The sequence below is a fragment of the Thermobia domestica genome, chromosome 13, assembly GCF_964235325.1.
Source record: "Thermobia domestica chromosome 13, izTheDome1.hap1.1, whole genome shotgun sequence".
NCBI classification, from domain to species: domain Eukaryota; kingdom Metazoa; phylum Arthropoda; class Insecta; order Zygentoma; family Lepismatidae; genus Thermobia; species Thermobia domestica.
This window is the reverse complement of record NC_137466.1, coordinates 32,765,547-32,837,635: the sequence shown is the minus strand read 5'-3', so window position 1 is coordinate 32,837,635 and position 72,089 is coordinate 32,765,547. Positions and strand designations below refer to the sequence as shown.

Below are 72,089 nucleotides of genomic sequence, written 5' to 3'. Positions count from 1 at the left end.
TTTCGTAGGGAACCCCGTGCATCCTTAGTTACGGTACTGTCTCCATAGTAACTGGTCTGATCTGCGTCGCATATTAAGTTGATAAATCAACGTCTCAGAAAGCTTAACTTAATTATTTGGTTCACCTTAGCTTTGCTTTAGTAATTCAAAATAGAAATAACACACAATCTCTGAGCAAAGTAGGCTGCACTAACGATTGAGACCATTTTGGCACGAAGCGGTCTTGTTGGGAGGAGGTTGGACTTAAATTACATACGTCAATATCTCACATTTAATGTTATGCACAAACGAAAAATTTGCATGCACTATCGATTGAGACCATTTTAGCGCCAATCGGCTTTGATGGGGGAAGGGCTAGCGCTCAAACTAGATATATCAATATTTTATACTTCCTGTTGTGCACAAAGGAAAATTTTGCGCAACGTTTCTGCAACGATGTACTAACAATTGACACCATTTCACGCCAAACAGCGAGAGTGCGGGGACTGCTGTTTAGACAGCTCCCAAATTAGTTTTGAATACCTTAAAATTATTTTCTGCCTTATACAGAGTCATTCTGACGCGTGATTATTTGACCTCAATGTGAGGCACAGTTCGACTAACATATATTTCCTTCAGTAGTTAGGTCTTTAGTATGAGTCTAATCATACGTCAAAACGACTGCATGAGGCCCTTTGTGGCGAAATACCAGTTTTGCGTGCGCAAACGTTTGAGATTATTTCGGTGAAATTCGGAAGAGATGTGGAGGGGGCGGGTAATTAAACCGACGTAGCAAAAAATGCTGAAATTTTGTTCAATTCAAACATCGGTAGAGGAACATTGTTACTCCTACTCTGGGATACCACAAGGTTAACAGTGTTGCCAAATCATCACAAAGTTTATTTTTTTCAAAGGACACTACATCAGATTATTACGTATTTCAAATGTAGCCTACATGTTAAATGAAATGTTACATTTATTATTCAGTGTTGCAAACTAAGGACTTGTATTAAACACTAAAGTACTTCGGATGTGCATTGCCCAATCTATCTCACTTGCGTTATTACAGTTTTAGAATCTTCCAAAATTTGATTGTTTTTCAATGTTTGCGATACTGGTGTGTCTTCAGATTACAACACTGCATGGCAAGTATGGTATTGTATGTTTTCGTTTTAAATATAGATTTGCAATATGGAATAAAATGACGTAGTGCTGTTCGAAAAGCTACAACTTTATGTTGGGTTAACAACACTGTTATCCTTGTAGTATCGCCCTATATCAAATATTGTTCCTCTGCCGATATTTGCATGGTGCAAAATTTCAACGTCTTTTGTTCATTAGTTTAAAAGTTACAATAGTATATCACACATAATTTCGAGAGAGGTGCGTGATTTTGTTCATTTTCATTGTTGAACAGTGTTATTCTTTCTCTGTGTAAAAAGTATACTTTCCTGGTGGTCCCGTTTAAATTTCGTCAGGATGTAATGAGAATCTTCGGAGCTAGATCATAAAACATGTCAACTGATGCAGTGTGAAAACCGTAATTAACCGACTTTGATATATGTATTTTCACGCTTAACTTCGACATAGGTATACTGATTTTAATGATTTTACTTTCATTTGAAACAATATACTTTCTCAGTGTTTTTCTGTAAATTTAATGAGAATGTATTGACACTCTTCGGCCCAGGCCCGTATTCAGGGAGGGGTCTAGGGGGGCCGACCCCCATAATTTTTGCGGCCCCCCCTAAAATTTTCACGGTAAGCTTGCAAATGAACTATAATATGGTGATGAACTATAATATTTTTGGATCGCCCCCCCCCCCTTAAATTTTGGGCTGGCTACCAGCCTGCTTCGGCCCTAGACCATGAAACTTCTTTACGGCTGACAATGTAAATACCGTAATTAATCTACTTCATTATAGGCATGACTATACTTGACTTCAACATAGCTTCAACACAGATGTACCAATTTTGATTATTCTTTCTTTTTTTTAAGTTTCAAAGAGTAGACTTTCTCGTAAGTTCCATATTTTTTTTATCAGGATTTGATGATAGATTTTGGAGCTACACCATGAAACACCTCAACAGCTGATAGTGTATGTTTATGTATTATTCCGTAACGTGTAGATCAATTTAAAACAAATATAAGGGTGCCGCGGTGGCTCAGTGGTAGAGCGTTCACCTCTGATGCATGGGGTCCCCGAGTCGATCTCAGTTCGTGCTAAGTGGGTTTTGTGGTGGACAAACACCCTGTGCGTAGGTTTTCTCGCGTTTTCCCGTTTCCCTTCACTTTCTTCATTCCATCGTTTCATTACTTTCTCATCATCACCGTGTGCTTTAGCCTGCACGGTATAAGCATGGGACGTAAAATTAAAAGATTTCATTTATTTCTTATTTTTGAAACAAATACAGTATATATTTCTTCAGGCATGTTTTGTAGGCCGACTGATTTAATAGGGAGTGTCCTTTCTTTAGATTAGGTATCTTGTAAATAAAGTGCTGAGGTAACAAAAAGCTGTAAAATTAAACAAAATTAACAGAAAAGTAACTGACTTTTAAAGTGCACTGAAAAGCAGAAAATAAAAACGTTCAACAAAAACGCTTTTAAAAAGGCAGAAAATAACAATAAAGCTCTTAAAAGCATAATTAATGACTGTTAAGTATTTAAAAAAATTGAAGTTTGTGCAAGCGAAACAAATTAATGCATAATATAAACCCAGTTTTGGTGGTAATTTTATGAAGCGTTAGTTTATTAGCTTGGCACGGCCTTCTACAATTTTATACAACATAATAGTAATGAATTATTTTCTGCTCTTTAGCGCTTTTATGGAATTCAATTATTTTTATTTAAGTTTTCTCCTATGCTGTAAAGGATGTATAAACTATATTTGAAGTTTCAATAGATTTCAGTGAGAACCTTGTAGTTTTTATTCAATTATAAAATTTATAATACTTGTTCAGAAGTTTTTATTCAATTTATATTATTTTTTTCATAATTGTGATTAGTTTAAATTGATTAGTGTTAGTGTCATATTAACGTATTTTAAGACACGGAATCAATTCGGAGAGCCAAGTTCCTAATATTCTATTGTTTCTAAATTCATGAACTTTTGAGTAAGAAGATTCGTTTGCAAAAGGCCCATTCATTTGTATTAATTATTTTATTGATTTATTTTTAAGTTTTACATCACATCGTTCTGTCCTTCAGATTAAAGGGGGGGGGATAAAAAAATGAATAATGAGAATGAACTGAATGGTGACAAACCCTCAACAGACAGGTCTTGCGACTGCCAGCCTACTGCTTTAAATCACTCGACCATGCTAACCTTCCAGCAGCTCACTCGATAGATTCGACGTAGCTTAACGGTCTTCACAGTTGAAAAATACGTTGTCTCAACTTAATTTAGAATATCAGTCGGTCAACCAATAATTTGCCATAATTTATCCAACAGTGTATATCTCGCATTCCCAAACTCAATTTTACTTCTTTTTCTTAGAGCTTACTTTGGCAATTGAGTTGGTTGGCAAATGCTCGGTAAAGCGTCAAATTACAATAAAGAGCCAATGTTGACAATTGTTTTTCCTACCTTTTTCCTACTGTCTATGATGGTCAGCAATGGAGTGGGTCGTGAGTTGCCGTGTCATTTGAGTCACAAATTTTGTCCGGGTTATCCGGGCCTGGGTCTTGCTTCTCAGACTCGGAGACCCAAGCAGACCGTGTGACTCAAACAGAGCCTAGATCCGGAGACTCAAAATAGCCTGCGCCTCAGACAGACTCGGAGACTCAAACAGCCTCGGTGACTCAAACAGAGTCCGTGACTCAGACAGACGGAAACCCAAACAGACCCAGTGACCCGAGCGGACCCTGTGACTCAGACAGTTTCTGAGACCCAAATAGACCCGCTGACTCAAATAGAGTCGGCGACCGGAAAGCAGTCCAAAATACCAGCTTTGCAAGATTTTTATAGTTGAATAAAAAGTTGTTTACTATGAGACCGCACACATTCACTAGTTTCATTCCCGGTGTCACATTTCTTATTCAAAGTATCATGCCTTGAATATTTCAAATATAGTTTCATGTTTATTCGTCTTCTTATACTGAAAAATAATACACTGGGTTTTGAACATAGACTACACAAAAAGACTAAACAAAGCTCTGTTTGTGTTTAGAGGCATATTTTGTATTCTAAACGATAAGTTACAGGTCCACTCGATTGAGCTTTGACGATACCTCATAAGAAAAACATGTACTTTATATTTTCTGTAACCCACGCGTTTTTTTTTTCTCTGAAAAACTTTGTAGTTATCTTTTAGTGCAATGCTTTGAGACACACAGATGGAAACAACAAGTGAGAAAATCGTGTTTGTTTTAATTGGCCATGAGTGGTTAGGTAGGTATTAGAATTGGTAGGTTGGTCATGGGTGTGACTGCTTCTGAGTCTTCCGGGTTCCGCTGGCGGCCTGGTTTTGTAAGAATAAGTAACTTTTAATATATCAAGGATGTCGCAAAAATAACTTGGTGATTTTAGTACAATAACGATTATAATAACTGTTTTTTTTTTATTTCTTTCAGATTTGAAAACTTGAAAGAGATTTATCTCTAGGAGGTATTCAGTATTGAACAAGGAGTCTCAACTGTGGAATTTTATTTTGAAAACCAACGATCATTTACTGCGACTCAAAGGGGATATCGCATACGAGTTACTGTAAGACCATCAAAGATGACTATACGCAATCTGATTACGTTTTCGACAATAGGGTGTCTGCAACTGACCTATCTCGAACACCGAAACCATGTTTTCCAGAACACAGCAAAATAAGAGAGCAAGATTGTGTGACGCTGACAATGGCTGGAACTTCAATAATGTTATCTTGTCTATAGGTTATATTGTTTCTGTATCAACTCCTTTTGTAGAATAAACGTCTTTAAAATGTTACTGACTTTTCATTTCACCTAGTTATTTTGAGAACACCATGTACAGCTCACAGATGACGAGAAGAACCCAAAAACAAGAGAAGCGAGGAAAGGTCAACGACACGGTCAAGTCCATTTTCGGTTTTTGAGGTGTGGTCTATACTTAGATGTCGTCTGCTACTCCGGGTAGTTATTTGTGTGCTATTCCGTGGTGTCATTTGAAACCCCCGTGCGAAAAGTGGGCGATCCCATACCTACGTCACACTACTTCTGCTAGGGCTCTTCTCGTCATCTGTTAGCTGTACTTATTGTTTAGTATACGAATTTCAAACTATTTATTTCCAAGGTCAACGATTTCTTTTAAGACTATTTCTGCTTTGTAGTAACCAACATTTCTTTGAATGAAATTTGTTATTTGGGAAGAGCTGATACCTTGTGTCATAAATTTAAGCCAAGTGAAACACTGAAATTTCACTGTGAACACTTATTAATGCTAGTTATATCGGCATTTATTGTACTCTATACGACATCACCAAGAAGGACTCTTAAAATATAATTTTAAAAACAAATTTAGCAAATAATGTAAAAACAAGTATTTTTAAATCTTAGCTGTGTGGAAATGGGTGAAATAAAAGTATTATTTCTACAGTAGTACAAAACTTTATTTCAGCACAACCAGATTCTTCTTTCAATGACAAACTACCGTACTAACACACAGCATTAACCCAATAACAGGATAGACTCATGCTTCAAGTACACATTACCAAAGTAAGTACTGCTGTGTTGTCTAATATATGCCCCATGCCGTAAGCATCGGTGAACCACCGATGGGTAACTAGCGACATCTCACGAAAAATTGGCGGCCCCGCAGCGTCGATCCGCTATGTCCCCACTTCTGTTTAGAAAATTATACCACCAGCGGCAGAGACGCGACGAAACACCAATGAACCACAAAATTACTCTTCCAAAATATGCTAAATCTCCTATATGCGTGATTTGTTTACATTAAGTTGAGTAAGCACTATGAAAAAGTACGCCGGGGTGGGAGCGAACCACCAACCTTATGATTACTAGGTGTGTGTTCTTCCGACTTCGCCACGGACGCGATGGAGGAAACCTAACTTCCAGAGGGAATCGTTGAAGTCTTTTCAATTTGATTTCTTTTCCCCGTGTATATTTAACGATAACTGTTTGGGATCAGATAAAATGCGTTCACCATGTAATTTATAACAAAATGACGCGCATCTTTTTAGTTTATTTCGTAGTTCTCCCATGTTCGCTTTCTAACCATCGGCGACAGTTGCTATTTAAATTCATGCAATTATACGCACTTATTTCAATATTTTTCACTCCATGATGTAGAGGCAGGTGTTACTCTTGACCCCGGAGCTCACTTTAGAAATAATTCGTCAGGAAAAAATAATATATAATAATAACCGAATGCACATGAGTGTTGGTCGATAGTTCGTGTTGGTCGCTTCGCGATTCTCCGTGACGAACCGAAGGAGCGTGAACCAAAATGAAGTCCTCGCTGCTACGCAGTGGTAACTTCAATACCCCCCCCCCCTCTAGATATCTAGCACACTATACCCTGGCCGGTGAACGATGATTTCTGACAGCTTTGCACAAGGCCACGGCGAGCGAGCAGAAGACAGCAGGTCAACCAACCTTAGGCTTAGAACCTGTCGCGTCTCCATGGTAACCACCGCACATTGCCAAACTTTCACTCACTTCCTCTCAACCTCAACGAGGAAGCAGACGATTCTCCCCTGCGCGAGAAGAACATGGCAATACCGCACTTCTTAGTCGTCCTCGCCAGCTGAGCTGTCAGAAATCATCGTTCGCCGGCCAGGGTATAGCGGCAATCCTTCAACGCGTCGCTATATCGACGTTCGACATTTACCTGCAAGTGGGCCACAAGGTGTTGTGCACGTTTACGGCATGGGGTGTACTTCTTATAATTCGCGTGTACAAACTTCACTCTTAAGTTTTTGAAGATTTTTAAAAAGGCGCGGATTATACACACGACAACATTGCAATACAATCTTTTTCTCTTTGTACTTACGTGACAAATTGACGAAGGTTTAAACAATTATAATTATGTGCGTCATTGCTAGCATCGGCACCGATCTTGGAAAGTCGAGGTATTGCTCCCAAAGTACGCTTCTGTCCCCTGAATTTGGTTACTTTTTGTAAATCTTTCCTTGGATATCTGATAAAAATACATACATATCTGAAGAGACACTGACTGGTAGTAAAGGGTATCTCATACAGAACGTAACTTTTGAAATGCCCAGTATTTCTGTCCTACAAAGTTGGTAGCACTGAACGTTACACGATTTTCAGCTGTTGTCTTTATGGGTAGTAGTCACGGAGCGTCATATATTGCATGATCGTCAACTGTTTTCTGCACGGGTAGGAATGGAGGGTTGCAGGGTAGGAATGGAATAGTGTGTTGTCATAATGAAAACTTATTCCTTGTTACAAATGTGGTGATTCCTAACCATACAGGAAAGAGATGACGATCATACGCAATTCAGTGCTCCGTGACTACTAAACATAAGGACAACAGATGAAAATCGTATAACGTTCAGTGCTGCCAACTTACTAGAACAGAAACGGCGGGCATTTCAGAAGTTGTGTTCTTTATGGGATACCCCTTAGTATGCGCATCGCTGTTAGAAAAATCAGACAACAATAAATATAACATATTACTTACTTACTGTACATATTTTAATTTTCATGTACAATATACAAATTAACAAAAACTCCACACGCCCTAAAAATAAGTATCACGTCTTTTCTCGAAAGACCTAAAATACTCATTCGATCTTCTGAACACTACTAACTAAAGCTTCCATTAATGTATAATGGCGATTTAGAATAAAAACCTACGCCAGGGAGGATGAATTCTTTTGAGAGAACGAAACGAAACAAAACCTTAAACTATCATCTGTGTCAGTCACCGACAACGAACTTTATATTTTTAGCGTGACAGAAATTCATTGTTTTCATCCATCTTCTCAGAAACTGCGAGGGCAGCATTGTGTCTCAGTGGTAGAGCGCTTACCTCTGGTGCGTGGGATCCAATGGTTCGATCCCGGGCCAAGTAAGTTTGTGGTGGACAACATCGTGTTCTTCGGTTTCCTCGGGTACTCCTATCTCCTCCCACATCATCATTCTACAAATTCTTCCATCATCATTCACTTGCTTTAAGCATCATTGTGGCCCCGTGTATCGTAGTCGGTAACGTTCTCGCCTCCTGGGTTCGATTCCCGGTGGGGTCACTCGGTCGAAAAAGTGTAACACGCTTTTTCAGGCCAGCCACCTTGTATGAGGTTTTCCTGGCTCATCCTTGTATGAGGTTTTCCTCATTCGGGGGTGGTACCTAACTTATAGGTCCCAGACCGCTTCCTTCCTTCCCCAATCCTTTCTTCCTTCCCTTTCCCCGGATTGTGCGCTCGCCAAAGGAACGTCATCCCTCAAATCGTGAAGGGTTAAATGTCCTTAAATGCCGAAAGCCCAGAAATCTAAATCCTAATCCTAATCCTGCTTTAAGCATCCTCTCCCTTAGTCTAAAGACCATAATCGTAGAACGTTAAAGTAAAAGATTCCATTTCAAAAACTGCGAATCTGAATGTACCATCAAGTATGTCTCTTTGCTCATTAGAATGTGATCTATCGATGATTTGCGGCATATCTTATCTCTAAATAACACTATATTAGATCAATAATGATCCTGAGCTCGCTCGGGCTAAGCGGTTAGCGTAAGCGCCTTTGGTGTAGGGTTCAATTCCCGGCGGGAGCTCATGTGGTTCGGATCCAATGTTAAGCTGCAAGTCCACGTCTCATATAGCGTCGCTGCTGGACTGGACGCTAAATTCAAAATCAAATCAAACAATAATAAAAGCTTCAAAAAGTTAATTGGCGATCTTATTCATTTATAAATGTTTCTGATACAGATCTAATCCTTTTTACACCGAAACAATGTAACAAAGAATATAAGAAATAACAAAAAGAAAATAATAAAATTAAAATACATCTATTATATAAAAGAGAACGCACAAATCCTTTGTTAGCTCATCACGCTAATACGGCTGAACCAATTTCTTTCATTTTTGGGGGGTTATTAGGATTTGGACCCTAGATGGTTTTTATCATATCACTTTAATTTTTAATTACCAGTGTCTTGAGATAATTGACCATTCAAATGTCCATAACGTACAAATCCTTTGTTAGTTCATCATAGGTATAAAAATAAACGTATTTATATGCAACCCGCATGACCGTGTCACTCGGCGGGTTAACATAAATGACAGGCGCTATAATGTTAACATTTACTGCAATTTGAAAGCGAAAAAGTAAAAATTATCTAAGTAACAAAGTTTATTGCGTTCCGGGGTGACCGCAGCGAAGCGGGTCACTCGGCGGGTTAACATAAATGACAGGCGCTATAATGTTAACATTTACTGCAATTTGAAAGCGAAAAAGTAAAAATTATCTAAGTAACAAAGTTTATTGCGTTCCGGGGTGACCGCAGCGAAGCGGGGTGAACGCTGCTAGTAGTATATACAACATTTACAGAGACCAGTTTGTTTCTAAAATGATTTTCAGAGTCGAAGATGTCAACGTCTGATGATAAACTATTATACAATGATACTAACCTGAAATATAATTACTGTTGTATAACCGATATCTTGGGTATTTATGATAGTAAAGTATGACAGCGAGTAAGGCGAGAAGGTGGACAAAAACTGAGAACAGAAACAATTAAACCGGAGTTTTCCCATTAATAATTTTATGAAGAAACAGCAGGTCTACCACCATGCGTCGAGTAATTGGAGTCTGAATATTAAGTTCGTTCAGGGGCTTTGTTTTATTAAGATTAACACACTGAAGGAACTCTTTGTTTCACAATGACAGAAAAAGAATTAAGAACAGAATCAAAACGAGATAAGTTTGAAGCACAGGCCATATTCCATACTGGTGAGCAATATTCAATTTTAGGAGATACAAAAGCTTTGAAGAAAATACTGAGCGATTTGAGATCAGGGATTTCAGTAAATTTGTAAAGTATAGCCCGTATTCTCATATCACTCTTCACAGCAACAGTGATGTGATCAGCGAATGTAAGTTTCTCATGAAATACTACTCCGAGGACTCTTTCGATAGGACTGTTGTTAATAAAATATCTATGCTCAATTATATTTTTCTTCAAGGAAATACTAACTGTAAGAGTGGTGCACTTTTGAGGGTTCAGTTTTACATTCGAAGTTGCACACCAGTCAGTAAGTTTAGTGAGAATTTGTTGAAGTCCTAGATCATTTTCTATGGAAGAGATTTTATGGAAAATTTTACAATCATCAGCGAAGAGAAGGATGTTCGAAGATGATAAAAAAAAAAAAGGAAGGAAGGGAGATCATCCATGTAAAGAAAAAATAGCAGGGGACCGAGAACACTGCCCTGGGGAACCCCAGAAAAAACTAAGACAAATTTGGATTAGGCATCAGGCACATCTTTCATTAATTCTGGTCGCAACGAAAAGCTTGAGTAAATGCTTCAGTATCAATTTCGTCTCCATAAATGACATGCAGGGGCACAGCCACGTAGGGGTTCTGCGGTTTCGGACCCTCTAAAACTTGGTAACTCGAAATATTTGTGCAGTTTCTTAATAAAACAATAATTGTTTAGCAGAGAAATGAATGATGTAGCCTAAAGATTTAAAGCTTACACTTTATTTGTACTCTCTCTTTCCTCATAAAAACAATCCAGTTCTTTTTTTTCTTCGAGAATATAGGTGACAGTACTTAATAATTACTTATCGTCTTTTCGGTGGTAGAATACCAAGTGTTCCATACTACATCGGCGTTGTGTCTTGTAATATTGGACACCCTCAAACTTTGTAACCTTCCCAAGGAAAAAACAGGATGCGCCTGATGCCATAATACATCAATTTTTAAATATAAAAAAATCACTTTTCTCGAAAACCATGTATGAGGATTTAGCTCCTCAATATCATTCTGTTTAGCTGTGAGATCTCTTGACTGGTATGTCACACCTTTGCTCGTTTTACGTTAAGTGTTAAGGATATTATGGAATTAATGAAATAATTAGGTAGGTATTTTTAGTTTTTAGAATTTGAAAAATGGAAATTCTAAAAATAAAAAAAACTGTATCGGAATATCTTTTTTGTACTGCTGAACAAATCTGTGGCTCAGCGGCAAAGCACTTATTTCTAGTGCGTGGAGTAGTGTTGTCAACGGCTCGGCTCACAGCTCAGTCACCACCGAGCCGAGCCGAGAAGTGAGCCGAGCCAACGCTCACCTAACAGCCGGCTCGAGCCCTCGGCTCAGTTAGGTCGAACCGAGCCGAGCCGATGGCTCACCCCAACGGAGCCGGCTCGAGCCGATGGCTTAGTTGAACCGAGCCGGAACTCGAGCTGAGACGATGGCTCAGGGCTCGAGCCGACTCGGTTGACATTACTAGCGTGAAGTTCCCGGCTCGACCCCCGGCCAAATATGTTCGTAGTGGACAACATCGTGCCCATGGGTCTTCACAGAACACTCCTGTTTCCTCCATTTTCTCATTCTACCAATTCTTCCATCATCATTCATTTGCCTTAATTGTCGTCTCCCTTAGCATAAACAGGCAGAATCGCGGGACGTTAAACAAAGATTTCATTTCATTTCCTTAACAAATCTAAGAAGTTATTTTGTAATTGGCAACTCTGTCTCCTATGCAACAAAGGACAGAATGTCTTTTTCTTTTTAAGACATAAAACTCTGAATATGAGCGGGGGTGGAAACACATTACCACTGTCCACCAATTTGTCCCTCCCTTGACTGAATGCCCTTTCAATATCCTTTACAACAGAGACATACGCTTGACTATAGCACCAGTATCATTAAGGAAGGACTCTGTTCCACTAACGTAATAGCCGCATCCATATTCATGTCTCTTAAACAGATCTTCTTGTTTGTCTAATTTTTACTCGGGTCGTTTTGAAGTCACTTGAAAGCAACTATAATCACCTTTCAAGGCTCATTCTTCATTAGGTTTTTTTTTTTTTTAAAAAAAAAAAAAAAAAGAAAAGAAAAGAAAAAGAGCAACACATTAAACAACGTTACATGCTTGTATTGGCTTTAACTTGCTTAAAATGAAAGTTTTTTTTTTCTTCTTTTTGTTTCAAAATCAGTGTGTTGGTAACTGGTAAGAACAATCTTTTTTTTTTTTTTTCTCTCGTCTAAAGTCCAGCAATTTGTTTGAAATACCCTTCATTTTAAGCTACTTTCAAGGGTTTTCCTTCAAATGAATCATTCATTTAACATTTATTATGATTTTAGTCAACTATACTATGAGCTTTTTTTCTTTTTTTAAAAAAAATCTATATAATTATATTTTGAAATGTTTAGGTGCGTATTTTGCATTTAGATATTTTTCTACATAACGGGTGTTGATTACTACTTGCTGAGGTACTTGGAGCAACAATATATATGTATATTGTACTAGTAGAATTCCCGTTCTTCGCACAAGGAGAATACGTTTCATTTTGAACATAACGGGCATCAGAAATGTCACCAATCAACTTAGGGACCCTCAAACAGCGTCGTAAATTTCTCTTCAACATTGGGAGGGACGTGTAAGATCGTTCCAATGATTTTTTTTTAAGCGATGTTCAAATTACAACGTATTTATGAAGTTGAAAAACAATGTTGTGGAAGATCAGGAAAGCAGAGTTGTCTTCAACATTGGGAAGAGGGCAGATTTAAGGCTTATTCTGGGGGGACATCAATTTCATCTCAGTTTCCTTTGTGGCAATCGGACACAAATTATCACATTTCTCCCCAAAAAACACATTTAAAATCGGATTATTGCGGGGGACAGTCCCCTTCAGTTCCAGGATTGCAGGGGGCATGTCTCCCTCATCCCCCCAGGATTTGCGCCAGTGCCCTCAAATACTATGAATTCGACAGTAGTATCGATCATTTTCAATTATTTTTATACTGCATCATTGCCCCTTAGGAAAACTAATGGGGACTGACTATGCATTTAAATGGCATCGAAAGTGTCACTGTTCATCCCGAAAATTATGGATTCGACACTAATAATGATCATTTTCGATCAATTTTATATATCTCTCCCGTACCTCTTCCATAAGTTCCACCGTCAACGTGAAATGGTAAAAACCATCCCAGCCGCGAACCTCATCTACTATATGTTGAAAATTTGATCGAGATCGGTCGGATGGTTCAAGAGTTATTAGGTCACAAATGTAGTCACTTTCATTTTCGTGTATTTTTCTATATTTCCCCCTCCCCTATGCTGTCATCAATGTGGCAAATTTGATCATGATCGGTCTCGTGGTTCAAGTGCTATTGAGTTTCATTTATTTTCATATATGTCCCGCTTCTCTTCCCCTATGTTGGACCGTCAATGTGAAATGATAAAAACACTCCCAGTCCCGAATCTCATCTTATGTTGAAAAATTGATCGAAGTCGGTCGGGTAGTTCAACGCGGTGCGAAGTCAAAACAGAGCCACTTCCATTTTTATACAGAGTGTTTCAAAACAACACCGAAGTTTGGGAGGTGATTCCTGATACCAAGATAAGACAAAAAGTGTTGACCAACCTGGGTGCATAAATGCTTCCTTTCGGTGTTATAGGCTGAAAACATAAAAAAAAAAAAAATGAACGTTAAAGGTCCATAGCTCCAAACTATGGGATCTACCCTAGTCGGATCAAAACTCCACTTAGGAATTTGTATGTGCCCTACCCAAATACCTATGTTTCAGAATTCATCGGTACTTCCGCAACAATTTTTATTTTTGGTGAACGCTTCAAATTATATGCAGTAGCCAAACTCTGATAAAAATTGTTTCGTGAGTACCTTAGGATTTTGAAACATGTATTTTTGGATAGGGCACAAATTAGTTCCTAAGTGAAGTCCTGACCCGACTACGGTAGGTCCCATAGTTTTGAAGCTATGGACATTGAAATTTCATTTTTTCATGTTTTCGGCAGTCTTTAACTCCGAAAGGAAGCATTTATGCACCCAGGTTGGACTATACTTTTCGTCTTATCTTAGTGTCAGGAATCACCTCCCAAACGTTGTCGGTGTTGTTTTGAAACACCCTGTATAGATAGATAAGTGATATATTTCTTTTTTTTAAAAAAAAAGTATATGATTCTGCTTTTAGTGATTATAAGAAAGTCATGGATTAGGATTAGCATTTAGATTTCTGGGCTTTCAGAATCTATGGCCATGTTATCCCATCCACACATATAGGGGAGAGTGGGGTAAAACCGGGACCCTAAGGCTTGAAGGCTTCCAGAAATCACCGTTTTTACTGCAAATGAATAAAATTTTGCAGTCACAGTTTCAATCTGTTAATGCAGCCATAGTTTCAAACATATGATTTAATGGTTTTTGTAATTGTAGGTACTGTTTTTGTAAAAGAAGTCATTTTGCCCGGTTTTGCCCCCCTGAGTTGTCACTTTAAGCAGTAGGCACCCCGTTTCATATAGTCATAGTGCTTATACAGAACGTAAAGTCCAACCAACCAATCAATTCACTAGAGCGGAAAAATGCAAATTATTCTAAAATATTATTATTGTATTATGTTAAACATTAATATAATACAATAAGGATATTTAACAATAATTATTAGGCCTATATACAATAATAATATTTTACTATAACTGTTTAATATATCTTGTTTAGTAATCTCCTACAATGTAAACTAATATGACCAAATAAAAGTATTTAAAACATAATAATAGATTTTCTATGTTTTAAAAACCTAAGGGGCAAAACCGGGTCCCGCACGTACAGGTTTCATCACACATGGCGTCATTTGACTATACAAAACGCTACAGACAATTACTTAGAATGATAATGAAGGTAATTAAAAGTTGTACAAAGACAGCTACATACTTTTACTCTTGCAGAAACAGGAACGCAGTCTAGTTTTCTTCAAAAATCGTAAGCAAAAACCACTCAAACTGAATTTTCTTCAAAGCAACAAAAGCATTACGTTTTGGTAATGGCCACTGCTCCTTCGTCAAGGTAGAATGTAGTTCGTCCGTTGTCCGCGCGATCGCAGCACATACAGAGGCTAGAAGGGGGTACCCGGTTTGTACTCGTCTTCTCAGTTTTACCCCGCTCTCCCCAACTATATGAGCTACCACAATGAGGAAGGAAGGAAGCGACCTGGGATTATTATGTTAGGTAGCACCATCCCGGCATTCGTCTAGTATGAATGAGAAAAACTAACGAAAAACCTCACTCAGGGTGGCTGTCCTAAAATATCTGCTATAGTTTTTCCACCGGGAATCAAACCTGGGACCGCACATGAGGAAGTAAAGAGGAAGACGATAAGATTACATAAAGGACGTCTTATGTCTCACAAGAAGGCTTACGGAAATGCCACTCACCGATTTGAATCAAACTTTGCATACTTGTAGAAAATCGAAAAATAATCGACACGTATTTTTTTTGGTTTGGCAATGGTGAAGATTTAAGGCGAGAAAGTACCCTTTAAACGTTAGAGGATGTCTTCAAGCATAAACAGAAAACAATCATTTAATTTAAAGAAAACATACTGCCAGAGGAGTTTTAGAACAGCTGATTCAGAATCTGACGTCAAAATTACAAAATTCAAAATGGCGGATCCAATATAGTGATTACAATTACAAAATGTCTTCTGTTTGAAATTCTCTGCACTTTGCCAAGAACAATTATAGTTGGTAGGGGTTACTACGAGAAAGTTGGAGACCGATTTGAAATTCCTTTCTTTTGATTTGAAACCCCTTTATTTTAACGGAATGCTTGATTAAAGTAAGTATATACACTTCCCCCTATTCGGGGTGCTTATGAAGGGTCTATAGCGAGTCCCCTCGCCTCTCACTATGTCAGAACTTCACCTATCCTCAATTGTTATAATTATGAATTTATTGAGAAAACGCTTCACAGTATTGATATTTCGTTTTTAAAAAAATTGTGTGAGCATAAACATTGTTTACACCAAGCTCACCTTACTACAGCAATAACTGTGACAAATCGCAAAATGCAGCACAATCTTCTTCCAAATAACTGTTTTTGTATCATGCATATCTTAAAAGATTTTAATTCTGGGAGAAGCCTCATTATGAATCAGTGATTTGGATCTAAATTATATTATTACGGAGATGTAAATATATGTTATAGTTGTAGAGGACAATATCAGTAAAATGTCTCAAGTTTTTCTACGGCCTAAAGACCAACACATCAAGACGCTGAATCCTACCAGTTATTAGTGCCGAATGGTTTCTTTTTTTAAGTACTCTTTGGTTCGTAAAATAGGTTGAAAAGTTGATTCATTATGACCACTCCACGAATCTAATAATAAAATGGACTTTGCATTAGACGCTTGGAGGAAAACCTCTTGAAATCATGATCTCACAAGACCTGATGACAATTTTCCCGAAGTTGATTCTTTCACAAAAACATTTTCAGATTAAAAGAGGTTGTTTTGGATGATACTGCCAAATACATGTTCCATTCTTTCCTACCAAATTAACAACGGTGATAACAGAACACCGTTTTCAGAAATTAAAGGTCTAGGGGTCCCGGGTTCGATCCCAGCCCCCGCCAAGTGAACTTTGTGCTGGACAAACACCGTGTGCGTGGATTTTTTCGGGGTTCTCCCGTTTCCTCCCACTTTCTTCATTCCACCATTTCATTCATTACTCATCATCACCGTCTCCTTTAGCCTAACCGGCATAACCGTGGGACGTAAAACTCAAAGATTTCATTTCATTTCATTTCAGAAATTAAAGGCTGTATGGTGTAGGTGTGAGTCATACAATTTATTGACTGTGCCACACTTTCTACTGTTTGTGTCTCTGTAAATGGTATAGTGAGACGTGCAGAGACTGACTTTAATCAAGCATCCCATTAAAATGAGTACAGAAAGGGATTTCAGATCGGTCTGCAACTTCCTTGCAGTAACTATAATTGTTCTTGGCTAATGCAGAGAATTTCAAACCAAAAGACATTTTGTAATTGTAATCACTATATTGGATCGGCCATTTTGAACTCTGCAATTTTGATGTCAGAATCTGAATTAGCTGTCCTACCCCCCACCACCAGTATGTTTTCTTCTAAATTAAATGGTTGTTTCCAGTCTATGCTGAAAGACCACCCCTAACGTTCAAAGGGTGGTTTTGCACCTTTAAATCTTCACCATTGTCGATTAATTTTTGGATGTTCTAGAAGTGTACAAAGTTTCGTTCAAATCGGTGAGTGACATTTCCGTAAGTCTTCTTGTCAGTAACTACTTCATTACTTCTATGATTAAGGGAACTATAAGATACATCACAGAGACCAAAACTTGTCATTAGATGCATTGTATGTGGCTTCACCCTTTGGTGCTTGGGGTTCCAGGTGCGATTCTTGATGTGAGAGCATTGAACGCATTGTGGTTGTTCGAATTTCACCTTAATCTGTAGACTCACGTCTCATAGAGCCTCGGTGCTGAGAACTGCTGCTATACTTCAGTAAACAACAATTATCCTTTGCGAAACCAATTCAGTTACGACTGTTATTACTAAATGTTAGTGTTGCACATGAGACGAGACGAGACGAGAAATTTCTCGAGTCTCGTGAACAGCATTAGTTCACTCAACTCTTACACCTCAAGCACTGTTTCCTTGTTACATGATTCAAAGTATAAAAACTACAAATTGATGAATTGATTATACGAACACAATGTAGAGCATTTCTCAACATTTAAAGATACAAAAGTCATTTCACGTGTATATCACTCATGTATAGTTTAAATATTGTTATATTCACTGGCGTCTCTGGCATGTAAAATTTGGAGGGGGGTCATCAAAGAAAGTGATTTAAGTGGTACTACCTAGGCCAACCTGATTTTTATCTTCGATTCCGTTTGTTACCTTTCCGCTTACCTCCACGGACCCCCTAAGAAATATCAAGAACTCTGTTATAATTATTTCACAGCCTTAATATTATATTCCATAATAATAATAATAATAATAATAATAATAATAATAATAATAATAATAATAATAATAATAATAATAATAATAATAATAATAATAATAATAATAATAATAACGGAATCGAACAGGGTACTTCCGATGCCGTTTATATCCAAATTCAGCCCCCATTCCCTTTTATGTAAACGTATTCTCCTCGTGCGAAGAACGGGCAATCTGCTAGTAAATAGATAAATAAATCACTAAAAATCAAGAATCTAAACTCATTCCTTGTTCATTCTTTAATGAAAGAAAGTACCAACTGTGACTCTTTCATATCGTTTTTAGTGATATTCCTCTAAATATATTTTTTCTCTGCGATTAAATGTAAGTTATAATTATTATATTAAACTTTCTTCTGAACGAACAGCTATTAACAAAAATTAATTTTATTAATACAATTTCAAATTAGAAATATATTCCTCAATGCAGTATTTTATAAACATACTAACAACCAATAATTATGTCCATTTGCAATCACATTAAATCACCAATGCATTTTCCCACAATAAATAATTTGACATAAATATTTTGGGTAATTTGAGAAAGAAACCGGATATTTAATCGCAGGACAATGCCTTTGAAAGATATTCTTCTTTACTTCCTTGTATTTATCGCTGAGAACTTCCATTAAACTCAAAATGGCAGTAAAGGATATTCCCTCATTTTATGTGTCCATAATCGCTTTTCCTTTCCGTTTTCTGTTCTGCTGTTTGAGCAAGCTCTTCCTCCTATCACCTCCTTCACTGGACATGCGGGCAACGAAAACTTTCAACAGATACCAAACTCTGTGCTGTAATTTTCTGTTATTGCTCTGAAAACGATAGTGTTCCAGTAGACTTCAAAGGAAGTTACTTTTCTTAAATGTTTCGATAACTAACTGACAAAAACTTGTATTTTTATCTGTGTAAGTCTCACATGTACGTAAGATGATAACGTTACAGTTTTTCCTGACATACAAATACAATAATTAGCATATTTCCATTTGTCAACGTGTATGAGAATTTCACTCGATATTATGCGGGTCAGGTCATGCTAACATGCGCTGCTCGATTAATGCTTTTTTTTCTATGATACTAACGTTAAAGCCGTTTGAAAACAAATATATAATTATATGTTATATATGTTAATATGTTTAATGCTCCAGTAACAGATGACGATCTATAAAAGTTTGCGAATTTGAGTTATTATTATTTTAAACAAAAAATAGTGGTCTTACATATGGTAAACTATGTATTTCGAAAATGTGACCAATGTCCCTGAAATATAGCTTTGGAAGGATCGTGTACTTTGGAAAAACGATTAAAGTCCACAGGTCCATCGGAAAAACGATCGAAGTCCTCAGTTCCATAGTCCCACTGATTGAATGCAAAGACGAGTCGATACACTGGACACACTGGTTCACCTTCGAAAGTCATAGTTTGGTCTATATGAAACATACAAAATCATAGAAACTTCTCAACTTCGAGAACTGAAAGCAGATCCATTGCCTCCAATAAAACAGGGACAGTCGATTGGAAATTCCCGTGTAAAATTTGAAGACTTGTAATTCTTGAAGTAATTCTGTAGGAAAGAAGCGCAACAGTACCACAGTTCATTGAGAATACGAAAAAATGAGGTGGACGAAGAGAGTGAGTGAGTTCTAGTAAAGAAAACCCCCACAAACAAGAGCCAAGGTGAAATATTATCTCTATGCATATATTGTTTATTCAAGGAATGTTCTGTATTTTTGTTCTGTGACTGTTAATCATTGTAACCTAAATGACTGCATAAATGAATAAAAATATCTATTACTTAAGAACAGAAAAACAGACGCAATAATTGTCGAGAACAAACTCAAAATGGTCCTTACATTTTTAAATCGCTTTTTTTTTTTTTTTTTTTTTTTACAAAGTTTAAAAATAGAGTTAGATCGTTATTCTCGTGTACCCTTCAAATGGATTCAAACCCTGATCGAAGTAACAAATCTCTTTTTCCACTTTAAATTTATTTTCCCTTTCTAGGAGTCTTTTAACTAGTAATGAGCGCAAGAATTTTGTTCTTGCAGTTTGTGCAAGAGGTTTGCATGCAAGACCAAGGCCAGGAATTCCGATACAAGACCAAGACCAAGACTAAGATGTGCAATACCAAGACCAAGACTAAGATGTGCAATACCAAGACCAAGACCAAGATCTTGCGCAAGTCTTGCACAAGTACCGGTACTACTTGAATTTATTTTATAGAGTGAAAAAGGAAGAGGAAACATCATTACATCTTTAACTTGAATTACTTGGCTTCAGTAAAAATGCCACTGGAGTTAATGTGTTCCCAATAGTCTGTGCAATCCGTGTGAGTCGATCTGCCCCTGTAGCATATAGCTACAGTATGTCGTTTTCTGAATCGGTTGTTCGCGTTTTCTGTAGTTATTACTCGTTTTCAAGCCACACAGGTGTCATTTTGCACCATGTGAGCTTTTTTGGTGGGCAAACACCGTGTTCGTGGGTTTTCTCGGGGGTTTCCTGTTTCCTCCTTTCTTCATTCCACCATTTTAGTCATCTTCACCATCATTTTCCATCATTTTTCTCATCATCACCGTCTCCTTTAGTCTCTGTGCTAAACGTTGGACGTTAAACTAGATACTTCATTTAATTTCAAAACGTATTAGTGATGTTCTTCTTCCAAAACTAAAGAGAAATATAATATTGAACATCGGTAATTCCGTACACCATAGATGCCGATTACATGGATATGACCTTGGCTCCGAGGCTCAAGGATCCATTGCAAATTTTTAATGTGGGCCCATAAAATTAATATCGAATTAACATTTTCATGACATTGACAAAAACTTAGTTCATGTGATCGCAACTTTGATTTCATGGGTGGATGCTTATACATTGAATAATTGCTTTATTAATAAAACTTTCAGTCTCCTTAGGCATACGGCACATCGAGGATTGAGCGATATAACATTACACAACAATAAATTATCCATATTCACAAGTGACAGTGATTTTTTACAGTTATTTCAAATAACTTGCAGTTTGAAGCCGTTATTTTACACTTCTGATATACGTCAAAAGTATTTATATAAATTGAGTTTGCACAAAAGACATAGACAGTTGAGTCGTTTTCAGTTTTCACGCAAATTATTATAAAATATTAAGAGGTTTGATTGTAATAATTATTATTTTAATTTTCTCTCTTTCTCGTTTTGACCAACATTGCTAAATATATCATCACCATAACTTTTCTGCCATTATTGGCAAGTCACTTGCTGCAACTGAGAAGCTTCGATCTACGGTGGTCCTCAGCTAGTCTCTTCGTCTTGACGTAGCAATTTTCTGTTGTAATACCTTCCTTCAACTGCAGTCTCCTTCGCCACCTCCCTCTCTTTCCTTCCACAATACCCTCTAGCACATCCTTCATAATACAGTTCGTGATCAGCCAATATCCCAACCAATTCCTCTTCCTCCTCTTAATTACATCTAAAATTCTTTTCTCCCCTATTGCTACTATTTCTAACACTTCTTTCGTTTTCCGTTCAACCCAGCTAATTCTCTTTTTTTTTCTCTCCATGTTCACATTTCGAAAACCTCCAATTTTTTCATCGCTTTTGCGTAATGTCCATGTTTCTGCCTCATAGAGTATATATATATATATATATATATATATATATATATATATATATATATATATATATATTGGAATCAGTAAAACAAAATCTCAATATTTAATTGGTGGTTTGTTCAATACAAAGATTAGCTAATCGTGGTTGAAAAAAAAAGAATTAGTCCCAGAAGCGACAGTCCTATTAGCGACAGGAACTGTTATCTGTCCTATGAGCGACCGATTCATTTACATTGAGATGATGGAAGATGATATGATTCCCTCTCGTGAAATATGTTTGCTTCTGGCGTTATTAGCGCCCGAACAACCTTGCTACGAAAAATGTACGTGTCAGTAATACAGTTCATCAAATATATTTTCCCTCTACAGTGAGTGCAAATAAAACTTATTTCAATTTTGAGTTAGATTTGACATAAAACATATCAAAAACTTAGCGAGACAACAGGGAATTACCATGAAAAGTATATTCTTATGTAATTATTGAAAATCCAGTTGTAATATCCCCTTTCTTCAAAAGCTCTGTTTTCTGTATTTAATTTAATTCAAATCTAATTACTCACTAAGCACAGTAATATATTTTATTTTGAAAAACTTAAACGTGTAATAACAGTTTCGCCGTGAATATTTTTTTTAAATGTCAATGACAAAAAAAAACAGCTTTTGAGATTCCTTACATCTGATTGGCTATTCTCAACCAATCCCACCAATTACAATGCAGTTCACTCTTAACAATCCAAAAGGTAAACAAACTCTTTAAACTATCTTCTTCCCTATTGTAAGCTACTAAAACGTAAACTAATTGCTTAATTTGCCTTCCTTCCTTGTTTTGACTTATACATAAAAGCTTGTCGTATAGCAATCTGAAATACGAGTAATCCCTTATAACTAGACGAACTGTTAAGTCCTACGAGAGATTTGTAACTTGTGTAATAATTTCTTCGAATACGTTTTTTTTTTTTTTTTTTTTTTTTTTTTAGATTTCTTTGATATTCTCAAGTGGTGAACACCCTCTTTCCATGGGCGCCCGATCGGAAGGCAGGGATCACACCCTGGCTCACGAAAATGTATACGTAATATAGCAAACCACGTATATTAAATACCAGATATACAAGACATGGTACAGCAACCATGAAGATGCCCCTCCCTAGAAAATTTTCTTCGGGCGCCCCTACCTCTTTCTGATTTCTTTCTTATGCCATAAACATATTCAATCTAAACTTATACTCCGCATCATTTTAACATGAAATTTTTAATTATATTAGAATCATAGATAAAGGCTCATCTTCTCTAAATATTTAGTTAGTTTTCCCCTTGATATAGTCAGTGTATTCAATAGAAAGTAATTCAAAAATATTTAGGAAAAACGTATAAAATATTGTTAGTGTAATGAGAGTAGTCTCACATATTAAATTCAGGCAGAGCGAAATTTTTCATAGTACATTTTGTTAAGTTCTAAATCGCATTAGCATGAAACAAGTTAAAGAAGAAAGAACCTTGTCTTCTTCCATTATCTTAGTATGAACGAATCGGTAACTCATAGAGCAGTTAACAGATCGAATCGGTCGCTCATAGGACAGTTAACAGTTCCTGTCGCTAATAGGAATGTCGCAAGTGGGACGACACACACACACACACACACAAAAAAAAAATGACGCCTTTAGAGTGTAAAAATGATTTTGTAATTCATGGTATTTCAGGAATCTGTACCGTCTCAATTTTCTTTTGTGCGTCTCAGGGATAGCCTCTCCAGTTTGGGAATCAGTGGAATGTTGGATATGTTAAAAAATATAAAAAATATAAACTTCTAAGTGTGAAACGGGAGCACCCATTAAAAAAAAATAAACCAAACTCATTTTCTCCAGTATATGGTAAAAGAAAATAACATATATAAACCAGAGGTGGTCAATATGTTGACCACGAGTTATTAGCCAACGAAAAATTGTGAGAGGTAGCCTATGGTAGTGTGTATCGATCGCTATTTTTATTCTCTGATTCTCTCTGGTGAGCTAGTGACCAGATAATTAACCACCAGTGCTTTATGAAATGGAAAATAGGTGTCAAATCCAAAATGGTTGCCAATCCAGATATGTATCTGGCGTGTTTCCAACTCCAGGTGTTTCCATCATTCTGATAAGTTTTTGTACATGTGCTTTACTCTGTTGCATAGCCGTAATACAGATTTTATGTTGTTCTTAAATCTTCCTTATAATTTTTATGCAGGGTTATTATTTTCAATAAAGTGCGGATTCCTTACAGCTGAAATACTGCGGTTTCAGATGCAGGAGTCCATGTTGAAAAGAATATTGTAATATAATGTTAGAGACGGTACATGGGTTTGTTTTTTCCCTAACCTTTTTATTACAAAAATTCTATACAAGTAATGTGCTACAAATAAGTAGTTTCCTCTATATAACAGTTATTTTCTCTAAGAAGTTAGACTTCCTGCCCGAAACAGCGTGAAGGTGGGTTGCTGATTTCTGCCCAGTGCAGCACGGAGATGAACCTCTTTCCCGAAGCAGCGTGGAGGTGGTTTGGTGATTCCTGCCCAGTGCAGTGCGGAGGTGGGTTGATGTCTCTTGCAGAAGTGAGGTTAGAGAGTCTCTCCTGCCCAGACCAGCACGAAGAGAAAGGTAGGAGTGATCAGCTGGAACTGACGATTACTAGAGACAGAGAGAGAAAAGGTCCCCCCTCAGGAAATCCCGCGTCCTGACAGAGAGTAAGGCATCAACCATCTGTCTACATGCCTCTTCTCACATGCAGTTAGTATTTGGGGGGAGTGTGTGTGTCGCGGCTTCTATCTTTAACGAAAGACATTTACACGCGTGTCTGTTATAATGTGTAGATAGGAAGAAAGAAGGATAAATAAGAATACAGGAAAGACAGAGTTTCTCGTTAGTTCTGCTTTTATTTCTTGTGCTTCTAGATTCACGAGGACACCCTTCACAACACAAGTGTAGTGTAATTTCTTCTTCCTGGTTCTTTAGTGTTTCTGGCCGTCCTTTGGAGGAAGAGCCCGTGGAGGGGCTGTCGGAGTTCTTCGTGCATCTCCGTGTCTTTCTTCGTAATTTTTCGTACTTCTTCGTAGGTGTCTTGTGTCGTCTGCTTGATTATCCTCGTGGAGAAGCACATGCTGTTGTTTATAAATATGAGGGAATATTCCAATATCTACATAAATGTTCGAGATAAGTGTATATAATTGTTTAATGGTAAGGTGCAAGCAGTCTACTTTCATGTTCTGTGCATGTTACTGTAATTTATAAATATGGAAATACTTTTTCTTGTTGGTAAACCTGTCGGAATTTCGAAGGTCTAGGTAATATTAAAAAAAAAAAAAAAAAAAAAAAAAAAGAACTTTGATCTGGAAGGCTGTTTCCTGAGAAAAAGAATTTACATGTAAGCCATATATACAACAGCATTCGCCTATACACAGAAGAATAATATGAGCTTCATCGTGGCTGTATAGTAAGCGTACGCGTCTTTGGCGTGGGAGACTCGGGATTTCTGTCTTATAGTTTCACTGTTGATAGATATTAAATTCTAAACGATCAACGAATCAACCAACAGACAAATAATAATATAACATAAAGAAGTCAAATCATATGTTTAATTACTTTATTAAATGAAAGAAAAGTACATCATCAGGAAAATACAGTCGTGTGGAAAAAATCAGTTATCACCTCCAGTTGTAACACATGTTACACAGCGGAGTTAATATTTTCCAACAAAAATCGAAGTTAGGTCATTTGATGATCAAATCTTGAGATTTGTTCTACCTGGTGTTAAAAAAAAAAAAAAAAACACCTCACAGTATATGAACAAAACAAGTTACTTTCAGAAAATTAAAAGTAAACTAAGCTAATTCTAATCACTAATCTAAAATTAGACAAATTATTAGTTTAGTTACAGCTAATTCTTTCAGTATATTTTAACTTCCAATGTATTGATTTCCATAGCATAATAAATCATTGTTATCAGAAATTCTAAATTGTGTTCAGTAAAAATAAGGTTTCATTTTCTTTAAAAAGAAAAGTAGTTTTTTACGTTTATTAGTGAATCTCAAAATAATTTATAAATTATTATTGTTCGAAGAGATTAATAAGAATTTCGTTACCGGTAATCCTCTTAAGTAAAGATTAAAATATGCAGAATTTCATCGCTCTCAAACTCATATCGTTTCAAGTTTTTAGTAAACATATTTTAATTATTTAGTCATAAAATTTTGTTGCATACAAGTGAGTATGGGAAACGATAAAACAAGTGAGTTTCGTTTCATTATGTGAAACTACGGTAGACTTCCTACCTACCCGAATTCAATTCTCGGACTATAAGTATTGGCTGCAACGGGGTAATATCAGAGTTAGAACCTGTTCCTCGGACACTGAATCCGTAAAAGCCATTAGGTCTACTCGCAATATTTTGATGCTTTTCCTTATGGTAATAAACGTTGAAACCGAAAACCTTAATTTGAACCACTTTTGGTTTGATTAGAGGGGTAAGGGAGGATATGGAGCCTAATCTTAGGACGCTGAATCAACTGCAAGAATCAGCTTCTCGATGTCTCTTATAGTTTTGGTTCTATTGAAATCAATTTTAAACCAGAAGTAGTAGAGAGTTAATGCTTACAATGAAGCATACTTTTTTAGACACTGCATTGATTGAAAAAAACCAATGTTCTCTATCTTCGTTTTCTGTTCTATGGCGATAAATATTCGAACCGGAAATGGTTGATTTCAGTCATTTCCCGATTTTTATAGATTCTGTAAATCAGGAATGGAACTTATTGTCGGGAAGCTGATTTATTGAAAACAACTCAACCTCTTCATGTTTTTCCCATTTAGAAATAAGTATTGAAACCGGAAGTAATAGTTAAATTGAACAACTTTCGATTTTGAATGAATGTGCGGGTAGTAATGGTATTTTACGATGAGGCGCTGAACCGTTTGCAAGAACCAGCTCGCTCTCCCTCTTACCATTTTTGTTCTATGGCGATAAATGTTGAAACACGAAATAGTTAATTTGAATCACTTTCGGTTTGTATAGAGGGTTGACAGAGGAGATGGAATATATTTTGGGGACGCTGAATCGATAAAAAAAAAAAAAAAAAAGTATCTCAATATCTCTGGGTTTAAGCTCTATGGAAATCAGTATTAAAATCGGATGTAGTAGTAAATTACAACCACTCTCGGTTTCCGTACAGTTTTGTGGGTTGTGAATATGTGCTTCCACAATTGATTAGAGAAAACTGCTTGAGGCTTTTTATTGCCATTTTCGTTCTTTGATGATAAGAGTTGAAACTGAAATTATTTTGAACCACTTCTGGTTCGAATAGAGAACTAACGGAGGAGATGAAACCTATTGTTGGGACGCTGAATTGATTGCAAGAAACAACTCGATTTCCTTTACAGTTTCTGCTTATATCTGTCAATAGAATGCGAAGCTGTTCCACAAGACTTCAGACACTTATGCATAGCATAGCTTGGAAGTTTAAAAAAAAAAAAAAAAAAAACTTATGGATCGTAGTAAAAATTCTCAGGCCAGAAAACACACTTATTTATCAGTTTAACTAAGAGTAAGGCGAAATAACAATTATATGTGAACTTGTATGACGTAACACTTCAGAAACTTTCAAGTGGGACCATGAAGAATATCCCAGAAACAATAAATTGTTCTTCATAACCCATTGTTTTATCTCTTTAAATTTTAATTCTTGCATTGTCGTCTTATTGCCTTAGAGTTTGAATTTTGAGAATCTAAGAAATCATTTCGTAGCTAGACTCATCTGTTAGTGATTTTATCATTAGTGGTGAACGATTGTAAATTTTGTCCAATTCTACGTAGAACGTGTTGATTAGATTTACACCAAGTAAGAGAACCAATATGCTTGAGGTGCTACTACCACGATTTAACACAGCTCTGCATTAAATGTTGAAATTGTGTTATAGTTCGAACGAAGCAATAATTTAAGAATGGAAAAAACAAATCAAAAACTTTTCCCGCTAGTTGTAATATTAACATACGTGTCATTGGTGAGCGAGGTCTCAGATTCGATTCTTGGTATGAAAGAATTGAATGCATTACGATGGTTCGAATACCACCTTAAATTGTAGATCCACGTTTTTTGTAGCCTCGGTGCCGAAAAGGAGGCTAAAACTTTAGCAAAGAAACACAATTAAGAAAGTGGCATGACACTGGAATTAAAAAAAAAAGAAAGTGGGAAGAAAGAAAGAAAAGAGGCTGAAGAAGGTGAATTACAAAAATTGAAATTATTTGTAAGAAGGCTTCCTATCGTTGGGAGCTGGGACCGCGGTGGCTCAGTACTAGAGCGTTCACCTCTAGTGCGTGGTGTCCCTGGTTAGATTCCCGCTCATGCCAATTGAACTTTATGGTGGACAAACACCGTGTGCGTGAGCTCTCCCGTTTAATTCCACTTTCCTCAGTCCACCATTTCATTCATCTCTCATCATCACCGTCTCCATTAGCGTAGCCGACGTATTTGTGGGATGTAAAGCTTAAAGATTTCATTTCATTTCATTTTGTTGTTAGCTGTTTTTGTCAGCAACTAAAATGTTCCAAGTATATTGATAAATAAAATATCATTATTACTACAAAATACAATTCCTTTCCCGATTGTCCTGAATACTCTATTATTAGTAGCCTGTAATTTGAAAAAATGTTGAAATTTCTATTATATTTCCATGAGATGGCAGGAGAAATATTTTTCGCTTTCAGTGAAATTTTTCATCTTCACAATGGATTCAAACGTAGAAATTGCTTCTGTATTTGCAGAGAAAGAACCACATGGTATTGTTTCTCTTTCAGAAATGGACAAGTTTTCACTTGTGTCCACTTCTGCAATTTTATGTGTTTTCTTGTAGTTTTTTAAGGTTGATTCTCTGACAAAATAGTGGATGTTGTTGTTCGATTGTTCTTCCAGTTTTCTAAACGTTCTTACTATTTTCTTTTTGTCAAGGTTCTGAGCCGGCCGGGACCTTATTAACTAACTGATCTTTTCAGCAAATCAACTTTATTAGTGTCCACCGTTTATGAAACCGGAAAACCCATTCGGACCTGGATTTCGAAAAAAATAATATTATTTGTAATGTACGAGGGTCATCCACAAAATGAAGACCATTTAATTACATATACATAATTAGGCCTGTATATAATGAAAAATACAATATTCATTGGAGGAAGCTATTTTGTTACATACCTGAAGTTTCCGTCAGTTCTCTACATAATAACGGCTTTCATTTAAACATTTATCGTGTTTGTTCACGAGCTTCAGAATTTCTATGTTATACTCTGTCCATGCCCACGAGAACCTCCAACATACATTTCGTACGATAGACACAGATGCTTTAACGTGTTATTCTTTACGTGCCTTATTATCGAACCTACAGGGTGTCCCATAATTATGTATATGAAATTTGACTGACTACAGCATTTGTAATTCTCGACAAAAAGTTGAGCTATGGTAACACTGTGTAGCCTGAGAGTGGCGGTAAGGGTCACTGGAGTTAGAACCGTTAGTGTATGCCAGACAGAATGGCCTAACGGATGAAACATTCTCGAACCGCTAGAACGGTTACGTGAGAGTGTGGAGTGGCCAGTTCGATCTTCCAATTTGGCACCAACTGATTTTTTCTTAACGAGTGTTTTAAAGGACAAAGTATATCAACATTACATTCTCAATTTGACCGAAATACGGAAAGCTATCACAGAAGAGTTCCACAGTTACCAGTACGGGTCTGTCAAGTTACTTATGACAACGTTGCTCTTCGTCTCCAGGCATGTATCGATTTGTATGGTGCATTGGCGGACCGTACCATGAAGAAAAGAGATTAAAATTATTGTAAGTAAAGATATGAGAGTAATGTGTTTAATTTTATGTTCAAGTTTTGTTACTAGTTTCTTTACCACAGTCTTTGAAACATCATATATGTATGTAATTATGAGCTACCCTGTGCGTTGAGTGGTATGGCTCGTAATATAGCAATGATAACGAACTGTGACTAGAATATACACTTCGGTTGGACTGGTGTATTGGAATAACACATGTAAAGTAGTACAGTATAAAGTTGAATTGTGGAAAAGATACGCAATATTACACTATACTTAACACTACACTATTATACGAGGTGGTATGGTCAGCTCTGGACGCTTTTACCTCTCAGATACCCATGTGACAGAATTTGGTCTAACCCCTGGATCGCATTTGGGCGAGAACGTGATGTTGGAGTAAAATGGACAGCGAGAAACAAACGAACATGTTTAAAAACGGATAGGAGAGAAGAGGATGCTTTTAGCGTTCCTCCTTCGTAGGAAGGCCAGTTGGATTCGACACATCTTGCGAAGGAATTGTCTTCTTCATACCACCATAGATGGAAAGATAGAAGGAAAACGAGAAGTAGAAAGAAGAAGAACACAGCTTATTGGTGATTTGAAAAATGAAATAAAATATTGGGAGTTAAAAGAAAAAAACTGAAGATCGAGAAACATGGAAGAAACATTACTAAACCTAAACTTAAAATAATAAAAAAAAACTAATTAATCCGAGGACAACCCAAAGGCAGAATACTTAATAATAATAATAATAATAATAATAATAATAATAATAATAATAATAATAATAATAATCATCATCATCATCATAGGTATTCTGCCTTTATTGGCAGGTCACTTGCTGCAGCTGAGAAGCTTCCATGCTCCACGGTCCTCCGCTAACCTTTTCGTCTTCGCGTATGATCTTTCTGTTTTAATATCATCCATTAATTGTAGTATCTTTCGGCCCCTCCCTCTCTTTCCCGCCACCATACTCTCTAGGACGTCCCTCATGATAGAATCTCTTCTTAGGCAATGTCCCAACCAGTTTTTTTTCCTCTTCCTAATAATATCTAAAAGTGTTCTTTTCTCACCCACCATTTCTAACACTCTCTCATTCGTTTTCCGCTCGACCCAACAAATTCTTTCCATTCTTCTCCACACCCACATTTCGAAGGCTTCCAGTCGATTTTCGTCACCTTTACGTAATGTCCACGTTTCCGTCCCATACAGTAGAACACTCCACACGAAGCATTTTATGAGTCTTTTTCTCAACTCTTTGTCCAAGGTCCCACAAAACATACTTTTCTTTCTTTTAAAGGCTTCTTTCGCCATTCCTATCCTTGCTTTTATTTCACGTTCGCATTTCATGTCATTACTAAGAACACTACCCAGGTATCGAAAACTATTCACTTGTTCTATTTTCTCCCCTCCTACTTTTATGTTTGACACAGACCCCTTCGTTCCAATCACCATGGCTTTTGTCTTTCTAACATTTATTTTCATCCCATATTCCTCAAAGCCCTTTCTCATTTTTTTTAACATTTTATTGATTTTCTTTTCAGATTCTGCAACAAGCGCCATATCGTCTGCAAATCTTATACATCTAATCATTCTATCTCCTACCGAAATGCCATCATCATCATCTAGGCTCTTTCTCACTATTTTTTCTAGATAGACATTAAATAGTGTTGGCGAGAGGCAGCATCCTTGTCGAACTCCCCTTCCAATTGCACTCTATTCGAACCAGAAATAATAATAATAGAACAGTATTCTCCACCGCGGAGATTAATATAGAAAACGAATATTTATAGGTTACGATTATTTTATTTAGACAGAATGCCCTATAATTTTACAGATTAGGACGTTAAAATTGGAACCGTATACGCAATATAACTTTGGTGTATATTACCCATAATGCATCTCTCGGGGTTCAACACAACGAAAGCTATGCTCGTATAGCTTGTCAAAACACCTCTGAACATTCTTGACGCCTTGATGTTGAAACTCTTTCAATGTTTACAACAACATCAAACTTGGTCAATTTGAATTTCATGAAGTGAAAGTACTGGAGAGATTAAAGGATTAGGAAATTATATAAGAGAAGAGATGGACGAGCAAATACCGGTGACTTGGTGCATTGTCAATCTAAAGGGCCCATATCTATCGTGTAGTCGGTATTGTGGATGGAACCGTCGAATTTGTGCCCATAGATGCTTCAAGACTTCCACTCGACCGTCTGTATATTTGGAACAAACTCTTTTATGATTTATTGGCTACTAATAGAATCAAAGATTGTGAGGAGCATCTTCTTGATGTGAGACTTCTGCAGGCGAACTTTCTCGAGTTTTGTAAATTCTTGGCTCCTTCACATCGAATTCTGGCACTCCTTTAACGCTGAAAACACGATGTTTCGTCATGGGTCACGACAGCTTCTAGGTCATACTTCTCCTACTTTACTTCTTTACCTACATTTCGATCTAGGTTGGTGTCGCTAATGTTACAGTAACTGTTATGGTATCCTTTCCTAACATTAAATTTTATATGCAAGAGAGAGAAAACATCAGGGTAACTGGAAGAGTTTTTTTTTTTTTAATTTTTCAGTAAGTACATGCACTACGACATCAGTTCTTAAAATTATGGGGCACATGGACAAACAAATAATAAATAGATATTTAATGCATGTGAGAAATAAATTTCACTTTTGATAAGCACAAAGATTCAACATCGTGATCCAGCTTTTAGACACATCAATTTTAAAAATCATATATTTGGTCACTATAAACAGAGTGATTGAAATGCAAGAAGTCAAATAGGTATTTTGAGGTCTTCGAAAATTGCTCATGCGTATTTGTGCGCAAATAAATGATGATGGAACTAACGGATACCTATATCTCTCTAACAATTATGTATATATTTTGTTAACGTTGAATAAATGTGTTGTGTTATCTAAATTAAGTATCGTTCCTTGGATCAGTGAAAACTGCTTGACTACTACATTAACCTTTAAAATGAAAACGAAAGAGAAAGACCAGAAGGAAAGTAAAGAAATAAAAGAAAGGAAATCAAAGAAAGAAGATGAAACAAAATAAAGGGAACATTTAAAAGATAAATAGACGAAAGGGAATGGAAGAAAAAAAGGAAAGGACCAAAGTACTAGAAAGAAGGGAATGAATTGTAGAAAACTGCTTGAGGCTTTTTATTGCCATTTTCGTTCTTTGATGATAAGAGTTGAAACTGAAATTATTTTGAACCACTTCTGGTTCGAATAGAGAACTAACGGAGGAGATGAAACCTATTGTTGGGACGCTGAATTGATTGCAAGAAACAACTCGATTTCCTTTACAGTTTCTGCTTATATCTGTCAATAGACTGCGAAGCTGTTCTATAAGCCTTCAATCACTTATGTATAGCATAGTTCGGAAGTAAAGAAAGAAAAAAAACTTATGAATCATAATAAAAATTCTCAGACCTGAAAGCACTCGCTTAACTTATGTATCAGTATAACTAAGAGTAAGGCGAAATAATAATAATATGTGTTCTTGTATGACGTAACACTTCGGGAACTTTCGAATTGCCATGAAAAATATCCCAGAAAAATAAATTGTTCTTCATAACCCAATGTTTTATCTCTTTAAATTTTAATTGTTGCATTGTCGTTTTATTGCCTTAGATTTTGAATTTTGAGAATCTAAGAAATCCTTTCGTAGCTATACTCATCTGTTAGTGATTTGATGATTAGATGTGAACGATTTTGAATTTTGTCCAATTCTACGTAGAACGTGTTGATTAGATTTATAATAGAGCCTACACCAAGTAAGAGAACCAATATGCTTCGGGTGCTACTATCCCCGATTTTACACAGCTCTGAATTAAATGTTGAAATTGTGTTATAGCTCGAAAGAAGAATAACTTAAGAATGAAAAAAAACAGATCAAAAACTTTCCCCGCTAGTTGTAATATTAAAATGCGTGTCATTGGTGAGCGAGGTCTCAGATTCGATTCTTGCTATGAAAGAATTGAATGCATTGCGATGGTTCGAATACCACCTTAAATTATAGGTTCACGTTTTTTATACCTCGTGCTGAAAAGGAGGCTAAAACTTTAGCAAAGAGACACAATTAAGAGAGTGGCATGGCACTGGAATTAAAAAAAAAAAAAGAAAGTGGGAAGAAAGAAAGAAAAGAGGCTGAAGAAGGCGAATTAACAAAAATTGAAATTACTTAAAGAAGGCTTCCTGTCGTTGGGAGTTGGGAGCGCGGTGGCTCAGTGGTAGAGCGTTCACCTCTAGTGCGTGGGGTCCTTGGTTAGATTCCTGCTCATGCCAATTGAACTGTGTGGTTCACAAACACGATGTGCGTAAGATCTCCCGTTTCCTCCCTATTTCTTCATTCCACTTATTTCTCATCATCACCGTCTCCATTAGCCTAGCCGACGTATTTGTGGGACGTAAAGCTTAAAGATTTCATTTCATTTCATTTTGTTGTTAGCTGTTTTTGTCAGCAACTAAAATGTTCCAAGTATATTGATAAATAAAATATCATTATTACTACAAAATACAATTCCTTTCCCGATTGTCCTGAATACTGTATTATTAGTAGCCTGTAATTTGAAAAAATGTTGAAATTTCTATTATATTTCCATGAGATGGCAGGAGAAATATTTTTCGCTTTCAGTGAAATTTTTCATCTTCACAATGGATTCAAACGTAGAAATTGCTTCTGTATTTGCAGAGAAAGAACCACATGGTATTGTTTCTCTTTCAGAAATGGACAAGTTTTCACTTGTGTCCACTTCTGCAATTTTATGTGTTTTCTTGTAGTTTTTTAAGGTTGATTCTCTGACAAAATAGTGGATGTTGTTGTTCGATTGTTCTTCCAGTTTTCTAAACGTTCTTACTATTTTCTTTTTGTCAAGGTTCTGAGCCGGCCGGGACCTTATTAACTAACTGATCTTTTCAGCAAATCAACTTTATTAGTGTCCACCGTTTATGAAACCGGAAAACCCATTCGGACCTGGATTTCGAAAAAAATAATATTATTTGTAATGTACGAGGGTCATCCACAAAATGAAGACCATTTAATTACATATACATAATTAGGCCTGTATATAATGAAAAATACAATATTCATTGGAGGAAGCTATTTTGTTACATACCTGAAGTTTCCGTCAGTTCTCTACATAATAACGGCTTTCATTTAAACATTTATCGTGTTTGTTCACGAGCTTCAGAATTTCTATGTTATACTCTGTCCATGACCACGAGAACCTCCAACATACATTTCGTACGATAGACACAGATGCTTTAACGTGTTATTCTTTACGTGCCTTATTATCGAACCTACAGGGTGTCCCATAATTATGTATATGAAATTTGACTGACTACAGCATTTGTAATTCTCGACAAAAAGTTGAGCTATGGTAACACTGTGTAGCCTGAGAGTGGCGATAAGGGTCACTGGAGTTAGAACCGTTAGTGTATGCCAGACAGAATGGCCTAACGGATGAAACATTCTCGAACCGCTAGAACGGTTACGTGAGAGTGTGGAGTGGCCAGTTCGATCTTCCAATTTGGCACCAACTGATTTTTTCTTAACGAGTGTTTTAAAGGACAAAGTATATCAACATTACATTCTCAATTTGACCGAAATACGGAAAGCTATCACAGAAGAGTTCCACAGTTACCAGTACGGGTCTGTCAAGTTACTTATGACAACGTTGCTCTTCGTCTCCAGGCATGTATCGATTTGTATGGTGCATTGGCGGACCGTACCATGAAGAAAAGAGATTAAAATTATTGTAAGTAAAGATATGAGAGTAATGTGTTTAATTTTATGTTCAAGTTTTGTTACTAGTTTCTTTACCACAGTCTTTGAAACATCATATATGTATGTAATTATGAGCTACCCTGTGCGTTGAGTGGTATGGCTCGTAATATAGCAATGATAACGAACTGTGACTAGAATATACACTTCGGTTGGACTGGTGTATTGGAATAACACATGTAAAGTAGTACAGTATAAAGTTGAATTGTGGAAAAGATACGCAATATTACACTATACTTAACACTACACTATTATACGAGGTGGTATGGTCAGCTCTGGACGCTTTTACCTCTCAGATACCCATGTGACAGAATTTGGTCTAACCCCTGGATCGCATTTGGGCGAGAACGTGATGTTGGAGTAAAATGGACAGCGAGAAACAAACGAACATGTTTAAAAACGGATAGGAGAGAAGAGGATGCTTTTAGCGTTCCTCCTTCGTAGGAAGGCCAGTTGGATTCGACACATCTTGCGAAGGAATTGTCTTCTTCATACCACCATAGATGGAAAGATAGAAGGAAAACGAGAAGTAGAAAGAAGAAGAACACAGCTTATTGGTGATTTGAAAAATGAAATAAAATATTGGGAGTTAAAAGAAAAAAACTGAAGATCGAGAAACATGGAAGAAACATTACTAAACCTAAACTTAAAATAATAAAAAAAAACTAATTAATCCGAGGACAACCCAAAGGCAGAATACTTAATAATAATAATAATAATAATAATAATAATAATAATAATAATAATAATAATAATAATCATCATCATCATCATAGGTATTCTGCCTTTATTGGCAGGTCACTTGCTGCAGCTGAGAAGCTTCCATGCTCCACGGTCCTCCGCTAACCTTTTCGTCTTCGCGTATGATCTTTCTGTTTTAATATCATCCATTAATTGTAGTATCTTTCGGCCCCTCCCTCTCTTTCCCGCCACCATACTCTCTAGGACGTCCCTCATGATAGAATCTCTTCTTAGGCAATGTCCCAACCAGTTTTTTTTCCTCTTCCTAATAATATCTAAAAGTGTTCTTTTCTCACCCACCATTTCTAACACTCTCTCATTCGTTTTCCGCTCGACCCAACAAATTCTTTCCATTCTTCTCCACACCCACATTTCGAAGGCTTCCAGTCGATTTTCGTCACCTTTACGTAATGTCCACGTTTCCGTCCCATACAGTAGAACACTCCACACGAAGCATTTTATGAGTCTTTTTCTCAACTCTTTGTCCAAGGTCCCACAAAACATACTTTTCTTTCTTTTAAAGGCTTCTTTCGCCATTCCTATCCTTGCTTTTATTTCACGTTCGCATTTCATGTCATTACTAAGAACACTACCCAGGTATCGAAAACTATTCACTTGTTCTATTTTCTCCCCTCCTACTTTTATGTTTGACACAGACCCCTTCGTTCCAATCACCATGGCTTTTGTCTTTCTAACATTTATTTTCATCCCATATTCCTCAAAGCCCTTTCTCATTTTTTTTAACATTTTATTGATTTTCTTTTCAGATTCTGCAACAAGCGCCATATCGTCTGCAAATCTTATACATCTAATCATTCTATCTCCTACCGAAATGCCATCATCATCATCTAGGCTCTTTCTCACTATTTTTTCTAGATAGACATTAAATAGTGTTGGCGAGAGGCAGCATCCTTGTCGAACTCCCCTTCCAATTGCACTCTATTCGAACCAGAAATAATAATAATAGAACAGTATTCTCCACCGCGGAGATTAATATAGAAAACGAATATTTATAGGTTACGATTATTTTATTTAGACAGAATGCCCTATAATTTTACAGATTAGGACGTTAAAATTGGAACCGTATACGCAATATAACTTTGGTGTATATTACCCATAATGCATCTCTCGGGGTTCAACACAACGAAAGCTATGCTCGTATAGCTTGTCAAAACACCTCTGAACATTCTTGACGCCTTGATGTTGAAACTCTTTCAATGTTTACAACAACATCAAACTTGGTCAATTTGAATTTCATGAAGTGAAAGTACTGGAGAGATTAAAGGATTAGGAAATTATATAAGAGAAGAGATGGACGAGCAAATACCGGTGACTTGGTGCATTGTCAATCTAAAGGGCCCATATCTATCGTGTAGTCGGTATTGTGGATGGAACCGTCGAATTTGTGCCCATAGATGCTTCAAGACTTCCACTCGACCGTCTGTATATTTGGAACAAACTCTTTTATGATTTATTGGCTACTAATAGAATCAAAGATTGTGAGGAGCATCTTCTTGATGTGAGACTTCTGCAGGCGAACTTTCTCGGGTTTTGTAGTTTCTTGGCTCTTTCATATCGAGTTGTGGCATTTCTTTAACGCTGAAAACACGTTTCGTCCTGGGTCACGACAGCTTCTAGGTCATACTTCTCCTACTTTACTTCTTTACCTACATTTCGATCTAGGTTGGTGTCGCTAATGTTACAGTAACTGTTATGGTATCCTTTCCTAACATTAAATTTTATATGCAAGAGAGAGAAAACATCAGGGTAACTGGAAGAGTATTTTTTTTTTTAATTTTTCAGTAAGTACATGCACTACGACATCAGTTCTTAAAATTATGGGGCACATGGACAAACAAATAATAAATAGATATTTAATGCATGTGAGAAATAAATTTCACTTTTGATAAGCACAAAGATTCAACATCGTGATCCAGCTTTTAGACACATCAATTTTAAAAATCATATATTTGGTCACTATAAACAGAGTGATTGAAATGCAAGAAGTCAAATAGGTATTTTGAGGTCTTCGAAAATTGCTCATGCGTATTTGTGCGCAAATAAATGATGATGGAACTAACGGATACCTATATCTCTCTAACAATTATGTATATATTTTGTTAACGTTGAATAAATGTGTTGTGTTATCTAAATTAAGTATCGTTCCTTGGATCAGTGAAAACTGCTTGACTACTACATTAACCTTTAAAATGAAAACGAAAGAGAAAGACCAGAAGGAAAGTAAAGAAATAAAAGAAAGGAAATCAAAGAAAGAAGATGAAACAAAATAAAGGGAACATTTAAAAGATAAATAGACGAAAGGGAATGGAAGAAAAAAAGGAAAGGACCAAAGTACTAGAAAGAAGGGAATGGATTGTAGAAAACTGCTTGAGGCTTTTTATTGCCATTTTCGTTCTTTGATGATAAGAGTTGAAACTGAAATTATTTTGAACCACTTCTGGTTCGAATAGAGAACTAACGGAGGAGATGAAACCTATTGTTGGGACGCTGAATTGATTGCAAGAAACAACTCGATTTCCTTTACAGTTTCTGCTTATATCTGTCAATAGACTGCGAAGCTGTTCTATAAGCCTTCAATCACTTATGTATAGCATAGTTCGGAAGTAAAGAAAGAAAAAAAACTTATGAATCATAATAAAAATTCTCAGACCTGAAAGCACTCGCTTAACTTATGTATCAGTATAACTAAGAGTAAGGCGAAATAACAATAATATGTGTTCTTGTATGACGCAACACTTCAGAAACTTTCAAATGGACATGAAGAATATCCCAGAAACAATAAATTGTTCTTCGTAACCCAGTGTTTTATCTCTTTAAATTTTAATTGTTACATTGTCGTTTTATTGCCTTAGATTTTGAATTTTGAGAATCCAGGAAATCATTTCGTAGCTATACTCATCTGTTAGTGATTTGATCATTAGTGGTGAACGATTGTAAATTTTGTCCAATTCTACGTAGAACGTGTTGATTAGATTTATAATACACCAAGTAAGAGAACCAATATGCTTCGGGTGCTACTATCCCCGATTTTACACAGCTCTGAATTAAATGTTGAGATTGTGTTATAGCTCGAAAGAAGAAATAATTTAAGAATGAAAAAAACAGATCAAAAACTTTTCCCGCTAGTTGTAATAGTAACACATGGGTCATTGGTGAGCGAGGTCTCGGATTCGATTCTTGGTATGAAAGAATTGAATGCATTACGATGGTTCGAATACCACCTTAAATTGTGGGTCCACGTTTTTATAGCCACGGTGCTGAAAAGGAAGCTAGAACATTAACAAAGAGACGGAATTAAGAGAGTGGCATGGTACTGGAGTTTTTAAAAAAGAAAGTGGGAAGAAAGAAAAAGAAAGAAAGAAAAGAGGCTGAAGAAGGTGAATTACAAAAATTGAAATTACTTAAAGAAGGCTTCCTGTCGTTGGGAGTTGGGAGCGCGGTGGCTCAGTGGTAGAGCGTTCACCTCTAGTGCGTGGGGTCCCTGGTTAGATTCCTGCTCATGCCAATTGAACTTTGTGGAGGACAAACACCGCGTGCGTGAGTTCTCCCGTTTCCTCCCACTTTCTTCAGTCCACCATTTCAATCATCTCTCATCATCACCGTCTGATCATAACTGTGGAACGTAAAACTTAAAGATTTCATTTCATTTCATTTTGTTGTTAGCTGCTTTTGTCAGCAACTAAAATGCTCCAAGTATATTGATAAAGAAAAATTCATTATTACTACAAAATACAATTCCTTTTCCGATTTTCCTGAATACTGTATTATTAGTAACCTGTAATTTGAAAAATGTTGAAATTTCTATTATATTCCCATGAGATGGCAGGAGAAATATTTTTCGCTTCCAGTGAAAATTCTCTCCTTCACAATGGATTCAAACGTAGAAATTGCTTCTGTATTTGCAGAGAAAGAACCACATGGTATTGTTTCTCCTTCAGAAATGGACAAGTTTTCACTTGTGTCCACTTCTGCAATTTTATGTGTTTTCTTGTAGTGTTTTGAGTTTGATTCTCTGACAAAATAGTGAATGTTGTTGTTCGATTGTTCTTCCAGTTTTCTAAACGTTCTTACTATTTTCTTTTTGTCAAGGTTCTGAGCCGGCCGGGACCTTATTAACTAACTGATCTTTTCAGCAAATCAACTTTATTAGTGTCCACCGTTTAAGAAACCGGAAAACACTTTCGGACGTGCATTTCAAAAGCCAATAAATACATAAGTAAATAAATAAATAAATAAAATAATAATAATAATAATAATAATAATAATAATAATAATAATAATAATAATAATAATAATAATAATAATAATAATATTGTGTGTAATCTACGAGGGTCATCCACAAAATGAAGACCATTTAATTACATATACATAATGCGGCCTGTACATAATGAAAAACACAATATTCATTGGAGGAAAGTATTCTGTTACATTTTTGGTTTTCTTCACTTCTCTACGTAATCACCACTTTCATTTAAACATTTATCGTATTTGTTCACGACCTTCAGAATGTTTATGTTATATTCTACCCATGGCCACGAGAACCTCCAACATACATTTCGTACGATAGACACAAATGCTTTAACGTTATATTCTTTACGTGCCTTACTATTATTCTTTACGTGACTACAGGGTGTCCCATAATTATGGATATGATATTTCACTGCTTATAGCATTTGTAATTCTGGACAAAAAAGGTTGATATGGTAACACTGTCTAGCTTGTGTGTGGGGCAACGGTCACTGAACTTAGAACCGTTAGTGTATGCCAGACAGAATGGCGGAACAGATGAAACTTTCTCGAACCGCTCTACCGGTCGACGTCAAACATCATATATAGACCCCTATATATATTTATGAGCTACCCTGTGCATTGAGTTCTATGGTTCGCAATATAGCAATGCTAAACACACTGTGACTAGAATATACACTACGGTTGGATTGATGTATTGAAATAACATATGTAAAGTAGTACACTATAAAGTTGAATTGTGGAAAAGATACGCAATATTACACTATACTTAATACTACACTATTTTACGAGGTGATAATGTCAGTTCTGGAAGCTTTTACCTCTCAGATACCCATGTGACAGAATTTGGTCTAACCCCTGTATCGCATTTGGGCGAGAATGTGATGTTGGAGGAAAATGGACAGCGTGAAACAAACGAACATGTTTTAAAAAGGGATAGGAGAGAAGAGGATGGTTTTAGCGAGCCTCCTTCGTAGGAAGGCCAATTGGATTGGACACGTCTTGCTAAGGAATTTTATTCTTCATACCACCATAGATGGAAAGATAGAAGGAAAACGAGAAGTACAAAGAAGAAGAACACAGCTTATTGGTGATTTGAAAAATGAAAGATAAAATTGGGAGTTAATATTAAAAAACTGAAGATCGAGAAACGTGGAAGAAACGTTACTAAACCTAAACTTAAATAAAAACACTAATTAATCTAGGACAAGCCAAAGGAAGAATACTTAATAATAATAATAATAATAATAATAATAATAATAATAATAATAATAATAATAATAAAATAGTATTCTCCACCGCGGAGATTAATATGGAATACGAATATTTATAGGTTACGGATATTTTATTTAGACGGAATGCCCTATTATTTTCCAGATTAGGACGATAAAATTGGAACCGTATACGCAATATAACTTTGGTGTATATTATCCAAAATGCATCCCTCGGGGTTCAACACAACGAAACAATACTTGTGTAGCTTGTCAAAACACCTCTGAACATTCTTGGCGCCTTGATGTTAAAACTCTTTCAATGTTTACAACATCAAACTTGGTCAATTTGAATTTCGTGAAGTGAAAGTACAGAAGAGATGAAAGGATTAGGAAATAATATAAAAAAAATGATGGATAAGCAGATACCGGTGACTTGGGACATTGTAAATCAAAAGTTCCCATACATACCGTGTTGTCGGTATTCTGGATGGAACCGTCGAGTTTGTGGCCATAGATGCTTCAAGATTTCCACTAGACCGTCTGTATATTTGGAACAAACTCTTTTATGATTTATAGGCTACTAATAGAATCAAAGATTATAAAAAGCATGTTCTTGATGTGGGACTTCTGCAGACGAACTTTCTCGGGTTTTGTAGATTCTTGGCTCTTTTACATCGAATTCTGGCATTTCTTTAACGCTGAAAACACGATGTTTCGTCATGGGTCACGACAGCTTCTAGGTCATACTTCTCCTACTTCACTTCGTTCCCTACATTTCGATCTAGGTTGGTGTCCCTAATGTTACTCTAGCTGTTATGGTATCCTTTCCTAACATTAAATTTTATATGCAAGAGAGGGAAAGCATGGGGGTAGTTGGAAGAGTATTTTTTTCAAATCTTGCAGCAAGTACGGACAAACAAATAATAAATCTATATTTAATGCATGTGAGAAATAAGCTTCACTTTTGATAAGCACAGAGATTGAACATCGTGATCCAGCTCTTAGACATATCAATTTTGAAAATAATATATTTGTTCACTATAAACAGAGTGACTAAAAATGCGAGAAGAAATCAAATAGGTATTTGAAGTTTTCGAAATTTGCTTATGTGTGTTTGTGGGCGCATAAATGATGATGTAACTGACGTTTACCTATGTCTCTCAAGGAATTACGTATATATTTTGTTAACGTCGAATAAATGTGTTGCGGAGTAAAAATGAGGGGAAACGCCGGGGGACGCCGTCCCTCCACGTCGTTAAGATATGTACTGCTCCCCTAGTTTCTGAAAAAATCACAATGGGCAAAAATAGGCAGGGGGCGGCGTGACGTCATGGCGCGACCTACCGTCTCCGTACCTTTTCAGATCCACTTTTAACCCTGATGTGTTGTGTTATCTTAATTAAGGGGCCAGACTACTAAATATTTTTCAAAAGCTAACGTTTTTTTCTTTTGCCGTTTTTCGAAAGTGAAGAGAGATAATGAAATGTAACTTACCACAATAATAGATAATGTTATTCTATACCCGAAACTACGAATCGCAAGAATGTTTCAGTGTTGTCATCCATAGAAATTACAGTGTGACCAGAATTTGAATTACCCAAAAATCTAGGTTAAGGCAGCGACTAGAAAAATGAACTCAACTGTAGTTGGTGACTTATCATGTTGTCTTTGTTTCTTGTTAACTACTTTTTAAATAATATTTGTATTTATTTTGTAATAAACAGTAGAATATATATAATTTTGTAATAAACAGTATAAAATAAACACACATTTTATTTAAAAAGTAGTTAACAAGGAACCAAGACAATATGATAAGTCATCAATTACCGTTGAGTTCATTTTTCTAGTCGCTGCCTTAACCTAGATTTTTGGGTAACTCAAATTCTGGTCACACTGTAATTTCTATGGATGGCAACACTGAAAATTCTTCCAGTTTTGATTTTCGGGTGAAGAATAACATTATTTATTGTAGTTGTAAGTTACATTTCATTATCTGTTTTCACTTACGAAAAACGGGCAAAAGAAAAATTGTTAGTAATAGATAGATTGTTATAAATTGATAGTAATAGATTGTTAGTAATAGTTTGAAAAATATTTAGTAGTCTGCCCCCTTAAAGGAGCAGTTCGAGTTAAAAACAAGTTTGGTGCAATAGAAAGATAAACAAAAAATAAGAGACCCGTATTTTTTAATATCTTGATATTCCGTCTCGTTCAGCTTCTACAGGTATTTGTTTTTGATGAATCGTAAATGGTGACGTCATTGGTGGGATACGCGAGAAACTCAATGTGAGTCAGCAACCACTCCCTTGTACGTAGCTGATAACCTTTAATAGTGCATTGGATTTAATAGATTGTGTTTTGGATTTGTTAGCAGTCTTGCCCTGTGTTGAATTCTTGAGGGAAGTTTTTGTTAGTTGTTTTTCCTATAGCATTAGTATAAAAAAGAGTAGAGAGAGAGCAGTAATTTCGTTTGTTGTGCGAAACAGTGTTTCGTCCAGACATGTTTTTAGGGTGGCATTGTCTCCCGGAGCTCTGAGAGATTCCCCCGGAGGAGACCAAGATAATACGTCTATAATGTAATAAATATAATAGTATGTGTAAAAATAATGTGCCTCTTCGAATACTAAGTGTCCCTTCCTTCCCCCCCCGGATTTTTTTCTGAAAGAAACACTAGTGTGAAGTAGAAAACACGTGTTAGTACAGCGCGTGCTGTGTCTGTGAAGTGAAGTAGAAATGCCTAACACCTGCTGTGTTTTCGGTTGTAATTCTTGTGCAGTTGAAGCTGAGGACGTAAAGTATCTTTTCTTACGTTTCTAAGTCGTGAGAAATCACCAGATCGATATAAATTATGGCCCAAGAAAATCAATGGGAAAAAATGTACCAAATAAAATCACTCGTGTTCCAAACATCTTGAAGAACCTGCCTTCGAGAAGTCAAGTTTACTGAAAGAAAAGTTAATGCCAGTGGCGGATTTAGGCTGGGGCCGGGGGCCTCGGGCCCCCAGTTTTTGAGTGACAAAATTGATTTAAGCTATTATTTAGATATTTTTGAAAGTTTTTAGTAAACATGATATACATATCATAGTCTGGGTTCTGACTCCCCCCCTGAGTTTTTACCGTCTAGATCCACTTCTGGCTAATACCAGAAGAATTATTTCCACGGAAACTGAGAAAGAATGCTGTTCCAAGTATATTATTGAAAGGTTCAAAATCCGAGCCATTGAACAAGCACAGATTTATGTCCAGTTACCAACGTACAAATATCGTACAAGACGCAATTGACGGTTGTAGTCAAGAAGAGGCATTAGAGGGTAATAGAGACGATGTCACTCATGATTCTGAATATACTGCTTTAGAAATAAGCTATACAATGTGAATTAGGGAGTGAAATATACCGGCTTGTAGAAGGAATCAGTGACGATGACTGTTCCTCAAGACATTGATTCATCGTTTAATTTGTCTATATCATGTGACAATGATGATGAAACGGGTGATGAGAGTTGTTCCGCGGACAGCTATGCGAATAAAAGAAATTTAACCGGTGAAGTGTTTTTCGTATTCTGGCAAACTTTACAGATGTTATTACATTTTTGCCTCATATGTTGCGCTCCTGTACATACCTTGAAGCAAAAAATTATAGGGTCAGCGTTAAAAATTGCAACAAAACGTGAAAATGAACATACTTATGTTTGGGAATCGGAAGAATGATTAAAGAAAAGGTACTTAGGTGTTGCAGCAATCTCGTCCGCCATCTATTTACATATTGGTTTCGATTTTTTTTTGAAACGCTAAACTCTCGCTTTATAGGATACGTTTTATAATATTATAAAAACGTTTGTACAGCCCACCATCAGATATCATTTTCTACATGCAGATGATATTTGTAAATCTTTGCAATCAGTTCTGGAAAAGGAAACCGCACTTAGAACGTGCCACAGCACCTCTCACAAACGAAATGCTTGGCACTATGTAGTATGTAAGCCTGCTCTCGCTCCTTGCCCACGTATGACGTCATCACAAAATCTTTCTTCCTCTGTTACTCGCTAACGATTGAACGTATCGCGATCAAACAAACACCATTCCTTTTAGAATTTTCAACTATACAAATGGAAATAAATTGTAAAAAATGCATTTCTAAGTCGAACTGCTCCTTTAAGTACCGTTCCTTTGATCAGTGAAAACTGCTTGACTGCTACATTGACCTTCTTGAAAGTGGAAACAAAAGAGAACGATCGGAACGAAAGTAAAGAAATAAAAGAAAAGCAATGAAAAGAAATCAAAGAAAGAAGGTGAAACATGAGAAAGGAAAGATTTAAAAGGCAAATAGACGAAGAGGAATAGTAGAAAAGGAAAGGAAAGGGAAGAAAAGAGAACGAAGGGAATGGAATGAAATTATAAAACTAAATTCCACGTTGAGTTTCGGAAACAATTGCTAGTAGTACTTTATACTCAAGAACATTTTATATCAGTTCTACAAAATATTTTTCAAGTAATAAATAAAAATACTAGAACAGAGTCCGTTTACCAAACATTGTTAGCGTCATCAAGTCTACAATATAAGGCTCAGGTGGGCAGTGTCATGTAGCCAGAATGGAAGAAAGTAGGAACGCTTTCAAAGTTTCAACTGGAAATCCAATCGGGAAACGACCATTAGGAAGATTTAGGGCAGATGGGGGGACAATATTAAGATGGATCTCACAAAAATACGAATGGTAGAAACTGAGCCCAGTTGGCTAAGGATACAAGTCAATAGAGAGCTTTTGTGAACGCGGTATTGGATCTCCCGAGCTCCATAGCCCATAGAGTTTATTAATTAGTTAGAACATGAGTCAATAAACTCAAAATAGTCTTAACGCAGATACTTAGGTGGGGTGCTGACTGCCACGTGTGCTGACTGCCACAGCCAATTATTGGTGCTGATTGCCACGACTAGCGCTGATTGCCAATATCAAGGTGCTGACTGCCACGATGGCGTGCTGACTGCCACGAGCCTGAGAGAAAGTTGCTATAAACATACCACATTGACTCGACACCCAGTCTTCCGTTTCAGGTGCTGCTATCGGCTGAAGGAATCCCACTCTCTTTCGCTAACAGCGTTTGCACACGTCCCCGGCAATGCCGGATCCGGTTCCGACAATGCCGGCGATGGAGTCGGCGGCAATGTAATCAAATGGTAGCTGGCACACGCTTTCCGACCCGGCAAAAAAGCCGGTGGAACTCCCGGCTCCGGCAAATGCAGCCGGACTAGCCGCCGACATGTCGGTGCCGGCTCCGGCTCCGGTTTTGTCGGCGGCAATGTTTTATTATGCGTAGATGCACACGCAGCCGGCAAAGACGGAGCCGGCTTGTTGATAGGTTTCTTCAATCTAGCTACAGTGAGTGAGTGGCAAGGCGTTGTGTATTCTTGTTTCTTTTCCTGTATTTGGATTTTTTGTTTACTTCAGGTTTTTTGTTATTTTCTTTTTCTCACATCATATGAATATATAATGAAGAATGAAATAATAAAAATGGCTGTGAGGTACCACAGATATAGTGGCTTGCTATTTACATAAATTCTCAGCAAGAGAAATTCAGATCTTGTTTGAATTATCCAACTACGGCAACGCGTAAAGTGAGTTTCACACATGTATGTATGCATATTAATTTGTTATCTTCTACAGCTGAAACTTACTTAAACGATTTAAACAAAGGGGTCGTTGGATTCGTTTTGATAGAGAATATGTTTTAGCATATATGAAGTCATAATTTTTAAAAAATCAACTTGGCGGAAATGAACAAAATGGAGATACGAAGAAATTATGAATCTAGGATAGTTGTCCAGTGCTTATCCTGTTAATTATGCAACCCAGTATGTACGGTATAAATATCCATCATAATCGTAGAAGTAGGCATTTTCAAGCATAACAAAGGTTGTAAATAAAATTAAATAAAAACTACAACACAGCTACAGAAAGAACTGAAAATGCACAAACAGAACAAGAAAATTTCTATTCTTGTGGTTGCATACTGTTTTACCTTATAGATCGTAATAAAAATATGTACTCTGTCTTGTCTGGTATTTGTTCCATAGAACGATTGTATACTGAGTGAATAGGCAGCCGCAATGTTGCCTTTGTAGAGCTTATTATTATTATTATTATTATTATTATTATTATTATTATTATTATTATTATTATTATTATTATTATTATTATTTTAAATAGCTTGATCTCAGCATGTTTCAATTTTGAGAAATTTAAATAGGTGTTAAAATTATGGCAACAAAAGTGAAAAAAAGAGAAAGAAACCAAAAGAAGGCCATATACCTCGTGGGCACACATCCACACACACAAAGAGCAAATATACCTTTGTGTACTAAAGAAAAAATATTTTGGGATTTAGACGTTAACGCTCCTACGTCACTTGATTGACGTAATACAATTAACCTTGTTCTTTGCATTGAGCTATTTCTCAGATATTGAACGACCCTTCCATTTATTCAAGTCAGTCTGTAATATTACACGGCTCCTGCAAAAAAAAAAAAAAAAAAAAAAAAAAATCTGAACAGCGCTGAATATGATTACTAATTCGTTATACTAAGAAATCGAACTTTTGTTTAGACATGCGAAAGTAATTAATAAAAAAATTTCGAATCATATATACGCAGCTTTTCATATAATGTATAAAACGGACTCATGTTCTCTCCATCACGTTCAAACCCAAACTACCTTTCGGCACCGGCATTACCGGGATGTGTGTGCAAAGCAGCACCGGCACCGACATTGCCGGATCCGGCTCCGGTTTTGCCGGCTGCGTGTGCAAAGCAGCCCCGGTTCCGGTTCCGGCATTGTCGGTGCCGGATCCGGCATTGCCGGGGACGTGTGCAAACGCTGTAAGGCTCTCTCGCTTAGCAGCTGAACCCTTATTGGCTCAACGCGTGGGTGTGTCGGGATGTGAGCTTTAGTTCGCATTTTTGCCACGGCTCAAGACATTTTGGCAGCACAATAGACGTAACATTACCGGACGCCAACAAGCATGAAAGAAACTAGATGAACCTTAGGATCGTGTTGTTCAGACCAACACCTAATAAAGGTAAACAGGTCTCTGTATGTACACTCATGTCCAAAATTATTGTCACATGATTATAAATATGTTGTTCTAGTAATATAATTTGATAACGAATTCGCCCGGTATTTCTTAAATGTTAGTATGTGTATAATCGGCAAAGACAAGTATATGGTAAATTTCATGTCAAAAGAGCAGTAAATAAGAACAATAAAACGAAAATAAAATTTTCTTGTCCATTTAGTTACATTTTATTTGGTCTAGGAATTAATTCGTGCGGTTGGTACGCACACATTGAAGCTGTAGTACAAACACAAAATACATAAATACCTTAAGAAAAATATTGTCCATCGCTAGCCACCACTTACGCCCATCTGTCAGGCAAGGTACGGATTCCGTGGCGAAAGAAGTCCTCATCCTTGGAAGCGATCCAGTCAGAGACCCATGTTTCGATATCTTCTGAAGAAGTAAACCGCTGTCCAATCAAATCGTTGTTCATGCAATCGAACAAGTAGTAGTCCGAAGGAGCAACGTCTGGTGAATACGGCGGGTGGGGTAAAACTTCCCATCCGACATTTTCTAAATAGGTTTTGACCGGTTTTGCTACATGTGGGCGAGCGTTATCATGTTGAACAATAAGTCTATCATGTCTGTTCTCCCATTCTGGTCGTGTTCTGGCCAGAGCTTGCTTCAAACGCATTAATTGTCGTCGGTAACGTTCTCCATTCATAGTTTCACCCGGTTGCAGCAGCTCATAGTACACCACACCTTTCATATCCCACCATATGCACAGCATAACCTTTGCATAGTGAATATCTCGTTTTGGTTGTGATGGACCTGGTTCACCTGGTTTCACCCAGGCCTTTTTTCGTTTAGGGTTCTCGTAATGGATCCACTTCTCATCACCCGTAATAATTCGATGCAGAAACCCCTTTCTGCTCTGTCGTTGAAGCAGCAATTCGCAAATGGTTTTTCGTCTTTCAACGTCTCTGTCTTTCAATTCATGTGGAACCCAATGTGACATCTTTTGAATCATTCCCATGGCTTTCAAGCGTTTGGAGACTGCTGTTTGATCAACGCCTAATGCTGCTGCAAGTTGTTCCTGCGTTTGACACGAATCCTGCTCGAGCAATGCTGTCAATTCTTCGTCTTGAAATTTTTTTGGCTGTCCAGCTCGCTCTTGATCTGCCAAGCCGAAATCACCACTTCTAAACCGTGCAAACCACTTCTGACACGTTCGCTCAGCTAGAGCATGGTCACCATACACTTCCACCAAAATACGATGACTTTCAGTCGCACTTTTCTGCATGTTAAAGTAATGCAGCAGGACACCCCGCAAAAACACTTTATCAGGCACAAATTGCGCCATGTTCACTTAACTACAAACTGGTGTTGTTGACGCTTTAATCCACTGCCCTATACTACGAACGATACGCGATGACAGGGGTTTGCAACACATGTGTGGATACACGGAACTGTGGGACGCTCCGTTCGTTGCGCCATCTCTTGTCCACCCGCACGAATTAATTCCTAGACCAAATATTTTACTCATTATGATTTTCGTATTTATAATTCTTTTCCTATGAAATTTACCACAAATATACATTTCCTGATTATACACATAATATAAGTATTAAAAGTACTCTGCAAAATTATCAAATTATATTCTTACAAGAAGACAGCTATAGATATGCGACAATATTTTTTGTCAGGGAGCGGTGCGTACAAAATTGGTACGATTTATGTATTCTCACTTGAACTCCCTATGTCAGCATGAACTGTGTACAGCTGTGCAAATTGTTTCGAGCAGCTCTTTAAAGTTCCATCAAAAAAACACTGCTGGCTGTCCCTCACAAGGGAAGTTCAGGAGAAAGCACTCGCCTGCAGAGAAACTAAGCATGCCATTTGAAGTCCCAATTCATGCTGATTATAACAAGCTAATAAAATTCCTGTACGGTTGAGAACGGTTCGAGATATTCAACTTGGAAGTTTACATGAGAAAATGAGGATATACGCATTTATACGCGTTAAGTACAACATAATTAGTAACGAATATTGACATATGAATTGAAAGCTATCGGAAGTAACAGAAAAAAAGTGTTTCGCAATAACTAACGGGTTTGTTAGATACAATTAGTCATTACATTGTTCACAATAATCATAGGTTACAGATTAAAATTGATCACTGTTGTTCTTCTGTTTTATGAAGAAATGACGCAGGCAAAAGACTCCCTTGCACCATGAACATTTTATATGTGCAATTGTGTTGCATCCGTCAAGAGAACAGTTCTCAGAAGCAAAGCAAAAAGCAAATTCGACAAGTGATTCAAAAGTTATAGGCCTATAATTTGTTCGTAACCTGCCTTGCAGAACGCAAACTGAAAAATCCAATGTATCGCGGTGACCGGAAGTGATTCATATGGACACGAACTTTATTTGATTGTTTCGTTGGTACATTATAACGTCCAGATGAAGAAGATTCATACTATGTACAAATCTCCTGCCATAATCTTTGATTGATCGGAATCAAAACACATCAAATGGTTGCACAAATCGTGTGCAATTCTTTGGTATCTTCTCAACCATTAGGTCTTTGCCATCCGTCATGCAACTTGTAATGGACAATTTGTCTGGGAATGGACCCCAGTGATCAAGCAATAGCAATTTCAAACCATCAGGCTTCGCCATAGGTGAGAATACTTAACGCATTGAAACGTGCATCCACTCATTTTCTCATATAAATTTCCAAGCTGAATATTTCGAACAGTTCTCAACGTACAGGAGTTTTATTACCTGTTGTAATCAGCATGAATTGGTCCTTCAAATGACATGCTTATTTCTCTGCAGGCGAGTGCTTCTCCCAAACTTCCCTTGTCAGCTGGCTACAGACCATCATATCCATTAAATAATACAATAAAACAATTAATATAAACAATGAAATGTGCAAATTGTACATATATCAGAAAAAACAATCCCTTTATAACATCCAAGTGTATGTCGTTCCACTTAGTGAGCAACTTTGTAACTTATAGAATGCCACATAGATATGCTGTGATGATTTCTAAATTAATTCCTACTAAATTAATTAATAATCATAAATTTAGTATGAGGGATTAATTCCTCACTTTCCAAGTACAGTTTCTCCCAGGCTCGTGGCAGTCAGCACGCCGTCGTGGCAGTCAGCACCTTCATATTTGCAATCAGCGACAGTCGTGGCAATCAGCACCAATAATTGGCTGTGGCAGTCAGCACCCGTGGCAATCAGCACATATCCGATACTTAAGGGTATGAATCGAACTAGCTACATGCTTACCTTCCTACTACGTATAATTGAAAAAAATAATTAAATGTAATAAATAAATTAATAAAACTGTCCAAATAAATTGCACAATCTGAATGTACTAAGCCAACCTTGGTCATTAACAAATTGTGGTTTTTCATATCTAATTTCTCTATTTTGTCTTCGGAGCCACTGATTTCAATAGTAGAGCGCGTACGCAGGGGCGTCATTTAGGGGGGCAGGGAGGGGCCTTTCCCTCTGAGTTTGAGATTTATATAGATTTTATCAATAGAATAGTAGTAAGTCAATGAAAAACGCGAAATTTTTATATATCAAGGGGTTTTGCCCCCCCCCCCCAAGCCAAATCTGAAATGACTCTACTGCGCATACGTATAAGATGGCGAAGAGTTTCTGCTTTAAACCCAGGGGACGTAAGCTTGTAATAAATAACATTGTCTCCGTGGTTTCTTTTGGAATTCTTGGTTCTTTTGGTTTCTTTTGGAAATAACATTGTCTCCGACACTTCTCATTGTCTCCGCTCCACTTTTATTATCAATTTCTTTTATTAATCACCCGTTTTTCTTAACCTAATGAGCATAATTCTGTAACTACAGACTGAAGACTCCATTAAGTTTTACGCTATTATATCTAAAATCCTGAAGTAACTTCTAATGTTCTATACCCGTGAGTAAGAAAATATTCTTACCTTGTCTTGCTTCCATTTCCATTTACCATATCTAATATTTAATGTTACAAGATTCTGTGTTTGATGGTTTTCCGTAGCATGAACTTCAGTATTATCTCATCCTGAGTAATATTCTGAAAAAGGAAATTTATTTATAAATTACGATTATATATTAATTCATAAAATTATATCTCAATAAATATTTAGACTGAAGTACAAGTGAACGAAGTAGCTGAAAGGTTGTAATGCAATCTAAAAAAGGTAGAGATATTTTCAGGTAAGCCGGACGCATCTACAATCCATCGAAGCTTAAAATGTAAGTTAAAGTATGCTGAAAAATTGTCATTTGCATGTGTAGCTATTAGTTGGCAGATTATTTCTAATAGGATCGAAACTTATAGCGAGGGAATGATCCCTTCTCTGATGTCTAAAATGTTTATTTCTAAAGAAAGGTACCACTAATTACTATAAACTACTTAATAAGGTAATTTTAGACTTTCTCATGTATTCCTTTAGGTTCTTAGGCTCACATAGATACCTAAAAGGGTATAAAATACTTAGCACTGTAACACGTGTCAACTTGGCCACCTCTCTAAGTTGGCCACCGGCTTATCTTGGCCTGGTTCGTCTTGAACCTGCATTTTTTCCATAAGACATTCGTTACTTATTACTCTGTAAGATGGCCACCTGTCTATCTTGGAAGTTGGCCGGGTTGAAGCAATGTTTACCCTATGATAACAATGATAAATTTACCTGCGTAGGTTGGCCACGCAAAATACCGTTTTGTTATTTTTCTTAACTGTTTCGTATTCTCATATAAGAGGCAGATGTTCTGTACTTGTTACTTTAGATAGAGAAGCAAGGATTTGCACGATTTGTTCTTCTAGGTCAATGGACAGAACACTACCCTGATAAAGAAGTTTTGAAGAAAGATGTGAATAAGAAAAAGTACGTACAGGATTTTAGGAAATAATTGTATGTATTTGTTTACCCTATCTGTTTTATTCTTATCATAGCATTTCTTTTCCTCTTATTTCCTACCATGCACAGTCATAACTCAATTAATCTCAATTCTGCTGATGTTCAAGAACCATAAAAGTGACGTTGACCCACGCACAGCCTAAATATTCTCCATAACCCCAGGAATTTTTTTTAAAAAAAGAAGTTTGTTCGCTCTCTTCATATATAATGGAATGATTTCATTTCGAGAGTCTTTAGGAGGCAGAACACGGACCAAATTCACAACATACGTTACATGCATGCTACTACAAGTACTGTTACAAATCTTTAACAAGGGTAAAGGAGAAAACTGTAGATTGAATATAAAATCTGTGCAAAGTGCCAAAATGGGACATATAGGCACGCGCATCCTTCTGGGAATTATTTGAACTACTTCCACAGTAAGATAGCCAGTTTTTCACTGAGTACTGTTAGGCACATAGGCCATATATCTACATTAAACCAAACTTTTTCCAATTTTGGCACTTACCAAGGATTTTATGTCCAGTCTACAAATAATAAACTAACTTTCACTCAAATCTGAATTTCAATAATTGCCCTACCCAAACTAAAATGGACATGAGATTTGGAACATGGAATATTAGAAGTCTTCATACGGAAGATGTGTTAAAATCCGTAACGAACGAGTTAGAAAAATACAGGAAAAACCTGTTAAGAGTTCAGGAAGTTAAGTGGGAAGGAAATGGAACTGTGAAGTCCGGAAATACGGGGAAGGAAATAAAAATCATCAGTTAGGAACAGGATTTTTCGTTCACAAACGAATATTATCAGCGATTAAGCGAATTGAATTTATTAATGATAGACTTTAGTTTATTATTCTTAAGAGTCGGTGGTCTGATATTATTGTTTTAAATGTACATGTCCCAACAGAAGATAAGAATGACGATATAAGAGACAGTTTTCACAAAGAAGTGGAACGGATATTTGGCCAACTCCCGCGATACCATATGAAAATTCTATTAGGGGATGTCAGGTATACCCTTCCTATATGACTTCCCCCTAGTCCTAATATGTACTCATATATTTTTCATTTACCTTTTGTCGTTACAAGAGGTCTTACAGGGCTTTTACCTCCAACTGTATGAAGCCTATTCTGTACTTCCATGTGATATTCTGGTAGCTGTATCTCCTAAACCCCTGGAGCTTCGCACCTACAACTTCACTGAAATACTGACCATATTTAGTACTACTTTCTCATATGTGTCTCATTCAGCAACTCGATTCACCCAAACGTAAGGTTTACTTGTAAGTATGCTCTGACAATTTTAAATAATGATACTTACTTATTCCTTGACTTTTGATGAACACAAATCCTATTTCTTCTGATAATAATGGCTTCTCTCCAACTGTGAAATATTGACATCAACGGCATATTTCTTAGTTGTTAATCACGTGATGCGATATCTGTCATCCCGTGTCATCTGTCTGCTACTGACCCTTCTCTTTTCTCTAAATTCTTCTCACTATTCATATCTTTGCCTCTATATCAAGTTCGTACTTCATGTCTCCACTAAAAATACTACCCAAATACTGAAAATTTCATAGGTAGTTACCTGTTTTACTTCCTCCTCTCCTCCCTAACCAAACATTCCGTTCCGGTCACTACTTTATCTAACGTTAGGAAATAGGTAAAACTAGTCAGAAAATATTTGGTCCCAAACCTATCATATGAGAACATGCAGTCTATTACTCATAAACAACCTCAGTCTTCTCTGTTGTAATAGTAATTTCCAGTTCGAGCGAAAGTTTTGATTTAGTAACTCTAGTGTAGCTTGATTTCAGTATAACATATACTAACAATCTGAATAATTCGTTGTTATGAAGATAAAATATTTAAATAATATTGAAGAATTAATTGTTTACGCCACAGAAAGAGAAACGTTTTGTGAGGAGTGTGATGTCATATGTTACGTATACAATGTTACACTGTCTGTTTGCCTTCAAAAAGCGTTATGCTTGTGTTAAAAAATTGCAGTTCTCCTATAAATATAAAAGTTTGCATAAATCTAGTAGATTTACAAAAAAGAAGATTGGAATAAGTAGGATGCTGAAAATAAATAGTCACGTAATAATTATAATAAACTCATGTTTCTAGTTCAATGCACCATATGCCACCTATAATTTTCTGTCATTTAAAATATTTTTAGATGTAAACAATATTACTTTGTTATTGTATAAGTATTTGACTAAGAACATAGGTATTCTACTGTAGACCTAGCAATTCAGATGTTTAAAAATGTCACTCATGCACTTAGCGAAAAATGTGCACGTTGTTAGTTAAGAAAGATATAAAGTGTTAGAAAGGACTATCCGAAAGTAATGCCTAATATTCGTTTTCTCTTTGTAGGTCAAAGTACCAAACTTCACAGATAGCCTACAAAGTATCAGAATTTCAACACTCAATGCCAAAAGAATTACCCGGTATTCTCTACGTCAACCAATAGATGGCGTTATACATTTTGAACCAACGGAATTTCATCGTTCAACAGTACTACAAATGACAACAACCTGATTATGGTACTCATTGTGTTACTGTGGTTATGATTGTTTCCTGTTTCCTGTTTCACTCCACACTACTTGCAGAATGTTCAGAGAAGTGTTTAGGCTGTTGTTCCATTTGTACTACTGTTGGATTACAAAATATGTTGCACCAAACTGTATCGTGCTATATCAATTGGTTGATCTTCAGAATGCCGGATTATCTTTTTAGCACGCAGAGCTGAACTTCTGACACTTTGTACGGCTGCCTATGAAATTTGGTGCTTTTATCTGCAAAGTGAAGGCTTCACGTTCGGATAAACCTTCCTTTTTAACACCGTGTAAAATCAAATGCACCAGTAACATGCTATCGTTGTGAAAATACCTCATGCTAAATTATTCAATATGAACTATCAATAATATATGCGAGTTATGTACACGATTTGACTTCAAGACAAATGAGGGTTCAGCCAGTGGTAACACTCCTCCACTCCATTCCCCAAATGTTGCGTGCCGAACCGTCCGATGGTAATGTAGTGGAGAGATTTTTTTCTATTTTCTAAACCAAAGTAATGTGTAAAAAGACATCTTTTTAGCAGTAAGGAGTAAATTATGATGATTTTTTTAGAGATTTCTTCAACATCAGAGCTCCGGAAAATTTTTCAGGTTTCCAGAAGCATCTAGATCAATGGTTTTTCATCTGAGGGTGCGCCTCACTGAGCCTCGCGCGAAAGAAAAATGGATTTGCGCTTCCACGACTTCATCTTTTTATACAGGCTAGAAGCTTTACAGTAACTATCGTAGATTACAGCAGAAAAATGTCTAGACGTAAACTTCTATAGCATAATGGTTAAGCTAGGCTTGGCCAGGTAGCAACAATTCACGGTATCCCGAGTAGTCTACAAAACACAGAACATTACCCGTTGACACAAGATGGTTTCAATTGATTTGCAGTACATTCATGTGTTGGTGGTAAATGGTGCCGGCGTCGTACAATATTGAGAACCACTTCTCAAGTCCGCATTTTCTCTTTACGATGAGATAACAAAAAACTTAAAAATTTGCTTCTATCTCTCTTTCAGGCTCAGTCAACTCATGTTCTGTATGACCAGTCCATTGCCGTGGTACCCCCAACAACTGATCTGATCAATGGGTGGTGTAAGATGCGAACTATTGCCGATTGAATATGCATCCATACTCCCAGTTGTTGGAATTGGTTGTTAAGTGGGTACACTGAATAAAACAACCGACAAACCTTGTATACGTACACAGTTTATCTGCAATTTTAATTAAAAACATCCACTTACCGAGATGGGGCAAATTATGGTAATTAGTGACATTTGCCCTATTCTCGTAAACAGGCGTTCCCGATCAGTCATAGATAAACAGTTTCTTGTATTGAGGTCCTGTACATATACGCAAAATTTGTCGATTTGTTCCCAGAACACTCTGTGCACATCCAAGATGACTCTGGGAATGGAAAATGTACATTAAGTGTTGCATAAAGTAGGTCCTATACTGTATTCGAACTCATTTCAAAACATGTTTCAGTAACCACTAAACATCTTCGTTTCTCCCTAAATTCAGGGCCCCCCGCAACGCAGTTTCGTGGGGAGTGTAAGTTATGTCACTGGACCTGTCATCACATACTACACAGTTTCAAAATCTGCACTACTCACTACTGCATTTGGAGTAAACCAATGACCGTGATTAGCACTTTTTCCAAATTTCCGGTGAGAAATGGAATTTCAGTGGGCAAATATTACGATATATTCACGAGATTTTGTTCTCACTGACGAAGAGAATACAAACATATTGGCTAAATCAGACTCCTATCACAATGTTGGTAACGTTGCTGTAAGAATCTACTTTTTAACATTACCATGGTTGTTCTGAAAATTTTCTTTTAAAACTGTGAACCTGGGTGGAATAGTGGTCTAACCAACAATATTTTGAAAATGAGAAGCGCAGGGTTAAAATTTCCTATTTACTATAGTTTTGAAAATTACTTTTCAAACCTCATATTTGACAGACAGTACAACGAAATTCTTAAAATATATGCTGTAAAATGTAGCCTATGTTTTAGTAGTAGAATTTATTGGACAGTCAATTGTTCCTAATTTAATAATACATTACTGACAACAAATCAATTTAACACACACACATACAAGTTAATTTTTGCTTCCATACTCTCTCGCGGAACTGGTTGATGCACTACAGACGGAGCTCTGTAATCCATTACTACCATGTACAACGTTATGGCCACATTTTATGTCGCATCAGAGTTGTCCAATACCATATTAATCTGGTGTAGAAATTATTTTTTGTGATTGTTTTAAATTGATGAGTATCTATATAAGCAATCCTGCCAAGAACACATAACCTTAATTACACCGGAGAATTAGATACCTCCAGCCAGTGGCGTATTTAAGCCCCTCCGAAATTTTATTTACTATTTTAAAGTAAATGAAATATCTTGCAGAATTTTCACATTTTCAGGAATAAAGTTAGCAAAGCCCCGCCCGAAACAAAATCATAAATACGCCACTATCTCCAGCAATCAGTTCCAATTACTACGTGGAAGACCTCTATGAAACTGAAACATATACTTACTGCAGAAATCTGTGTCAGCAGCTGTTTTCTTCAGTTCTACCAGTGCAGTACATAAAATGAAAATCGAACTGATCCAGAAGCATATAAAGGAGATGCAAGGAATCATCCATATCTCGGAACTACTACAATAAAACCTGCCAGGATCCGTCTTCGGATTGATCGACGTGAGAGCAGCGCTCAACGTTAAACTCATATATCATGCACTTTAGTGGAAGTGTTATTGAATGTTTTCTGTACTGAATAGAATGTTTCTTCTAATGATTCATATGCTTGATCATTAACGGTCTTAAAAGCCCCCTTAAGTATCCCACTGTTTATGTGTTGTGGACTCCTGTACATTGAGCGTCCTGAGGAATTTATCGCCAATGTTAAGTTTGTTGAATCGCGTTTACTGTCTTCTTTATATTTATCAAACCAGCCTTTTGGCCTACTAAAGCAGAAGACATCCATAGAAACCGAGACAAGCCTTTCTCACAACAATTGCAGTTTTCTCGACTGTTCGTTTAAGCACAACAATAATATCCTTTGTAGCTGTCCCTTTCAGAGTTAGAATACCGACAATTCCTTCGGTGACATAGATTTTGTTTACACCACGAATTAAAAATTGCAAAGTATGCCGAACTGACTACATCTGTGCGTTCGTCCGATGACAGCAGATTTGCTATAAAGTATTTCATTCTTAATGACAATTATAATTCGATATCTGACCCTGGATTCTGAGTTAAGATCTTAAGCAGTTTGTTGAAGCGTTCGCAATGGACTCCTGCAAAGTATAAGCTTAAAAATAATATTAAACCCAAGTCCAAAGAGGACAGCAAACGCCAGAGGATGGAACACAAAAGAAAGAAATTTCAATCAGTAGAATTAAATACCGAAATTTTTACTATGCAACATGACCCTGCTAGAGACTATGTTGGAACAGTCAACTGGCAATTCGGAAGGAACGAGAACATTAAATGAATAGTTTCTTACATTACCAGTTATCACTGCAATTCCTGGAATCTAGCAGCCTACAAAAGAATCGACCATTATTAGGACCACGTAGTATTATGTGCTTCTATTACATCCACTGTTCCAACATCATCTGAAGCTATGAACGGGATATGAGTGAACCTCCAGAATCTAATTCAGCCACAGACAACGCTAAATAGAAAAATTCCAAAGAAGACAGTCAAGAGGAAAAGTGACTCCCTTGATTAATCTCTACAAACAGAATTCCTTCCAATCATTGGGGAAATGATCAAGAAGACGCTTCGGAAAATTCTAGAAAAAAAAAAAAAAAAACACCAATGATCAGAATGACTAGATGTCTTCTAGTCCGAACTGATAAACACGACAATCCGTGGAAGTTATGAAGCGAACTTGCTACACTTCACCTGTCTTTATGATAAGTAATGTCCGGATTTATATGTAATTACATATTTTTTCCTTCATATGTAGGTTCGTCAAATCCTTAAATGTTTGTGATTTACACCTGTAGGGTGCTTCAACTCAAGCTTCATATTACATATTTTGACCAATATTACATATTTATATGGTTTCTACATATTTCTTACATAAAACTGTCTTAAAATTTTGCGTTTACTGAAATTTTAATTTAGAATATAAAAAATAAACTCTCCAACTGTGTAAGGCTTGCATCTAGATTCAATTTTGTCATGTCTATCTTTTCGTATCTTCACCGAAAGAGAAATCTCTCTCTTTTTTTATTTGTCAAACCATGTTTCGCAGAATTTTCGCCGATAACAAAAGAAATATAAGAAGAAACAAGTAGAAATCCTCCCTCCGGGGTACATTAGCAGCGCTCTTTATTTTCAACTCTGGAGGAAGACAGATCATGTGCCTGACAGGCGACTGGCCAGAAAATTCCTAAAATGAAGTTTATTTGATTATTATCGGAGGTCGGACGGGAAAAAAGATGAAAGTAAATCCTGCAATTGAAGTTAAAACTGTATGCTAGTGTGCTTTCAGGAATTTATTGCAAGAGTTCGTTCCAAGAAGCTGGCGACAATGGCAATATCATAGCAGGTAACCTAAGCGTTCAAAGAATTTCGCTTGTTCAACTGAATGACAGGAGGACAGTACTCTAGTATTATAGTTGCAAAACGCACGTGTTCTGTATTGACCATCGCAGTTAGAAATGGCTCCGGCTGAATCAACTTTATCTGCGAAATTGCGGTTGTGGGTAACTATCGATTATGCATTTACTACGGACGGTAAAGTGGCGTTGTATCAAGTATGTGATTTAAAAAAATGGATGTTTAATGAAATCTCAGTTAGAACAACATGTACGAAATGCACTCCATGCAAGAAATAAAAATTTGCGAACTGCAAAAAAAAAAAATAAATAAATAAATAAATAAATAAATAAAATAAAAAAATAAATAAATAAAATAAAGTATTCTTGACACAAATGCATCAAGATACTTCAGTGAGTGAATTTTTCAAAGACTTGTGCCAAGCAATAATAGCAGCAAACATTCATTGGAACAAAGTGCAAGTGCCAAAATACCGTGCTTTTCTGGAGAAGTACTGCGGGCGTCGAATTCCTGACGAATCCACTTTTCGAAAGTGTTATCTCGAAGTTTGTTATAGGGAAGCTATAGATACCATTAGGGCAGAAATAGGTAGTTCATATATTTGGATTTCTGTGGACGAAACAACAGATGTTTTGGGACGTTATGTAGTAAATTTAGTGATTGAAAAGTTAAGTAAAGATGCTCCATCTAAATCCTATCTTATTGCGAGTAAATTGCTGGAACGCACGAATCATTCCACGATTGTTTGCTTTGTAAACGATGGTCTTAAAGTGTTGTGTCCGGGAGGAGTTCAGGAAGAAAAAGTCCTTGTTCTCTATACAGACAGTGCAGAGTATATGTTAAAAGCGGCTAGAGCACTTACAGTTTTTTACCCTCACTTAATTATTTCACCTGTATGGCCCATGCTCTTCAGTGTGTTGCTGAAGAGGTGAGAGACAACTTTTGCGAAGTAAATCAGCTAGTTTCTTCCCCGAAAAAAAAATGTTTGTTAAAGCGCCACAACGTGTTCAAGTTTACAGAGATCAACTGCCAGACATGCCACTTCCTCCGGAGCCTGTGCTAACGCGATGGGGCACTTGGATACAGGCAGTACATTTCTACAATGGACATTTTCAAAAAAATAAGCCTGTTGTTCATTCATTTCCATCGGAGTCTGCTGTGTTAGTTGGCATTGCTCAGAAACTGTTTAATGACTCAAAAGTAGCGTGTGATGTCGCATACATAGACAGCAATTTGGTTGGCTACCTACAAGCATTAAAAAGCTAGAGACTGTTAGGCGGCCTCTTCCGGAATCCATGGAAATCATAGAGGATGCAAAGAGACTGCTGCAAGGTGTGTGTGGAGATGTAGGAGAAAAAGTTCGAAAGAAACTAAATGCAGTGTTGGAAAGAAACCCGGGTTACGACAGCCTATTGGCAGTGTATGAGATTCTCAGTGGTGAAACAAGAACCCCCCTGAAGATATTTCCCCCAACTACATCCCCTTGTTGAAATACACTCCTGTTACCTCATGTGATGTGGAGAGATCATTCTCTGCATACAAGAATATTTTATCCGATCGCTGACAAAATTTTGCTTCTGATCATTTGGAAATGTACGTTGTAACCCATTATGCAACAACACACAGTAGAACTGCAGGCATATCTTTTGTAAGTATTTTATTTCAAATTAAAATTGTTCATTAGTGGAACTATTCTTCAATCTTAGTTCAGCTGGTATTGTTTAAAAGATATAGGACTGCTTTTCCCTGCATGAAATAAATATATATAAAACAATACATTTTGTCTTAAGTTGCTTTTAATATTTAAATTTGTATATTGCGTATAATTCATTTCAAGATTGGGCCGTGGTGACGGATGCGTATTTAGTGTAAAAAGTTCTAGATTTGAAACGGGGCCACATCACACCACCGTGAGATTTCTGACGTACAAATGTCGTATGCATTGCTTTTCTTGGTGCTTTCCTGTTTCTCTAGTCGATTCACATTTTCCTTCATTCGCGTCTGATTTTTATTATCCTGCAATCAGTCACGTTAGTGACGTATGGCTGTCTCAGCTGTTCAAGCATTTAACTTCATTGGGGGACTTGCATTAAAGAGGATAAAGTGTACTAGATTTTCCTTTTTATTTTCATAATTCGTTTAAATATTGCATACTTATACACGTGTTAATATTACGTTTTCATAAATATGTAACATAAGTAATATTACATATTCTTATATAATATTACATATTTCTTTCATTTTAAGCGATTTTTGTTATATATTTAGGAGGTCGATATTACATAAAAATCCGGACTCTAATGATAAGCAGGGATTGTATCAAGATCCAATCCAAAGATCATGGGAACTACGATAAAATAGAAGGGGTGCTCATCCAAGACATCATTGAATACGCCAAAGAAACAAGAAAGAAGCGAAATACACAGTGAATAACCTAACTATTACCACTTGACGTCGAAATAGAAGTTGTAAAAGACTAACGCACAAGAGATTTTCTATCACAATAATTTAAAACACGAAGAGCACCAATAAAGAGATGGAAATGACCATCAATGACCATCAATCAATTCTATGACCATCAATGGATCTGATAATCCTTCTTCACGATCTACATATGCTTAAAATTGATACAACCTACATCTACCAGTGCACCAACTTCTAGAGAAGAATAAGGTTTCAGCACAACACTGAAAGAAATACTACAGCTATTCAGACACTTGATTGTGCCTACTATATTAGCAAAAATGGAAGGAGGACTTCTAAAATTCAAACCTGCCAAAGATTCTATCTAGAAATGACAGTGCCCATTGAAATGTTAGCAGATGCTATGGACGGAGGAACTGCTAAAGACTTCATTGAACATTCAATTCAGATCCTTAGGTTAAGTGGTATCACTTTCTGTTCAAGGTGATGATGGATGACACTATTTCCGTATCACCACATACTCCGCCCAGACAGGCAATCACTACAGGATATCCGGTAAAATCAGTCAGCCAATCAAAGTAGGACAACTAATAATACTTAGCCAGCCAACCACAACAGACCATCTGGCAGTATAAAAAGATTATATCCAATGACGACAAGGACTACAGCGTGTACGGTAGTTGCCTATGCTCCAACCCTAATGACGACCAACACACAAATTGTCTGAAACAGTGACAGTAGCCGTTTCTTATCATAGATATACGTAACACACAACAGAATGAAGAAGAGGAACATAAGAGGCAAGAGGCTCTTCACGAGACTTGGTACTCATCCACTACAACCTGTCATGTACCTTAGACTAGACTAGACTAGATGTCTGCCTCTTGCCCCTCCATACAATAAACTATAGCTCTAAATTATACTTTTGACACACTCTCCTGGTATTAGTATTCCAGCAGCTATTGGTGTGAAAAACATAAAGCCGAAATAAATGAAATAACATAAAATACTTCGTAGTCGGTGGAAATGAATGGAATCCTGGCAGTATGTTACCAGATCTCCTGCACATACACAGAGAACAAGAACTTGTATGGCGTGGTACCGAATGAATGTGCTTCCCTGACACAAAGTAGTTAAAGGAAAAGGACGAGACTGTGTATATATATGTTAAGGTGCATTGTGGGACGTTACTCCCAATAACATGGCCCGAAGACAACATTTAAATGTCTTCAGACGATGAAAAATCATCGAAAAATTGGGAGGAGGACGAAATTGCCCACAAGATTGTTTCATGTGCATCGGGAGCGTTCCAAACACATTCAATGCTGTGCGACTATGGTCAACTACAGCAACGGACGATCACTACGATCTCCAGCAGGCAAGAAGGGGCCGATGTCAAACAGAGAGTTCAATTGGAAACACATTTAAGAGGGCTGTAAGTCGCACAATCTCATGCTTTACAGTGGTGAATCAACTGCATGGGGTGGTATCTTTACTATACTGCTATTACGTTGTGTTCCGTTGATACATACAGACCAGTGGTACTATCTGCGGTAGTGCCAAGAACATCAGGACTGGGCCGAGAAAGAGCGGGGTCTCGTTCTCTTCTCACACGAGGGCAGATTCTGTATGAGAAGTAATTCTGGACATACACTCATTCGGGGAGAGGCGGGTACATGCGACATTGAACCCGAACATTGTAGAACATGATTACTTTGGTGGACCATTATCTTCTTTTGTGGGGAGGCTAATATAGCGTGGACATATCGATCTCGAAAATTTTGAACGCAGTACATTTGCAGATCAACGTTATTGTGACAACGTACTGTTCTACATGCGCGTCTTTTTCTGAGATGCGGTTTTCCCTTACAATTAGTTATGATTGATAATGCGCGACCGCATCGAACAGCGCAGATGGTGGAGCTCTTGGAACGAGAGGATATTTGGCTACTAAATTGGCCTGCCTGTTCCCCCGACTTCAACTCATCCAGCACGTGTGGAATGATGTAGTGAGTTGTTTTTATCACGCACAGTTGCACCTATAGTTATCAACAGCGCTGGTGGAGGAATGAAATTTCACATTATTAACCTTATGAAATTTCACATAAAGTCATTATTAACCTTATGAACAACATGGCAACACCTGCATGCACCGCTCTCTATGGTGATCATACATTGTTATAAGGACTGTTTCCCTCGTTCTGTAATGTGGGAGGAGGCATTATGATTAGCAGTGAGTTCAGTGTAAGTCATTGTTTCTGTATGTCTTCTTTGTTGTTGTTGTTCTCCTAATCACGTATTTCTTTATGTTGTTTCTCTATCATATAGTAACACTACTTTCTATTTATAACTCAAGTTTCACAGATCTATAACATTTAGGAGTGACACAAAATGCGAAACCTAGTTTCATCTTTGAGTTTTTCACACCAGTAACTTTGTAAACCCTGCTTACCGATAGATTCTTTAGTAAATGGTCGACATATGCCCTAGATATTAGATGTGCGAGGTTTGTAGATGACTTGCATAGTACCTTCCTTCCCTGACTGTTAGCTCATTCCTTATTCAAAGACATCGAAATTTTAAAGTTATTAACGCTAGAAATTAAAATACAGAAAGTTGATCAGAATAAATGATGACTGGTCTCTAGAATCCCCCCCCCCCGTTATTCGGAGGAATAGTGTTTAAATCATGGTTCGCTGGAATAATTATTGCAATTTTGTTGGAAAATTTCTTCTCAGTTTCAGAGGGCTGCTTCGGGATAGTACGTTTACATGCACGCCTACAAAAGGTCTTTTTATATGTTTAAAATGTTCTAAAACTTTAACTAATAGAATTCATAATGCTTAAGTTCAAATTTTTGTGAAGAAAAAACTAAACACACCTTCTTAGTGTTTTATATTTGTAATACTTCACAATTTCGGTACCTGGTGTGAGGTAACGTAACTTTTCATTTCATTTATTTATTTATTTATTCTAAGCATTTGGAGACCGAATGAATATTCTTAAGAGGACTAATCCCTGCGAAATTAAAATACCACTAATTTTACAGTAATTATGTCATAATTCAAATAAATAAAAGATAATCGAAATGTGGAACAAGAACACTCCAGACAATATTATTTTACATGAGATACCGTTATCACGACTCACTTATCTGCTTTCGATATCCAGCCATGTAGAAAATTGGCATTTATTTTCTCGTTTCTAAATGGGTGCAAACGGAAAGCTACTGGGTGACTCGTGATTACGGTACCTCATGCAAAATAATTTTGTCTAGGGCGCTCTTGTTCCACATTTCGATTATCTTTTACCTATTTGAAGATATCACATAATTACTGTAAAATTAGTGGTATTTTAATTTCGCCGTGATGGGGCTTATTAAACTACATTTTTAATATTTTAACCATTCAAATGCTACTATGAAAGCAAATACATGGAGCCACAGACAAAGATGTAAGTGTTACACTTGTAATTCAATTAAATAGTTATAAACTAATAATAATAGTAATAGATAATAGTCAATTGTCAAGTCATGTAGGGTAAGTATAAGGTAAAGAACATCACAAAAAATCGGTCTTCGGTTATCTTGAGGTACTTCATGCGTAATTTGAAAATATCTCGTGAATATATAGTTTGCAAACGCGTCTTCGGCATGGGATACCAGGGTTCGATTCTTGATTGGAACACGTGTAATTCAGAGATATACGTTATGCACTCCATCTATGAGGATAAGTCAAAAATTATCCGCAATTTTGATATAACTCTTGTTATATTGTTCATACTGCCCTCTGTCCTGTTTATTTTATTGTTGTGTTGTTGTAGTTATCATAGAAAAGTTTGATCCTAATTCCTTCCTTTGTCGTCCTTTTGTTGCAGATAGGTCACGGCCACTCTATGTGGCTCCCTTTAAGTGGTAAAATTCCCTGTAGGTCCCAACACAAATATCTCGTTGCATTTAGTTTCTTAGTGTCATATCATGATTTTATAACGTGCTACTTTGCCTGGGTAATATGTATTATGTACGCTGTAGAAAAAAATCGGGTGGTTATTTCAGTAACCACTATCCATTCAGGCATACAGAGAGAACTGATGAAGAAGTGGGTGGTTGGAAATATAAGCACTATCACTTAAAGGGTCATACCAGTGGTAGGACATTTTCCTTCTTCGAGACATCATTTACAAAATATTAATATTTGGAATGATTTTGTCAGTTTTCAATCAGTGGATATTACGATTACCATGAATTCAAAATCATTGAATTTGATGCTGAAAATACCCTGAATGTAGGAATTCCTCTTTTGGGAGTGGTAGGAGAATATTTCAAAGTAGGAAAAAAGAACGAACAGGGATTGCAAGCACTAGATATTTCTGCTATTATCAATGTTCATTTGATTTGATTTGGTTTACTATTCATTTTGTGTATCATATTTCAAGTATGTTTGACTATTGAGTCTTCTTTATTTCAGTTCTTAACTGTAACGATATTTTAAATTGGAGAATTTTGTGAACACAAAATCAAGCAACCTCTTAAACATAAAAATAATATTATACTTCTGTACATAGTAATATTATTATTCTTTCAGTGTCACAAATAATTTCCTAGATTCTAAGTTACTTGGGGTCTATGGTTCGGTCCCACGTCGTGTCAAGTGGGCTTTGTGTTGGACGAACACCGTGTACGTGTGTTTTCTCGGGGGGTTACCCTGTTTCCTCTCAGTTTCTTACTTCCAACATTTCATTCATTCTCATCAGCTCCTCTAGCCTACACGGTATAACTATGGAACGTAAATCTGAAAGATTTCGTTAAAGTTAGTTATAATGAAAAATATTGATGAGACATTAATTACGGTACAAATTACTGACCTGGATGGAGTGTGAAGAAATATCATAAATATTAAGTCTCGTTGACTGCATTTGTACTTCAGTGTTTCATGAGACATACTTCCTGGTTTTCCATGTTGGTGTCTCTTAATTTCATGGCTGGTAATATGACAATTAAAAAAAAATCTTGCTTGAGAGAAAGCCGATACTGAACAGTTCTTGAGGCAGTAAGCATTCTTAAAAACTGCACCGATGTGAGTACAAAATTAAAATACGTAATTATTTTATATCGTGATAATTTCTCCGCTTTAATCATAATTAATATTTAGGACCAGAAACACTCGCAGTATTCTTCCCCATCCACAAGGGGCGAGAGAAAAGACCGATACACAAGCGAGGTAGTCTCAATTTGAAGAACGTTTCGTAATACTTTTCCCATTGACGAAGGTCTATATAACTTGTTTTTGAGTTAAAGAAGGAAATCTCGAGTAAGTAATTGTGACACTCATAAGGAACGTCTCCTTATACGAGCATTTGTGTTTTGTGTACTAGTCTTACATGCAACGATTTTAAATAGCTAATATTTTAGATGAAAGATGAAGTGACGCGGTAGGTAAGTGGTTAGCGCATTGAACTTCTTCCCGGCCAGGTTCAAACATTTTCAAATGTTTCAATTTCAATTTGAATACATACTCAGTGTGACAAACGAGATCTTCTCTCCTTCAGAAAGAAAAAGATGTTGGAATGAGGAAAATTGGAGGTGTCTCACAATGAAGACAATCATTTACCAACTTATTTCCAGCAGTTGTTCTAGATTTGATATTTTCAGTTACTTTCAAGCATTACCTGGTTCGTGCGTAGTCAGTATTTTTATTTCTCTAAACATACAGTATATAAAGGAATAATACATTACATACACAGGAATATTGAGATTAATATATGGTGTCCTTTGAAAAACACGATCCGAACCATACAGATTCATTTTAGAATGGAGAACTCTTTCGTTAGTCACCTACTTTACAATTTTACCTGCATGAACACCTTGATCAGGGCTACCAACTGCTGTCAGTGCCGAGAAAAGTTACGTGTAAGTTGGGTTGCATCTATCTAGGCGCTCTCACAACTGCAAATTACCTCGATCCCAAGTAAAGGAATAATGCACTTAGTGGGGGAGATACTTTTGCGGTTAGGTGTAAAATTGCAACTACAGCACTCTATTGTTAAGAAACTTATTTAGACTCTAGTATTTGTAAATCGACAATTTTGTGCTCAATTGAGTACTGTAGATTGACCTCTTGTAAATTTGATGTATTTCTACCTGTTGTTGCAATAATAATAATAATAATAATAATAATAATAATAATAATAATAATAATAATAATAATAATAATAATAATAATAATAATAATAATAATAATAATAATAATAATAATAATAATAATAATAATAATAATGGTTGGGATCAAAGTTGGTGGGAGAAGGGCTATGTTATTTTATGTTATGTTATTGAAGTACATCAAATAAACTGTTGAATCGTGAAAATAATGAAAGATACAGAATGCAATCGGTGGTAGTTTCACATATTGGCAAAAGGAAGAATTGGCAGAGTAGATCACGATCCTCCGCCGTCATCTTGAAATCCGCCATTTTGAAATACAGTATGTGATTATTTTTGAAATGGAAAGGTAGTCATGTGATACATCAATTAGAGCAAGCATGTTCTCAAAAAGTCAAGTATGAACCTTAGTGATCATTATCTGCACTTATTTGTAAGATTTAAGATGATCTTTATAGTTATTTACGAAAATCTAGGGGACTAATACTCGTATGTTGAAAGTTTGGTTCGCGATTGATTCGTCTTTGATTATTGTGACAATGTTGGTTTGCGAGTTGGGAGATTACAATGATGATCCATCGTAGAAGGACACAATAATCGTGTCCTATGCTAACATTGTCACAATAATCGAAGTCTTCATATTTCAAACAAATCGATCGAACATAATGCGACAGGACAGACACTCGAGAAAGACACCTCACCGGATAACTTATTTTCTGCTACAACTTCATTTTTGTATTCGACTGCAGTAGTCCACTTTTAATTTAGATATCACATGTTACACTCATCTTAAGTTTCTATTGCGTACGAAGGTGGACAAAGAAAGTTGAGTGAAAAATATAGCAAGTAGTAAAAAAAAATGTGGTTTACGAACAGTACGTAATAATTGCATTCCAATCTATCACATTTTATTGTGTTATGGTCTATTTTAGTAAATATGTCATTTAACAAAAGCTATGTAATTTCACATTGTTTTCGGCGAAAAGTGCAAAAAACGAAACGAAACAAAACAAAAACAAAAAAGTCAAGCGGAAGCGGTTCTTCCAGACCGCAACAGTTCTCTTCGGCTCTATGTGAAGCAAATTGGAAGTAATGTTATAAATAATTATGTAATAATATACACCTTGTATATCAAATTTCACTGTAAATTTTCTTGGCTTGTAGATATGTTTAAACTTACATATGTTTTTGTGATAATCCAAACTTTCAACATAGAGTATCAGTCTCCTAAATTTTCGTAAATAACTATAAAGATGATCTTAAATCTTCCAAATAAGTGCAGATAATGAACACTGAAGAACATAATAGACATTTTGAGAACATGCTGACCCTATTGATATATCACATAACTACCTTTCCGTTTCAAAAAGAATCACATATTTCAAAATGGCGGATTTCAAGATGGCGGCGGAGGTTCGTGATCTACTCTGCGAATTCTCCTTTTGCCAATATGTGTATCTATCATCATTTGCATTGTATATCTTTCACTATTTTTACGATTTAACAGTTTATTTGATGTATTTCTATAACAGGATAGCTCTTGTTATGCACACTTTAACCCGCTCCACCTCTGCTTCTTATGGTGCTCAGCCGCTATAACTTTGCACATACACATATTTTCATATCGTCTATCAAGGGCACTATGTATCATCCCGCAACTCCATTCATCCATTTGGACCCTTTACTTGTAAGAATTAAGTGGAGGTAGGGGTCCACACTATCTAGACTTCAGCATATACAGGCAGTGATGCCTATGAGACGAGAAATAAGTATTTTTTTTTATCTCGCTTCTTAAATTTTACAAGTCCTGTTTCATCTTGATTTTCCAAGATTTTTTGTGGTCTCTTGTGTAGAAAATGTATTCTCTGATTTTTCTTATCTTTATCTAGAACTTATCAGAAGGGAGGACTAAGTAGTAGAGTACTTACGTCTGGTGCGTGGGGTCTCTGGTTTGATCCTAGCCAAGTAAGTTTGTGGTGGACAACATCGTGCCCGTACGTTTTCTCGGGGTACTCCCGTTTCCCCCCATTTTGTCATTCCACCAATTCTTCCATCATTTTTCACTTCCGTCATGCTGCGAAGAAAAGTATTGTTTCACCAGGACAATGCGCATGTTCACATGTCCCTTGCATCCATGGAAAAGATTCATTCCTGTGAGTTGGAACTGTTGCCGCACCCGTCCTATTCTCGTGATATGGCTCCCTAGGGCTTTCACTTGTTTATAAATCTGAAAAAGTTTTTTGATGATCAGCGATTTTCTGCAGATGCAGAGGTGAAAAGTGCTGTACTGGGATATTTTTCAGGGCACACCCACGCAGGACCCATCGAGTTCGGACGCCCCCCCCCCCAAAAAAAAAAACTTAAATCTCGACATACATGTATACACTTTCTTAATAAAACTATACTTGTTTAGCAGAGAAATGATGTAGCCAAAATATTTAATTTTATACTTTATCTTGTCTTCCTTTTTCTTATAAAAATAAAGTTATTTTCTGAGAGTATAAGTGGCAGTACTCAACAATTAGTTGCCTTTTCGGGCGTAAAATAACACCGGTTCAATCAAGGATTTTATAACATCCTTGGGTTCAAAACTGCATAGACGTAGTGTCTTTTAGTATTGGACTCCTCCCTCCAAACGAGCTACCTCGTGGCTAAGCAAGTTGCGTGCGCGCCTTTAGCGTGGAAGAACCGGGTTCGTTTCCTGGATTGAGCTTATGTGGTCTAGATTCCACATTTACATGAAGGTTTAATTCTCATATAGCCTCGCTGCTGAAAGGGACTGCTAAATTGAAAATCAAAATAAAATCCTCCTTCCAAACTTTAGACCCCGCTCAACAAAAAATTTTGCGTGCGCGCCTGGCACCTGAGATGCATTGGAACGAAGATAGAATGAGAAATTAATTCCTACCTCAAGCGGAGATCATAATAAACTTGTC

General features: G+C 36.6%; 1 protein-coding gene and 1 long non-coding RNA gene across 2 annotated transcripts in view; one reads left to right on the top strand and one right to left on the bottom strand.

The window, feature by feature from the left end:
* LOC145668084 (ATP synthase subunit C lysine N-methyltransferase) overlaps positions 1-4,919 on the top strand; it is a 173,047-nt gene extending 168,128 nt beyond the window's left edge. The window contains exon 6 of the mRNA XM_081735597.1: positions 4,556-4,919. The gene's annotated coding sequence lies outside the window, so the exon portion shown is untranslated. The remainder of the gene's footprint in view (positions 1-4,555) is intronic.
* Positions 4,920-25,142: 20,223 nt separating this feature from the next.
* On the bottom strand, positions 25,143-58,933 carry LOC145669156 (uncharacterized). Its single transcript, XR_014128151.1, has 3 exons — positions 58,534-58,933; positions 52,444-52,556; positions 25,143-25,317 (listed from the first exon to the last, which is right to left on the bottom strand). It is a non-coding gene; the product is annotated as an uncharacterized LOC145669156 (long non-coding RNA).
* Positions 58,934-72,089: the final 13,156 nt, after the last annotated feature.